The following is a 72,089-nucleotide window of genomic DNA, read 5'->3' as shown; positions in this document are numbered from 1 at the left end:
GTTAAAAGTAACAAACGATAGCCAAGATATTATGTTTAAAAAATATATATATATGCATTATTCTATTATCGTTTCAAAAATGTTGAGTTTTTAAACAAGAAGTAAATATTGAAAACATCATAAACGTCAAAACTTTAGAAACTTATAGACTTCCAGATTTTATACCACTAAATAGGTGAAGAAGGATTGGATGTGCTTTTCATTGGCTCTGTATCATAGCTTGGATAGCTATGATACAGACAAAATTAAAATTTTTAGTACTTAGATCACTTAACCCCACCACGCTTAAAATCTAGTGGTCAACAAAAAATGAATTACTTAACATGCATAAAAAATTACCAGACTTATTCAATCTAGCTAAATCTTCTACAAAATATTTTCGCCCAAAATTAACTGTTTTATATGCATATGGAGCAAAAAGAGTACGATTAGGGAACTTATTTTTATCCCAATAAATTCCAGAAGACCAAATTTTGAAATCTGACATTACAATTGCCAAAGCTTCACCAATCATTTCATCTTCAGATAATGGTTTATCAGCAACACGTTTACCAGAATATACTTCTTTTGGATCAGATATCTACAAAAACAATATTACATTGAAAAAATTAATATACTAATGCCTCAAATCTAGCTAATAACACTTATAACTTTTGAATCAATTATCATTTAATTGAAATTTTTTTAATAATTATTGTCTTCATAGATTACATTCTGAGTATATAAACATAGTTTTAAAAAATTTGAGCTAATTTGAAAAAGTTTCAAAGGTTACTCTCAATGCGTTATTTCAAATTTCTACAATTTTGTACCTAATATTTAAATACTCAATATTTTTTATATTTGATGGTTTTATTGAAATCTTAAGACGTGTCAATTTTATTGATGTGTTAACATATCAAGTTAAAATGAATACATTAAATTTTTCTAGTAATTTTAACAATGAATAATTTTTTATTTTTCATTAAATTTAATCCATGACCTTATATGGTACTCAATTAATATTATATTATAAATAAAAATGTGTTTTTAATACTTAAATTACTTTTTAAAAGATAAATACCTAAATTTGGTATTATTTAGTAAACAACAAATATACTATTTACACACATATAAATGATTTATTTATTTAAAATCAAAATGTTTTACTTTATAAACTTTAAATAAAGTTAACATTTTATTAGTTAAAAAATTTATTCAATGTTGATTATAATTTGTTAAAAATATCATTTTTGTTATAATAAAACATATTTTATATATTTAGAGAAACTGTTTTCTTTAATAGCTTTTTCAAGTTTTAAGTAAATTTTTTTATTTCCACTCAATTTGTAAAAAAAAGTTGTCTTTTTGAATATCCCCCCGTAAGCAAGGTAAAGGGTCAGATTTATAAAAAAAATATACCAAATGATAGTTAAAGAGATCATGCATCTATAAAAAAAAATTATATTGATTTGTTCATTTTTGAAAAAGTTATAGAATTATAAAGTTAAAAATACAAAAAAGAATTTTTTTACAAAAATCGTATTTTTTTTTATTAACTTTGATGTCTGTTACACTATGAAGACAAAATAAAGTCCGAAATTTTTTTTTCCATAATAAGGTATATTACACAAGCTTTATTTTAAGATATATATAAAAGTGTCAGACTTTCCGGAACACTTTCAAAAGTTAATTTTTTGTGAAAAAGTTTTCTTTTTGAATCCCCCATAATATAATTTAAAAAAAAAAAAGGTAGCACAGTGGGGTCGAGGCACAGTGTGAACGAGGCATAGATGGGACAAGTATAGATGATATCTGACAGTGATTAAAATCACTATCATAAGAAACGCTTCGATGCAAATCTGTAGATAATGTTTCATTTAGAGAAATTGGTGGATTATTCCAAAAGCAACATCAACTCTTATTTCTTTAATTATATCCTGATTAGTAGTTCTTTGATTTTAAAATATAATATATGAATAAATACTAATTATAGTTTTTAAATTTAGTATGAAATTGTGAGGCTAGCTATGATGTATGGTTCATAGTGTTGGGCGGTTGATAAGAAAGTAGAGCAGAGAATAAGTGTAGCAGAGATGAGAATGCTTAGTTGAATGAGTGGAGTGACTAGAGAAGATAGGATAAGGAACGAGCATATAAGAGGAAGTATAGGTGTTGTGTCAAACGTGGATAAGATGACAGAAAATAGACTTAGATTGTTTAGTCATGTTATGAGGAGAGAAGAAATGGAAGCTGTAAGAACAGTTATAGAAATGAATTTTGAAGGAAGAAGAGCTAGAAGAAGACCAAAAATGAGATTGAGGGATGTTATTGAATGCGACATGAGGACAGCTGATGTGAGCGTAGAAGATGTGGGAGATCGTGTCAAGTGGAAGCTTAGGATAAGGGTGGCCAACCCCAAGTAGTTGGGATTAAGGCAAAGAAAAAGAAATAGATTACCAGAAATTCCGATGACAATTGACATAATATGATTGTTGTTTGGGAATGTACAATTTAGCGTTTAGTTGGGTTTAAACAATATAGCGTCAAATCAATTACCTACTCTATCGGTTGTATATTAATCAGTGTTGAGAAGGAACTAGTTCCAAAAGGAACGGATTCCTGGAACGAGTTCTTTTAGAAGGAACGATGCTAGGAACTACTTCTTTTTAAAATAAAGGGNAACGATGCTAGGAACTGCTTCCTTTTAAAATAAAGGAACGAGGAAAATGAACAAATTCCATTTTTTAAGGAACGTGAACGGAAATTACAGTTCCTAAAAATTTTTATAAACATGTTTTAGTGTAGTTTTCTTCGTATATAGACATTAAAATATTATAGTATTTTTAGTTGACTTTTGACAATGGAAGTCCCCTATATACCCAGCCGAGATCGTAGGCTGTTTAAATGAATCAATTGACTATAGATAGAGTTATTATCACATGTAGGTATACAGTAAATATTTAATATATGTGTACATATATTAAATAATGCACCGAATATTATCGTCGTTTCTTGTTAACTAATATATGTTAAAGGTTTTGGGTTTTCTGATTTATTATTTCTAACTTATATGTAGACAATAGACATTGGTCGCGTTGACACAAGTCGTCAGCATTTACTACCTGTTTATAAATATAATTTTCGAATACTTTTAGATAAGGAATACTACAAATTTGTTTTGTATTCGACTGCTGATGAAAATCATTGATGACCGTTATCATGATCTCATTGCCACAATTTTTTAAATAACTTGGTTACATAAAAGGAACGAAGAGTGGAACGAGTTCTTATTTTGGAGGAACTGGATCTGGAACAAGTTCCTTCTTAATATAAAGAACTAGGATCTGGTACGAGTTCATATTTTAGAAAATTTCCTAGTAACTTTTGTTGTTTGAAAAGGTTCTACAATTAAAATATTCAGAACTTCATTAATTTTAATTATTTACTTTAACTAAATAAACCAATCAAAACAAAGTTGTTAAAAAGATTTACTCAAATGAGCGTATAATAAAATTGATTATAGTTGTAAAAATCCATTATTTATTCAGGAGAAACTAATAATCATTTTTTTTAGATATGATTTATATAGCAACATGTTACCAAAAAATTTGTAATATTATAGTCTAGTAGTAGCACACACAAATAGAGTAAAAAAATTATTACAAAGTAAAATGATTTAATTTTGTAGTTGAAACCTATCATATCAAACTTAATTCATAAATAAATACTTTGAAAACATTAGAAATGAATGATTTTAATTGTCTTTATTGAGAACATGGAATAACTAACTGTTTAATTGATAAATTAAAATTTTTTTCCAATTTTTGAGGGTAATATCTTCAACTAGATACGAATTGTAGTCATTTGACGTATCGTTGAAAAAAGTAGGTCAAGTTAGAGCAGAGAGAGTAAATGATAGTCACAAAAAAATATCTTCTCAGCTTTGTATCGAAACTAGAACTTAAAATATAGTAAAATAATTTTAATATGAATAAGAAATACCTTCTCGCAAGTGGCGACTACAGTGATGGGATCCTTGATCTTTATTGAAGTTATTGATACTAAATGAGATAAAAATCAAAGCAGTTGAAAATTTATTCAAACTTAAAAAGAATTAAGAAAAAATGCAAAAAATTCATTGCCATACGCGGGTTGGAATCTCGTACCCCAAGCTTGTATAACACAAATTTTACCAACTCGGCAACCGTACGTCTCTACCGACGGCTGAAAAAATTAGCTATTTAAGCTAATTCAAATTTCAAAGTTAATTTTCTCGACTTCAAAAAAAAAAAATTTAAATAAGTTTAACTTTCTATGCTATCTCAAATTTTTATTTATAAAATCTGTACTCCCTTGTCAGGTATTTTCAAATAAAATAAAATACAAAACCCAGAATTTTAACACAAAAATAACATATTTTAAGTCAATTTTACCATGAAGACAAATCCAGAGGTCAAATTTTTTTTTTTTTCAAATTTAATTATATTACATTAGCTTCAATTTAAGGTATATATAAAAGTGTCAGTCTTTCCTGAACATTTTCAAATATTAAGTTGAAAAAGTTAATTTTTTGTAAAAAAGTTACCATTTTGAAACCCTTCCTGTGGGCTGTTAAAGGGTCGAATGTTCACAAAAAATATATAAAATGATAAGTAAATATCTAAGGTATCTATAAAAAAAAAAATTATATTGATCAATACATTTTTCAAAAAGTTATGGCAGTTTTAAGTAAAAATAATTTGAAGAAATATCGAAAATTAGCGATTTTAAAATTTGTAATTTTTTGGGGGATTTCCACTGTTTACAGGAAGCGAGGGTATTTTTTCAATTTTTGATGGCAATTTCTTCGATTAGATACAATTTGGGATCTTTTGACGTATTTTTGAATGAAATCGGTTCAGTGAGAGCTGAGAAAAGTGGTAACAGACATAAAAAAAAAAAACACATCATAGTAAAACCAATACCTTCTCAGCTTCACATTGAAGCTAAAACATTATCAAATATTTTCAATGAAATATTTAAATAAATAGTTGATATTTGGAAAACATTTATATTATTATGCTAATAAAAATTTTATTTGTCTGTTTAAATTGTTGTAAACTAATTTACTCCTAAATAAATAAAAAAAAGTGCCAAACGTGCTAAAGGAAGTAAAACTTCCAAAATATAAGATTAACTTTAAAAATTAAAAAAAAAAGGATATTTAAATAGTAAATTATACTAAATTATTGTGGTTAAAGAGAAAATATTAATTTTTTTTTTTAGCTTCAATGCGAAGCTGAGAAGGTATTGGTTTTACTAAAATGTGTTTATTTTTTTGTGTCTGTTACCACTTTTTCTCAGTTCTCACCGAACCGATTTCTTTCAATGATACGTCAAAAGATCACAAATTATATCTAGTCGAAGACATTACCCTCAAAAATTGAAAAAAATTCCGTCGTTCTCCGTAAATGGGGGAAACCTCCAAAAAAATTACAAATTTAAAAATTGCTAATTTTCAAAAATGTTTCAATTTTTTTTACTAAAAACTGCCATAACTTTTTTAAAAATGAACATAACAATATAATTTTTTTTTATATAGATGCATGATATCATTATTATTCATTTGATATATTTTTTTTGTAAATTTGACTCTTTACTTGCCCACAGGGGGGGATTTAAAATGACAACTTTTTCACAAAAAATTAATTTTTTAACTTGACTTTTGAAAATGTTCTGGAACGTCTGACTCTTTTATATATATCTTAAATTAAAGCTAATGTAATATACTTTATCATGAAAACAAAAAATTTCGGACTTTATCTTATCTTCATGGTGAAAATGGCTACCGAATGCTATTTTTGTGTGAAAATTCTAGATTTTATTTTTTACATTTTTAACTTTATAACGCTATAACTTATAGAAAAGTATATTGATCAATATAATTTTTTTATGGGAAAATTATTTTTTAATAATCCCTTTTTCATTCGACATACTTTATCTTAATCAGGATATTAATAAGGAACTAGCAGTTTATGAAGCTTTTGAAATAATCCACCAATTTTTTAAAATTAAACACTATCTAAAGATTTGCATCGAAGCGTTTTTTTTTTATAGTGATTTTAATCACTGTCAGATATCATTATACTTAATCCAAATATGCCACGTCACCACTGTGCCGCGACTCCCCTGTGCTGGGTTTTTATTAGTTAAATCTTTCTTGGCTCATATATACATGTTTCATATATGTATGTTTAATATTTTCTGAGAATTGCTACAACACTCACATTTTTTTACTATAAATATTAATTCTATGGGTGCGCCACATTCAATTATATATACAAAGTGTTCCATCAGGTTTTGACATCTTTAAGCTTAGATTAAATACTTTTAATATTTGGACTATGTTAAAAGCATATTTTTCATTATTCGTCTTAAATAAAAAAAGCAAATAGAAATTATTAAAGATGTCAAAACTTGGTGAAACACCTTATATATATAGTTTTTAGCTTTCTTACTTGTAAAAAGGCACTAATAAAATTTGCAAGTCGTACAGCCATTTTAGCTTGGTTAGAATATTGTTGATCTGCTCCAAAACCATAATCACCTAAGAGTTCTAAATCTTCTTTTCGGAACCTTAATTACAAAAAAAAAAAAAAATTAATTTAAATAATGTATCACTAATATTAAAAAGAATAAATCAATTTCCTCACTCATGGCAATTACTAGGATTAACACTTCTTATAGAATTTATAACTTCATGAATATTAATATGAGGATCTTTAGTTGATCCTAAGCCTGGAGTGAAATTTTTATATTCAAAATTTTTTTCTAAATATTGCTCACGAAGATTTGCATCAAGTTGACTTGGATAAACAATTTTTTGGTGTAACCCTAGAAGTTAAAATTATGTTTTTTTATAGTCAATCAATACAATTTAAAATATTTACATAAAATATAGTTTAAACATTAATTACAGGTTGATAATATAACTTATTTAATAAAAATAATTATAGAGTAACAATTTCAATGTTTGTTTAAATAACTTAGTTTTAAATTTAATAAATAATTTAATATATTAACTTACATCCAACTTTACTACAGTCAAAAACCCCACTGTAGTACTGTTCTAAAGTTGCACGTTCTATGATTTCTCCAAGAAAAGGGCGGCGAACTGATTTATCTAATCTATAACGTGGCAAACAACGACATTGATAGCCACCACGTCTAAATCCCCAACCATCTAATGGTTCACACTATAATATATATATAAAAAATTATCTAAAAATAAACATATTTTGGACGAGACATTAAATGTCAAAACTTACTAATGTTGTGTCCTTTCTGCATCTTGCTGTATCTGCAAATCTATTGGAACCAAGATTTCCTGCACTTATTGGACATTGATTTATATCTATTCTTTCAAATTCCATTTCAACAACTGATACTGCAGTGTAACTATATAAATAATTTAAAATGTATACATTGTAATAAAAGTATAGATTTATTTATTAAGAAATTCTTAAATTTACGTTGGGTATTCAACATGTCTAAATCCTGTATGTCTGGGATAAATATCAGCAATAGGTACAACAGCTGCAACGAGCCACTTATTACTTCGTCCACAATCAAAATAAGGTCTAGTCCATTTGATAGGACCCGGTATATCATCAGCCCCTATTAATTATTTATATATTAAATTTTATGATTTGTAGTTAATAAAATAGTATTTTTTATTTGTTTACTTAATCATAAATACTGACTACATAGTTACAATTTAAAATAATAAAATCATTAAAAATCAAAATTGGTAAGAAAATAGATAAAAAAATATATATTAATAATTTTTACAAATTATATTTGTAATTATTAAAAAAATTATCTTGTTTTATAAATTTAAAATTTGATAAAAATAATATGAATAGTGTCTTAACTACTATTTTTCTCATTTTACATAAAAATAATTACCTGGAGGACCATGGAATGTATGAGTTTCATTTGTATTATTAGCATACCTTATTTCAACTTGATAGGTAGTTTTAGTATCATGACGACCAACTACATTATCTGGAAGCCATTTTGAATACCTAATATAAATCATTGAATATTAAATACAAAATAATTTCAGAGTATTTAATTTAATTTACCATTCATTTATTCCATAATGTTTAGAAGTGTAATCTTGTGTAAGACTCTCATTTGAAAATGCACCCAAATCTTTGACTGTAAATGTATTTAAGGTTGAAATCTTTTCAAGATGAATAGGATCGTTAAAGTCATCAGCTCTACAATAATTATTAAATTTAATATTTTAAAAAGAAAACATATATGCAAATTTTCAAATAATTTATAAACAATTGAAATATTACCTAAAAGTTCTTGGAGCAAAATAAGGGAAGGTCTTATTAAAAAATCCTCTATAAGATGGAGAATATGACATATTAGGAGCAAAATATATAGCACTAGCGTTAATATGGGAGTTTGCCGAAACATCAGCAACTGTTGAAAGAAAATAATACATCATTCCAGGGTCATAAGTATCATTGATTGCTGGTCGTATAAACCTGGCTTGAGAAATATAACTAAAAAAAAAGCCTCTATTTAAAGCCATATTGCTAAGGTGCAATAAAGCAGTACGATTGGGAAACACAGGATTAATTGCTACATCTTTAATATCAGGTAAATGTGATACAGTGTCTTCAGGTAAATAAACTTCACTCAAAGGCTGGATACCACAATTATCTGCATTAATCTTGTCCAAGCGTAAACGAATTTCGTCGACTGCATCTTTTGGTTGCCATTCATGCTGACCATCAGTTCTTAGGATAACCACGAACAATAATAAAAAGAATTTATACATTTTAAAATTAATTTATACGAACATTTCGACTTTAATAATAAAACCTAAAGTAATAAATACACAAGTAACTATAAAAAATAATAAAATATCTTTCAAATTAAATGCTACTTAAGAGATTCGGTATGAAAATCCCAACTGGAATTTTTTAAATTTAATTGGGTGGAGTCATAACAAAACATTATGAATCAAGTAACTGATTAATTATTCAATGTCTGGGTATTTAGAATTGTTTTGTTTGGAACCAGTAAATACTATTCAACGTTATCAACATGATGACCACTTGTAGATGGAAGATCAGGCTAGCCATATTCATGATACTTTTAATAATTACTTTGCTACGTTAGAGTAATAAATATAGTTAAAAAAAACTAAAAAACACGCTTTTAAAGCACATCGAACTAAAAAGTTAAAAATAATTATGAACAAAAAATATTAGTATTATTGTGATAAAAGCGTCGGGCACTTNTACTTTTTATTTTATTCTTTAGTCTATACTCTTTAACTATTTTATAAATACGTATATGCACTAATAAAAAAACTAACAGTGGATATACGCCGTATACCCGCGTATCACTCATGATTTTATAAGTATACGCAATAACAGAAAAACAAAGAAGTGCGTATACGCCGTATACCCGCGTATACGCTCCACGACACCTCTGTATATATATATATATAGTAAGGCGACATAAGTACATAAACGTATCATGCACTAGCTATAGCCTTGTTTTGTGGGCGGGGGGAACGTTATACCTAAAGTATAAACGGCGTCAGCGGCGGTAGGAATATATAAATATATATACGTAAGGTGCATTAGACGCGGGCGGTATTGGTCAGTCAAAATAAAAATTTGTTTATATATAATTAATGACAGGCACGCGTGTACGGATACGAAAACCAAAAATAAAATATTACAGGAAAATATTGTTATAGGCGAGTGGTGAGCAGTAAATGCGTTACGACGTCTAGTCTCAAGGCCATAGACGACGGGGTACGGGAGTGTAATAACACGTGGCTGGTGGAAATTTACAAACAAACACACAACATACAAGTGAAACTAATATAAGCGTGTTAAAAAGGTCCAAAGTACACAGAAGGTTTATACTAATTATGAATATGCAAAAACAATATGTTGGTCAAAATTAGTTAAAAAGTTATAGCACTTAAAAGTTTGCATTTTAAGCTGTTATCAGGATGCGCGCAAGTCATTTTGCTCATTTACACGACCTTTCACAAATTATTTATGCTTATAAGTTATAAATAATAATAATAAACGATTAATATTAATATGTTTAATTATAGCTATATTAAACACCATTGAACTACCTTCTTCTCTTTGTAATTTCATTAATACACTTTTTTCTCATCGCTTCCTATATTTCTCCTCCGTTTCTAGGAAACTCTATTTCTCGTTCTCCTTTTTGTAGGTTTTCACAAGAGAGTTGTTTTAGTCCCATTCTTTTCAATATATATATGTGCACTATCAGTAATATCTTACGGTTTCTCCTCCCTCTTTTATGCAGATGTTATTGTCCTCTTTTCTTCTGATAAATCACTTAATCACGCTGTGGCTATTTTCTACGACTCCCTTGTCCATATTCTACAAAAATCTCCTCTCTTACTTAACACTAGCTCGTTAAATGATTCAATTAATCATTTTTACTAGAAAACATATATCTCTCTCTATCACCATTTTCACTCTAGATCGTCATTTAATGCCCCCCCCTCTCTAATACTGTTACTTACCTAAGACTTAACTTAGACATTAAGTTAAGATGGGTTCCTTTTTTCCTTTACATCGTGCTGGTCTAATTTTTTTCATTGTATTATAGGGACATCATGGGATACCATCCCTCTTCCCTTTTATTCATTTTAAACTCTATTATTTGCGCTTAGATAGCCTTTGGTTCCTCTTCTCCCTTATTCTGATGCTTTGCATTAATTTAAATATACACTGATAGAAGCACGGCTCACCAAGTAGTCTTCTTTTTCTAACAGCTTTGCCAGATGGCATCAGTCCATCGTACTTAGCCCTTCCAAAGTTCCGTGGTTCCATCAAAAAATCTTATTCACAATATCATTTCTAGCTTTTCACAACTCAACTGGGTCATAACCTTTTACCAGCATTCATTTACAAATTAAACCTGAACTCTGCTCTCTTTTTCCATTTACATGAGGAAGAAGTCGTTATAGACTTCCTCCGCTATTTATTGAATTGCTCCTCCTTGGCGTCTAGTAGATGCCAGCTTATAAAATTTTTAAAATCCAATGAAATTTCTAATTTCGTCCCCTCTGTTGTACTAAATTCTCAGTATATTCCCGTGATTACTGGCATTATTTCTTATATATTGAGCGCTAGTTTCACAATTTAACTACCTTATCATTTATTATAATTTATAGTAAATACTTTACTTTTAACTTCGATGCGAAGCTGAGAAGGTATTAATTTTACGATGATGTGTTTTTTTTTTATTTTTTTTTTTATGTCTGGTACCACTTTTTCTCAGCTATCACCGAACCGATTTCTTTCAACGATACGTCAAAAGATCACAAATCGTATCTAGTCGAAGTCATTACCCTCAAAAATTGAAAAATTTTCCCTTGTTCCCCGTAAATGGGGGAAATCTCCAAAAAAATTACAAATTTCAAAATCGCTAATTTTCGAAATTTTTTCAATTTTCTTTACTTAAAACTGCCATAACTTTTTCAAAAATGAACAAATCAATATAATTTATTTATAGCGATATGTGAAGTACTTACCTATCTTTTTTGTATAATTTTTTATAAAACTGACCCTTTACCTGCCCACAGGGAGGGATTTAAAATGACAACTTTTTCACAAAAAATTAATTTTTTAACATGACTTTTGAAAATGTTCTGGAACGTCTGACACTTTTATATATATCTTAAATTAAAGCTAATGTAATATACTTTATCATAAAAAAAAAAATTTCGGACTTTATTTTATCTTCATGATGAAAATGGCTACCAAATGCTATTATTGTGTGAAAATTCTAGATTTTATTTTTTACATTTTTAACTTTATAACGCTATAACTCTTTGAAAAATGTATGGATCAACATAATTTTTTTATGAGAAATAATATTTTTTAATAATTCCTTTTTCATTCGACATACTTTATTTAATCAGGATATTAATAAGGAACTAGCAGATCATGTAGCTTTTGGAATAATCCACCAATTTTTTTAAATTAAATATTATCTAAAGATTTGCATCGAAGCGTTTTTTTTTTTTATAGTGATTTTAATCACTGTCAGATATCATTATACTTGATCCAACTATGCCACGTCACCACTGTGCCACGACCCCTCTGTGCTGGGTTTTTTTAAAACTTTATAACGCTATAACTCTTTGAAAAATGTATGGATCAATACAATTTTTTTATAAAATATAATATTTATATACTTCTTTCATTCGACATACTTTTTTTTTAAAATGGACCATTTCCCTTATTACAGGGGGGTTCAAAATATATAAATGCACAGAGAAAGTACAACTTTTTCAACTTAATTTTTGTAAGTGTTCCGGAAATACTGACATTTTTATATATATCTTAAATTAAAGCTTATGTAATATACTTTAATATTAAAAAAAAAATTTTGGACTTTATTTTGACTTTATGATGAAAATAGCTACCGTATTCAAAAATAAGCTATTTTTGTGTTATAGTTCTTGGTTTTGTATTTTATCTTATTATAAGGGGATTACACTGATTTTCATAAATATTATATCAATCTAATTGACATAGTATAAAAAATTAAACATATTTAAATTTTTTTGTTTCTTTGAAGTCGAGAAAAATAACTTTAAAATTTGAACTAGCTAAATTTCTATTTTTATTAAGTGACGAATGAGAATAACGGTTTCTGAGACGGTAAGACTTGGGTTTTTCATGCCTGTGGCACTGAATTTTTTCTTAATTCTTTTTGAGTTAGAATAAAATGTTTAACTCATTTGATTTTTAACTCGTTGAGATTCAATAACTTCAATAAATATCAAGGATCCCATTACTGTAGTCTCCTCTCGTGAGAAGAAATTCATTATAAATATTATTTTACTATGTGGTTTCTTTTTGTAGCTATCATTTATTTTCTCAGCTCTCACTTGACCTACTTTTTTGACAATTTTTTTTTTATTTAATTAAACACTATCTACAGATTTGCATCGAAGCGTTTTTTAGGATAGTGATTTTAATCACTGTCAGATATCATCTATACTGGACTCAACTATGCCACGACCCCACTATACTGGGGTTTTTTTTTATACTAATAATTTCAAGATGTATTTTTTATTTAATTTTATAATAATTTATCATAAAATACAAGTTATTTTAATTTTTTATATATCAATTAATTTATACATTAAACAAGTTTAGAAAAAATTTTAACTTAAAACCTTACTCTTAGTTTAGTCTAAAAACCTAATCATTTTTAAAAGTTAACTTAAATAATATCAAATAAAATCAAAAAAATTTAATCATAGTTCTCATGAAATTAATATAATTGACTAATATTTTACTAAAAATGGTAATTCTAGGAGGATTAAAAGCATAAATAATAAATTTCAAATTGTATAAAAAAATTTTTTTAGTCAACTGAAAAAAATTCTAAATACAAGGCTGCCATACTCTCTTAATTGCAGCATAATATAAATTTATGCATCTATTACATAATATCTTGCCTTAAAAAAATTAAAAACTTTATATTAATATCATTAATCACTTGAAAGAAGTCTATAAATAAACGCCAATAAATATTATGTATCCTTTATGTAAACCGTACAAAGCTATGCTTCACAAACAACTCCTCACGTTTAGAGAATTTTTTAAGTTGCCGCAGAAATTATTTTATACTAACTAAAAACTCAAATTTAAATTGCATGAACTAGTTTTTTCTTTAGTAATTATTTCAATACGTCTGTACTCTTTGAATCTTATGATTAAAAAGAGAAAAAATGTTCTCACAAATTTTTTTCACTAAGTCATATGATTTGAAAGCCAAAAATTGCAAAATTTGTGTAAAAATTATTTATTTTTTTATAATTATTCAAAAAATAGACTAGTTCTTATGAAATTTTAATGGAGTTAGTACCGGCACAATGGCACAAATTACCATAATAACAATATACTAATATATTCCGTTTAATTAAGTAAAACTTTGCCCATAAATAAATTTTTCAACTAAAAATATAAATACTTAAATATTATGTTAAACTTGCCTATTCAGAATAGACGAATTGAAATTGTCAGTGTGAGCGATTCTGAAAATTTCAACACATTAAAGTCTATGTATTTTTTAAATTATCTGTAAATTTCCACCATTCTCATTTTTATAAATTAAAATATGTTTTCTATTTATAATTATGGTGATACTTTCGCCAATCCTTTCCGTTTGACTATATCTAGATAAGTTAACAGAAGAGTAGATAATGATTTATAGAGAGGAGTTAAAACTAAGTCAACGACACTTCATTATTTTTATTTTCATAGTTGCAGGTAAAGCTTTTTCTAAATTGAATGCTGATAACCCTCAATCTTCTTTTACTTGTGTTTTTATAAGTGTAAAACTAATTAAAAAGTAGAAGTTTAGGATGGAATAATTTAAGATAAAAAAAAAAACCAACATTAAATTATCAGGGATTCATTTAATCACAATAATCAAAATTTTATAATAACACAATGAAAATCAATAAAAAATAAAATCAATATTCTATAGTTAAATCGCCGTCAATTGTTTTTATTTTTACAAACTTGAACCAAAAAAGAAATCGCCAACAAATCATTATAATAATCAATGGCACAATTGCTTGTGATTCATTATGGCCACTCGAAAATGGACACAACGAACTGAGCCCCGAAAACAATTGCATCATCAATAATGTTGGGATTGTAAGAAGTTAAACCAATAATATAATAATAATGAATAATAATATTATTAAGCAATAATAAAAGTCTAAGAGCAATTGGTATGGACACCTCACTGTGTGCACATATACATACATAAATATACTTTGATAATTGTCAGATCTATACTTTTCTTTTATTATTTCGATATTTAAGTACATCAAAATACTTGCAATATTAAAATGAATTAATAAGCAAGAATCAGAATTTTTTATGTAAATAGAGCATTGGAGCTTCTACGCTAATTTTTATTTTTATTCTACATTAAACGGGTTTTTTCTTAATCTTACTTCCTAATAATAATGATCAATATTGAATTCAAATGCAATAATAACACAGATATCATATTTTATAACCAGCTATCCATTTTTTTAGCATTTAAATATTTTAATGGAATAGGTCAACAAATGTTTAATCATTTTCACTTCCATTAACAGATGGTAGTGCTTGTAGACTGGCCATATATTTTGCAGCTCTTGTGCGAGAATTTTGTTTGCGCTCGGTGCGCTTTACTTTTTTCAACATAGTAGCCTACAAAAATATAATATTCATAATATTTATGTAGGGTAAAATAATTATTTATCGATCTTAATTACTTTTAAAGCTGATTTTAGGATAACTAATTCACCAGGTCCTTGAACCCATGGTTCGCCATCAATTTGTACGGGAACTTCATTGGTTAAATTAATTTTGACATGTCCACCCTTAATAAAAATATTTGTAAACAATTATTTTTTTCTGTCTAATTAAAAAAATAACATTTCATTACAATACCTGAGCTATTCGTTTAGCATATCTAAGACCTGTCTGTATCTGCCCTAAATGAATAACACCTGAAACAGCTACTACTTCTAACATTCCATCCCAATGATTTGGAGTTGAAAATTGTTCTTCATTGCTATTTCTTCCCCAAGGTTTGGCCCCAGATCCCCAACTATATATATAAAAAAATGAATTCAACAAAATAATTAAACTCAATTAATTTATTGTTTTATTTAATATGTTACGTATTGATAAATATTATATAAATTAGTAGTGGGGATTGTCCACTACTCGTGAGCGCGATCAATGACACACAACCATTAACAATTATATTGTTTCTCAATAAAGACTTATTTTCTGTTTAACTATTTGATGTTGTCTTTCAAATAAACAACACAACAAATTGGCGACGAGGAAAACGTTTCTTAGATCATACTATCTAAAGAAGTGATTTTATTAACTATTATATAGAAATCATAAATTTTTATAAAAAAAAAAAAAAAAGTGCAGTGAAAATTGTCATATTGAACAAAAATGAATGATACGAAACCAACGATGAGTTTCAATCAAGTTATTGGTACTCTGGGTATATTTGAACCGGGAATGGATGTTACCATTTTCGAGTCAAAATTGACAAATTTCTTTTTGGCGAATGGAATATTGCTATCGTCTGTCAGTGAAGAAATTCATAAAATTTTATATAGCTTATGTGTACCTAGCACACCAGACACTCAAACATACAGCACATTGTTAAAGCTCCTAAATCAATATTACAAGCCGGTTAAATCATACTTCGCAGCTAGACATACATTTTACCTGGCAAAACAACGTACTGATGAAACGATGGCAGAATGGAGTGCTCGTGTCAAAAATCTTGGATCGAAGTGCAAATTCTCGTCAGAATTAACCACTGTTATACGAGATATATTCGTTGTAGGAATGAGTCCCGGAAAAATACAAGACCGACTAATAGAAGAAGACGCATCTGATCTAAAATCCACGTATGCGAATCTAATGGACATTGCGACTATTAAGGAAGCTACCATAAGGGAAAAAAATACTTGGAAACAAAATGAATCGGAACTTAACTATCAAAAGCAACTTCACCCAAATAAACAAGTCAATCGTCAACCATCGGATAAACTAAAGTGTGGAGTATGCTCAAACCATTTACAAAGAAACTGTCGATACAAGGATTACAGCTGCAACATATGCAATTCAAAAGGTCATTTGGCCCCTATGTGCAAAAATGGTAAGAGTTTTAAGCAAAACTATGATAACCGTTCATTCGCTAAATTTTTAACTGAAAATTCTAATGAAACAGTAGACGATCAGGCAGTTGCATACAACTTGTCTGATACATTTTTTAATTTGATAGAAACTAATTCACAAAATAGAATCAAACCATTTACAACTAATTTATTAATAGAGAATGTAGATGTTAAGTTTGAAATAGACACAGGATCTTCACATAGTATAATTTCAAATAAAATGTATTCTGCGCTTTTCAGTAATATCACAATGTTAAACAATGACATTTCCCTCTCTGATTATGTTGGAAACAACATAAATCCAATAGGTAAAATAGAAGTAAATGCGAAATATTTAGAAAAAGAATTTAAAATGTGCATATACGTGATAGAAAAAGGCGGGCCTCCACTGATAAGCAGAAACGACTTAAACAAAATAANACGTGATAGAAAAAGGTGGTATTATTCACCCATTTATAATAATGTGGAAATAGATAATAATCTGAATAATATATTAAACTCATACGAGGATTTATTTAAAGATGAAATAGGAACTTTTAACAAATATGAAATTTCACTCAATATAAAAAAGGATTCGTTTCCAAAATTTTTTAAGCCAAGATCAATTCCTCTAGCTCTTAAAAATAAAGTAGAAACGGAAATCGATCGTTTAGTTAAAAACAAAATACTTGTTCCGCTTAATTATAGTGAATGGGCCACACCAATAGTTCCAATACTAAAATCCGACGGTACAGTTAGAATCTGTGGTGATTTTAAAATTACGATCAATCCTGTGTTAAAAGGTACAGAATATCCCCTGCCCAAAATTGAACACATATATGCAAATATAAGTGGCTCCAAATATTTTTCGAAAATAGATCTCAAAGACGCTTACCAACAAATGGTTATCAAAGAATCGGATCGCAAGTACACCACAATAAGTACACACAAAGGTCTTTTCTGTTATACTATAAGTCCATTTGGAATAAAATCGTCAGCGGGCGAATTCCAAAAAGCTATGGAAATTTCCACAGCAGGAATTAATGGTATTGGGGTATTCCAAGATGACATAATAGTAGCGGGTAGTACAATTCAGAAACACAACATAAGATTAGGTAAATTATTGAATGTTTTGCATAATTGTGGTTTGAGGGTAAAGTTAAAGAAATGTAAGTTTTTACAAAAATCAATTGAATATCTGGGTCATAGAATAGATGAAAAAGGTTTACACACTTTAACAAAACACATCGATGCAATCCAAAACGCGGCTGTTCCGGAAAACAAATCGACATTAAAATCGTTTTTAGGCTTAGTAACGTATTACATGAAATTTATTCCAAACGCAGCTGAAATATTAAAACCGTTATACACGCTCCTACGAAATGACATAAAATGACACTGGTCATCAAATTGTGACGATGCATATAAAAAAATTAAACAAATCCTTATCTCAAGGCCCTCATTAGCACATTTTGATTACCAAAATTACCACTTAAACTAATAGTTGACTCTTCTTCGTATGCACTAGGTGCAGTTTTATCACATGTGTACCCTGATAATTCTGAAAAACCAGTAGCTTTTGCTTCACGAATACTATCTGATGCCGAGTGTNTTTGCTTCACGAATACTATCTGATGCTGAGTGTAAGTTTCCACAAATAGAAAAAGAAGGACTAGCTATAATATTTGGTATTCAAAAATTCTATGATTTTCTCTATGCAAAAAAAATTACTTTAATTAGTGATCATAAACCATTGATACAAATATTCGGAGATAAAAAGAGTATTCCGATTTACGCAGCAAATCGTTTACAACGATGGGCATATGTTTTATCATCATTCGACTTTGACATTAAGTAAATTAATTCGGGAAAAAATATAGCCGATTTTCTTTCGAGAATTAAAATCGACTATCCTAATAGCATTTACGTGGACGATGAAGACAGCATTCATTTAAATTTTATTCATGAAAATTCACCGTTCCTATTAAACTGGTCCAAAATTAAAATTGAAATAAATAGAGATCAAATTACGTCTAGAGTCCTACATGCGACAAAAACAGGTGAATGGAGTGACGATTTTTAGTTTTTTTAGTTTTAGTTAATATTGAGGTGGACATAATGGCCATGCACTCAGACCTGTTGGTCCATTGTGCGCACCTCATACCGAATTGAGTGACGATTTTACACTTAACAACGATTTAAAACCGTATGTCACTCGCAAAAATGAAATAACTTTGGAACAAGGGTGTTTATTGTAGGGTTATCGTATTATAATTCCACAAAAATTTCAAAAAAATATCCTAGCGGAATTACACTCGTGTCACATAGGTATGACCAGTATGAAAGGCTTAGCACGATCATATTTTTGGTGGCCAACAATTGACAAGGACATTGAAAATATGGTTCGTGATTGTTATGAATGTACAAACGTTAGGCTAAATCCACCAAAATCAACAATTCCTCCGTGGAGATGGCCACAAAGGCCATGAACTAGAGTGCATTGTGATTATTTAGGGCCGCACAGAAATAAATTTTTTTTGATATTCGTAAACGCATCTTCAAAATGGTTAGAGGCATTTCCGGTTAACTTCATGACTGCGCAAACAGTTATTACGAAATTTTCAGAGCTGATCGCTCGTATTGGAATTCCGCGTACAATAACAACTGACGGTGCGAAATGTTTCAGTGGCATTGAATTCGAAAACTACTGTAAAAAATTAGGTATTAGACATTTAATGGGAGTACCATTCCATCCTGCGTCAAATGGTTGCGCTGAATCTGGTGTCAAAATCGTTAAACAATTCTTAAAAAAAAGCTCGTTCTCTTTAAACCAGTTAAACAAATTTTTGCTGATGCATAGAAACACACCACACACAACAACACACGAGACGCCAGCTAAGTTAATGTTAGGGCATTCTACTAGAACAATATTTGATTTGCTAATACCCAGCACTAATGAAGTAGTAGTACACAGTTAAATTTCTCAAATAAAATATGGGGGGAATAGAAAAATAAACGTAAAAGAGGGTGATTGTGTACTAGTAAAAGATTATAGAAACACAGGAGAAAACTAGCAAAAAGCTACTGTCACTGAAAACATAAGTGACAAAACACACAAAGTTACATTAGATAAAGGTCCCACGTGGACAAGACACGACGACCAAATTAGGCTATTAAACAAAACAAGCGGTTCGTTATCCCCCGTAGGTGAAAATACTAACATAGACAACAATGACCACACAGAATCAATCATACCGCTCTGCAATAAATCTCCCCGACCTGTTAGAATTAAAAAAACCTATTCAGCGTTTCTCTCCATCCGACTACAAATGACAACAAATAATTTTACACTATGTAAACATCTCTGTCTATATGAAAGAATATCTATCTGGTTATAAACAGTAAACTAAAAACTAAATCTTACTCTCTCATCAAATTTCAACATTTATTTATATGTTAATAAATATTTAAAATATAAGTGTATTATAATTTTATAAGGAAAGAGGTGTTACGTATTGATAAATATTATATAAATTAGTAGTGGGGATTGTCCACTACTCGCGAGCGCGATCAATGACACACAACCATTAACAATTATATTGTTTCTCAATAAAGACTTATTTTCTGTTTAACTATTTGATGTTGTCTTTCATATAAACAACACAACATAATATAACAATAATTAAACAAATTTTGTGATTATAAAATTTGATTTAAACTATTTTAGCAATAATTAATTACGCACCTTAAGATGTTTAATATAATTAACCCTTCAAGTTGAGGAAGTTCTACTAATTTTCCATCAACTTCGAGACGTACTCCGTGCTGAAGATTCTTACAAGGAGGATGAATAATTTTACGTAATCCAACGTTGAAGTATTCAATTTTATTACCAATTCTACAAAACAAACTTAAAATTAAAATTGTACTAATACAATATATTAGCTATAGATTAATATTTGCATAACTATCTATCAATAAACCCTACCGACTATTAAATCTTTCTGGGTTCTTTTCACGAGCTTTGTGAAATGCGAGACAGAGATCAGCGTCAATTCCAATACCGAAATAGTTATTCATTACAAAAATTTGGGTGTTATCTTCATTCATTCCTAAAAATTAAGAATTTAAGATAATAGATAATAAATTATTATTTTATATATATTTGTAGATTTTTAAACCTAATTATTCTCTTCTCCTACCCTCTCAAAAAGAAGTAGAAATAATTAATAATTAAATTTTCTAACCAACTGAATTAGGCACTGGTATTGGCCGATCATCAGTTCTGTCTTCATGATGAATTACAACAGTCCAACGATCCAGTCTGATTTTTTCTGCATCGATAACATCTTCCAATAAATGAATGGGTTCATCAGATCCATTATAGCCAGCACCCCATTTTAATACTCTAGCAAGATCATTACCAGTTCCCAATGGAACAATGGCACATGGAGGCGAGGAACATTCACTATCTTGACCTACATTGTCTAAGCATTGAAGTACCCATCCAATAGTTCCATCACCTCCGCATACTAATATTTTATAATCCCTAATATGTCTGAAGACGTACAATCTACGAAAAATTAACTCAGTGATTAATAAGTATTAGATAACTATTTAAAATAGTTACCCTGGTAAAGGCCCTCCATTTTCGAGGTCGAATACTTGATATGGGTTTAGTAATTTACGGAAACTAGATATTAAACTTAATCCTTGACAACCTCCTGATTTAACATTAACAAAAACTAATAATGGTTGAGTTTCGTCTGGTACCATTTTCGGATCAATATTTGGCAATAACATGACTAATAAATGTTTATCTTCATAAACAGAGTCTCTAAGAGCATACATGGCACTAACGGCTACGTCCGTGTCATTATATGTTATTACCATTGATCCATATTCATAATATATAGGTCCAATAGAAATAAACCGACGATCTAAAAAGAAGTATTTAAAACCTTTTGCATTGATGTATGATTAATATTTATTTGTTATACAAACCTTCACCCAAAAATGTCATTAAAATTGTTTCATATGTGCGTTGAGACAAATTTGTAGGCAAATTACCAATGAACAGGGCAATATTAGGTCCATGTGGATCCTGTTTAAGTTGCAAATAAAATCGCATTAATTCCATTTGTCTGAGAGATTCTTGGCCAATATTTTTTAGTATGTCTAAAGGCTTTTCATCATAACCCAGCACACGTTCCGTTACTGACAGGTTAAACAATAATGTTAATTAAACTATATCTAAATTAATTAGACAATCTGTACTTACCCCCGTGTTCTAATAACACTTGACTTAGACGGTAGTCGGTTGAACTATGAGAAGTGAAACCAAATCGAGCTAATGACTCGACAATCAGATCTTTTGCTGTAGTTTGCCGGTCGACATTAACTACGCAGAATGGTTTATCAGTTTGTAAGCGACCAGGGTACACTCTAACAAGTCCCCCATGGCTATCTTGTCTAAAGCAAAATTTTTAAGTTTGAAATTTATAAGTTATTATCTTAAACTTTGAAAAAAAATTTAAGATTTACGCTAAAAGAATTAAAGATTTGTGAATAATTTCCAAAAATACAAGTATGTTATGTTTATACCAATTATATGAAAATAATATTATTTAAGAAAATTTTACCAATCTACTCACTTTAAACGCAAAAATATCGCTGGTTTTTTGCCTCCTAACCTAGTAACATTAGCTATAGGATTTGGATCCTCCAATATGGGCTCGTTTAAACCGTACACATCAGTCAAATAAAAATTATCTAAATATAAGTAAAAAAAAAATACTATTAAATAATATATAAAAATTAGTTTTCGTATTATACGACTTGTATACAAATTATTATATTATAACCTAGTGACAGATTTAATAAAGCCCTTTATAATGTTTTAAATTAAAAATAATAATTGTTTAACTTTTTATTTGTGTTTGTGGAGCGCTAGACAAATATATTAGTTCCAATTACCTTCCGTCAGTCCTATCATTAAATAGAGATGGACATTATTTTTTAATCTATAGTAAATGTCGTAACTATATGTTAAGAATAATAGTTTTTAAAACGTTATTTTTTATTTAAAAAAACTTACATCAAATTAATATATTAATAATTTTGTAATAAGTAATTATTTATGTTTCATATAAAGATATCAAACAAATGACCCTCATATATTTTTATTTTTTCCTTAAATTGTTATTCTAATATTCATAGTTTAGCTATAATACCTTTAAGTCGAAGGTTATAAAAAAATAATTATGCAGCCTTATTAAATATTTGAGACATTAAAGTGAATGACTCTAAAAGTCCTACAATATTTCTCTAAAGTAAAACTTCTAACACATTATTAGTGCTCTGTGATGTAATAGAAAAGTTACATAAAAAAATTTAAATAAGGTGTTTGTTCTAATTATAAAAAAAATTTTCGCTTTATTAAATTTTTCAATATACTTTATTTTAGCTTCGATGCGAAGCTGAGAAGGTATTAATTTTACTATGATGTGTTTTTTTACTCTGTTACCACTTTTTCTCAGCTCTCATAGAACCAATTTCTTTCAACGATACGTCAAAAGATCACAAATCGTATCTAGTCGAAGTCATTACCCTCAAAAATTGAAAAATTTTCCCTTGTTCCCCGTAAATGGGGGAAATCTCCAAAAAAATTACAAATTTCAAAATCGCTAATTTTCGATATTTTTTAATTTTTTCAAAAACTGCCATAATTTTTTTAAAAATGACTAAATCAATATAATTTTTTTATAACGATATGTGAAGTACTTACCTATCCTTTTTGTATATTTTTTTATAAAACTGACCCTTTACCTGCCCACAGGGAGGATTCAAAATGACAACTTTTTCAACTTAACTTTTGAAAGTGTACCGGAAATACTGACACTTTTATATATATACTTTATTATGAAAAAAAAACTTTCGAACTTCATTTTGTCATTAGGGTGAAAATGGCTACCATACACTAATTTTGTATTAAAATTTTTGATTTTGTATTTTATTTTAAAATACAAAACTATTTAATTTTTATCTTATTTAGATTCAATAACTTTTTCAAGTAACTCAATAACTCAATCAAAATTCAATAANACTTTAATAAATATCAAGGATCCCATCACTATAGTCCCCCCTCGTTTGAAGAAATTTCTTATTCAAATTAAAGTTTTTTACTATGCGATTATTTTTATGGTTTCATTTATTTTCTCAGATCTCACTTGACCGAATTTTTTTAACGATACATCAAATGATCACAAATATTATCTAATAAAAGATATTACCCTCAAAAATTAAAAAAATTTCCACTTTATCAATGAAAAATTTACTAAGCTCACATTCTCCATATAGACAATTAAAATCATTTATTGTTAATGTTTTTAAAGTATTTTATTGTCGAAGTAGGTTTGATATGATAGATTTCAACTACAAAATTAAATAATTTTACTTTTTAATATATTAATTTTTTAACTTTATTTGTGTGTTACTAATAATCTATAATATTCCAATTTTTTTGGTAACATGTTACTATATAAATTATAAAACTAAAAAAAAATGATTTTTATTTTCGCCTGAATTTTAGTTAAAGTAAATCATTAAAATTAATTATATTCTGAATATTTCAATTGTAGAATACTTTATAAAACCATAAATTACTTAGAAATAATTACTATGTTTTTTATTTAAGTGATTACAATAAAAATTCCAAAAAATATTGAGTTTTTCTCATAAATTTACAGTAAATAGTCATACGATTTCCTGACTACATATTAATCTTAACAATACTATTTTTTTATTCTCATAAAATGTTCTATTTAATAAAGTAAATTTGAAACTTGAAGTTGAGCTCAAAGTTATGGTAACAAATTCACCTTTTTTTATTATAAACTTTCAAAAAATCAACTTTAAAATACCAAAAAAATAGGTTAAAGATGATATTTTTCACCGATTATTTTTAAAATATTAAAAATGCAAATCTGTATTAATTTCAAAACAATTTTTTGTGTTTTTAATTATTTTTTTTGTTGCTATAAATCATTTCAAAAGAAATATTAATAATTTCTATGTAATTCTTGGTGATTAAATAGTTGATACAATTGAAATATTCAGAACTATTTTCCTTATAGTTATATTCTATAATTTTTAACTAATTAGTAATAATATAAAAAAATGATTGGTATAATTGCTTATTTGAAATTAGCACGAAAAATTGAATAATAATAGTATCTTTTTTACTCTAATGAAAATTTTTTGGAGACCATTTATTCATAATTAACAACAAATTATTATCTAAAAATTTCTGTGTCAAGCCCTTTAATTTTTATACACGTTTGCCATTAAAGTAATGACTACTTTTTATAATTTCTCCGTAAAAATTATAATACTAAATTATTAAATATTAATATCATACTACGTTGAATTGCTTTAATAGATATTTATTCATAAATTATACTTAAAAATTATAGAACTACTAATTAGGAATAATGATATAAATAGGAGTTAATTTTGCTTTTAGAATAATCAAACAATTTCTTAAAATTAAAGACTATCTACAGATTTGCATCGAAGCCTTTTTTATGATAGTGATTTTAGTCACTGTCAGATATCATCTATACTGGACCCAACTATACTACGTCCCCACTGTGCTACCGTTTTAAATTTAATGCAGTAATAATTTTATAATTTACATTAAAACGTGTCCTATCAATGTAATTAACACTCGTTATGCTTCATTGATAACGTTTACATTTATAGTTACCTGAAGATTGGCATATGTTTAATGATTGAAGTATTGTAGAAATAAGTATATCTGTGGTTACTGCTTTTGGAACTTTTACCGTGAAACTGGTATGTTTGAGATACGAAGCATCCCCATCATATACTTTTACTAATTCTGTTAAATGAATTTTATAAGAATAATATTTTTATCTTAGATAAATTTTGTAAAACAGAAAATATATAATTTATGTCATATTAGATATGTCAGATATACCTTCACATTTATCCTCTTTAATTTTTTCTACTTCATACATTTCATCTTCATCTTCAACCTCTTTAGTCTTACTCTCACCACTGCTAAATTCCACGGATATACTTCGAACTATCAAAAATTAATTAAATTAAATATTTTTTTTAATTATGTTTAATAAAACTTTAAAACTATTACGAGTTGTTTTTTCTTTTCTTCGAACTTGAACGCCAATAATTGATTCCATAGGTTCTTCTGTTCGTGGAATACTAACCGCATGAGGTGGCAGGTATATTGGAGCAAGAATTCCAAAGTCACATTCAAGAGGTATTTGACTGCGGCACGTTGCATGGGCCTATAAAATAGTATTAAAATCTTAAATCTTTATTTAAAATAACATTTTAACACTAAAAATCACTTAAAAATTTAATTTAAAATTCTTATTTTTTGTTAATGATTTACCGTTATTCCACACCATTCACAACGATATCCAGCCAGACAATCGGTAGTCCAGCATGGTTTGGCACAAGCGTAACACACTGCTCCAGGTCTAAGATTACCTTCTCTCCAATGGTGTTCGTGATGAACAGAGTCCAACAACTTACCGGGATGGTAAGTAGCAGTTTCTTTACAATCAGCAACAGCTGATGGTAAACAATCAACATGAGCATAGTAATGACATACTGGAATAAAATATAAGAATTGAACAAATTATAATAAATTGTATCCTCAATGTTTTTTTGCGCCGTTTTTATTATTAGTAGTATTAGTATAATAATAGGAAACATAAAAATATAAAATAATTGTGCATGGCTAATAATTATCTAAAAGCAATAATTTCAAAGAGAGGTATGATAAAATCAGAATTTCAAATAACAAAAAAAACTCAAGAACTATACTCTCTATATAATTTTGAATGTTCTATATATCCATAGACATTTCTACAAATTAATGTAGATAATATAATTAATACCGTACACTGTCCATAGTTTACTATTGAAGGGATAGTTTAAATAAAATGTTATTATGAAATAAAATAAACTTCCTAAAAATAATTCAAGTTGCTGGAAAAAATTTTTTTTTAACTTTTTATTGTTAAGACTGTTGTATTTTTTTGTTATATTTTACATAAGTTGATAACTGATTATCTAATATAACAAACATTTACTATTTTTATGTATTTTTATTTTATAATGATAAATATAAGCCCGGATTGTAAGGTTCCGGGTCTAAAATTTTAATTAAATCGTCACTATAACGTAAGTATAATTTATGTCACACTGTAAGGGAAGGTATGTCCCCTTTAGTAAGAGTTTATAGTTAAAAAGTTAATATTAGATAAATATTTTACCTAATAAATCATCATCACATTTAGGGCCAGATTAAGAATTATATGGGCCCTGGGATGGTACTTTAAAATGTGCCCCTTTTTTAGAAAAATGTCTCTTTCACGAAAAAGTAATGAGCAAAAAAAATATGGTCATTTTTCTTTAAAATATATTGCTAGCACGATAGTATAACTCAAACAGCTTTCTTTAGTCTATGGATATCAGGGTACTCACTACTCTAATTCCATTTAATTTGGCCTTGATTACATTAAATTACACTTAGATAAATTAAAAACAAATACATTTCATTTTATTATAACTTATAGGTATTTTTGACTACAAAAAATAACGTTCCATTTAATTTTTTGACAAATTCTTAAAAAGGGCTCTTATTAATTAGAGAGATAGTTAGCTAAATCTCCTAGCGCTTCCCTTCCTTTAAAATAACAATAAATTACTCCTATAGTGCGCTTACTTTCACAAGTGACACTGCTAAAAGTTCGATGATCAAGTTTTTTCCGGCAAACATTACAACATTTTTGGCTTTTACTTCTTACTGGTTCAGACCAACAATGTGATACTGGATTCTATTATGAATTATTGTAATAAAATTATTACTACTATTGTAAAAGTAAGAAAATACCATCAAATGTGCCAACTTGGGGTAATTAAATATTTATTATCATTTATGCTTTATCAATCTATAACACTAGTTAAATATTTACTGGTATTGTTAAGAAACACAAAATATTTATCAATAAAATTAAGTGATGAAATCTATCAAATATTTAACTGTCCCAAGTTTAACCACCACCCCATGTTGGTCTACTTGACGGCACATCAAAAGTTTTTAATACTAACCTTAATTAAGCTAGCCGCTAAACTATGGCAAGGTGATATGCCAGATTTTTTTAGACAACTTTCGTGAGCTATATAGTTACATACTGAAAAATATTTTGAATAAATTTAAATTAAATAAATTGAAAATAAAAGTTTTTAGGCAAATATTAAATCGTGGTTATGTTTGGAGTAAAATTATTTAAGGAATTAATTTTTATTAAAATATTTACTATATATTTATTTTTTGATATACATATTAAAGTTGTCTATTAAATATTTGGATTTCAAAATGATGTATATACAGAGGATGTTCAGTAAGTAAGGAAACAGGTCAATTGTTACAAATAATGGGAACAATAGAAACCCGTTTTCTTACTTACTTAACAACCTATATATATTTAATATTAATTATAATAAATAATTATACAATGCGAGTTCTAAGATTATTGTCCAATTTTAATATATAGTTTTGTACCTAAAGATTTTATTAAAAATTTTTATAAGAAATATAATTAGTCTAATCACTCTATTATAACAATATATTTTACTGATGTATAATAAGTATATTTTATGTAACGACATTTTTTATCTTAGTTCCACGCATAAAATTAACAGTTGACTCGATAAGAAAAAAACTTTAATACAAGTTCCATTAATTTTTATTGAATTCTAATCATTTCTTGATTGAAGATTTACATTTCAACTTTTAATATTACTGCAGTAAAATTATTACCATGCGTGATTTTTTAACTGCAATCTACTAAATTATTATCATGTTACGTTTGAAAGAATGAAATAATAATACATCTGAGCGTTTTATAACAGTATAAAATTGTTGGGAGGCAAGTCCCGAAGGGATTATAGTACGCTAGGGAATACGGGTCGAGCAAGTTTCTGCCTTTGACGTCACGGAGATGTACTTTGCTAACAGTGTTGGAAACATAACACGTCTTAATAAAAATAGTTATTTATGTAATAGATGAAAATATGATTAATATTCTTATACTATAAAATTACATAAACAGTAAAAGTTGAACGACGTATTAAGTCCATATTTTTGCTGAAATAGGCTAATTATAATGTATTCGTTTTGCATACTCGAAACGCCGTTCAATAATATAATTATTAGATAACCAAATACGGCCTTGGTAATTTTACATGAACCATCTGCATTTTAGAAGTATTATTATTTTATAATTGATTCGCACGTCACAAGTACAGTTATTAATAATGGATTAAGTAAAATATGTTTATACCAATGTAATTTTTCAATTTTTTGTTCTAGATTTGTATTTATGTATAAAATTAAGCTTTTTAATAATTATTTAAAACATTATAAATTTTTCAAAAAAATTATTGCTCAATAAACATATTTACTATATCAAATGGCTTGATATTTATATAAAAAAAAAATTACATCATCCTCGACTTCTCGTACAAAATGTTTTGTTTGGTTTAGTCCGTGTACGAACAATTCTTACCTAATTCTTTTGTTTAGATAGCTAAATAAAAAAAAACGTATATTTATAAACTAGAATGAAGGGTAAAATACATCTATAGTTATAGTTATTTATCAAATTATTGATAATTATAAATATTGTTTTTACACTACTAAGAAATGTTCGTTTCATTTAAAAAATATAAAAAACATTATAACAAATTATTATTTTCGATCCATTTTTGCTTTTAAACTTAACCTAATCATATATCGAAGTTATACAAAATTATGTCTTTCGGAACTGAGTTGAAAAAAAAATATTTATATTATATATTTAATATTCTTAATTTGACTGTATTTATTTACAATCATTTGATGTTTGATCTTTAATAGTCCAATACATTTAAATAGGTTATGTTATAGTAATTAAATGTTCATTTTATAATAAAAATGATCTACATTACTGATTTGTTAATTAGTCCATCAACAGACTACGTAATATATGGTTGTATATTATATGATGTACTTAGAACAATATTATTATTCAGCCAGTGCAAAACACTCATAACTCGAGTTCTATGCAATACATTAGATTAAAAGGGTCGTCCGTTAGTTAATAGATTAATTAATTACACAAATACGAGTCAAAATAAAGTATAGGGGAACATTGAAAACCCTGTGAGATATCTGAATGTTCATAGACGTGCTATTTTACTTCTCTTAAACACGATCGCGATTGCGATCGCTTAATAAATTTGAATTTCTTTAAGAGTAGGGGACAGACAAACCTGTGCAAAAGTTGCCTTGAGTCACGACGCCCCATAGTAAATTGGTGCAATTGTGACAGTAGGCTGGTAGGTGGAAGGTTTTCTTGGTGAATATGTGCCCTCGGCAGTCCGCCATTGTGCGAGCAGCACTGCCGCCACCGCCGCCTTCCCCACCGCCACCCGCACCGGCGCCCGGCCGCGTCCGTCCCAGCCAGATTTCCTATATGTGCCGAAACCCGGTCGGCAAACACGTCACCTGCACCGCACCACACACCACAGTCAAAAAACTATAAATTCCGACGGTTATTTTAATTACTACCATATACAAAACGCATTCACACGATTACTACATTGTTTATGGCGTAAACGACGCGCGACACAAATATTGTCGTCACCGCCGGCGCGATACCGCACGACGTGCCTGCCGCGTGTGCTCGTCAGATGATTTCGTTAAATATCCGTGTAGTAAATCAAAAATGAAAAAAAATTTATCTCATTAAAAATAAACAAAAAAAATGTTCGACCGAATGCCCCCGGGGCCTCAACTGATCACGTTATTTCTGGTCCGTATTCCATCATTGCGGCACGGCCAACACACAACCAGTGCACCACGGGAACGCGGGACACCGTCGTTGGATTATGGCGCGCGTCACACTCGCAAACACAAACACATACTCTACCGCATTACTCTCAACACACACACACACACTCACCAAATAATGCTGTATGTACGTACACACAAGCACACTAAAACAGTCGACCACACCGACGCAGCAGACATCACGAGCTGTACGCGGGCGCAGTGCACGCACACCCCCCTAGCGGCCTCACTCTGGGCAGCCGCGACGACGCCCCCGCGCCAGTCAGCCAGGCCCTTTCGTTGTCGACGTCGATAAAGTGTAACATCGAGGGCGCCATCTGACGACCAATGCGTTTCACAAACAACCAACGGTCTTTTCTGTTGTATAAATGTACGAATACAATTTTTACTATTCATACTTACTCTAGTAACAAAAGAGAATATTCTGTATTCTGTATGAATAGTTAGCCTTATGTAAACAGTATCCATAACAAATATATTGAAAATTCTGAACTTCTAGCATAAAATATTTAAATGTTTACACTACAAACATAAAGAAAATATGGGGCATAGTTTCTTAGTATTTTTAAATTTGAGCATCAAAAGCTCACAAGTTTTAAGATTTCAATGTTCAAATTAAAAACTATTTCTGATGTTCACTATTAAAATAGTTATAAATTATAACTAATTTAATATAAAAGAAATAGCTTTATACTTTTAATCCTAACTTGACAACTAATTCATCATAATAATTTTTTTTAACATCAAGAGATTTCTTGTTTTAGAAAAGAAAGCTGTCATAAAGAATAGAATTCTTTCGCAGTAAATGAGGCTCTCTTACGATACTTTTATAAATATAAAAAAAGGACCACTTTCAATTTTTAAATTTAGCAGCTCATTTATTTCTCAATAGTTAATTATAATTTTCTAAATTATTAAAATAAAAGTAAACACAAATCCAGTATAGTTGGGATCCGATACAGTGAAGACAAATTTAAAACCATGATAGATTGAAATCTAATAATGATTAAAATCACTATCAAAATGCTCTTCGATCATCAGCGCGATCTGGAAGTTCTAAAAGAGGTTTTGACTCCACACAAAAAAAAAATTGAAAATTACATGTAAATTTATATAGAAATATTTTTAAGGAGAAAAGATATTAAATTAGATTTCTCAGACATTATGTTCAAACTTTTTAGAACAAAATCAAAAAAAAAAAAATTCGATATAGTTATAAATTAAATTTTAAACCAACTTTGTTCTTGGGCTTTTAATTAAATATATAGAAAAATATATCAATAGATATTTCCTTAAAATTTCATTAATATGTAGTTTTTTAAAATAAGTTATGTTTTTTTAATATTAAAAAAAAAAAAGTCATAACTAATGTAACTTTTTGAAATATTTTCATTAGAATAACAATTAGGGAATTTTTTCAACTTTTGAAGGTAGTATCGTCCAATTATATATAACATCAGGTTATTTTTATTTAAAGATAAGCAAAATTGAAAACTGAGTGCATAAGACGTGTTTAAAACATTAACTTTTAAAATTTACATCAGTCTATTTTATCGTTTTAAACTTATTACTATATTTTAAAAAGGTTTTTTTTTAACATACAAACTTAATGCTGGCACTAAATAGAATATTCTTAAGACAAAAAACTCTTTTTTTCTATGCTTTTCAAGAAGCACTAAAAAATCTTAAGAGGTGCAATGACATATCTTGCCATTCCAGTCTTTCCTGACTAAATTTATAAATATTAATTATAAAATTATTAAATATTAATATTACTTGATATAAATAATTGTTAAGTTATTTCGTTTTTTAATAAACGTTATAAAATTATCACATTAACAATATATTAATCTTTTCTGTTTAATTAAGTAAACTTTATTCATAAATAAATTTTTCAGCGAAAAATATAAATACTTAAATATTGTGTTACATTTAACTAATCAGAATTGATAAATTTAATTTGACAATGTGGACTATTTTGGAAATTTTAACATAAAGACTGTATTTTTGAAGCTTTTTAGGGTACCTTATTGTTTTTTTGTACGGAACTTAGCATTGGTATTGTTTATTATGTAATACATAAATGATCTCACGGAAAGGAAATACGAGGGTAAATTTTTAATTATTAATTATATCTGTTATTATATAAAAAAATTTAATGTTAAAGGAAAATTAATTTATCACTACTAAAAATTTTATTCTAGTGGTGCCTATTCTCAGTACTTAACCAAATTACATAATATTAATTATAGTATAATTCATAAGAAATATTTTTTCATGAATTTATCTAAATTGTAACTTAAATAATAGTAATAAGGACAAAATACTTTTCGAATACATCCTAATGAGACTTCTTTGAATAAAATCACGATTATAAATACTGTATATATAACCGTGGATAAGATCATCGACCATCGACTGTCATGTAACCATACCACGGAAAAGATAAGAACTTATCTATTTTGTGACCACACCGCCGCTATATCAATAGGATGTCTCATATCATTATCTTTAAAATTTGACAAACTATTATGTTTGTATTATAATAATATAACTCAGATTATCGTTTATTAGGGTTTGTGTGTTATAAATTAATGTTAGATCTTACGAGCCAAAATTTAAACCTAAGTAATACATATATTTAATAAAAGTTGATTTTTGCGTAATTATAAGCAAGAGATATAACTGTATTAGATCAATACATGCGAAATAAAACGAATTTTTATCCTTGTATAATCATTTTACTTAAGTAGACGAATATGTCCCTTGAAATAATTGAGCGTGCATTAGCTGAATTTTATTGTAACCAAAATGTGGAAGTACACAAGATGTTATTGGAATTTCAAAATACAACTGATGCTTGGAATTTACTATGGGACATGTTAGAAATATCTAAAGTATGTCTATTCCTGTTACTTCATAATTTAACATATAATATAAGTAATAATAATTTAAAAATCTTTTAGCCTCGTGAAGTTCAATTTTTTGGAGCTACCACACTTCATATAAAAATTACAAAACAATGGTTACAACTCAAGCGCACAGATTATGTTCTTCTTAGAGATAAAATAATGGATACACTTATAAAATATTATAATTCTACTGGACCTTCTAATATTACCAATAAATTATGTTATAGTGTAAGTAATACTAATAAAATATAGTTTTCAGTTAAAATCATTTAATTAAATAAAAATTTACTCAATTAATTTTTATATATTGTTATTGATAATTCATAAAATAATTATTAACAACTTTGTTAGAAAATTCAAACATTTACAAAGATACCGAGGGTGCTTAAAAAATCAAAAATTTTTGATAATACTACAAAAAATCTACTTTCTTAATATATATTAAAATATATTTTATTTACTATATTAATTTATTAAATATTATTGAAATTCAATACTTATAAATTTTATAAATATAATTTTATGTGGATTAAAGCTCATTGTTGGGTTTATTATAAAATATAATGAATATTGTCTCGTATAATATAAATTTACTATTCTATAAAAAAATATTTGATCGTTTTATAATATAATACTTGTTGTTAGACTTAAATTAATAATTATCAAAAGGTTTATGTTTTAAGTAATACTTCTATTTACTTAAGCTAAACTAAAATTAACTAAAACTAAGTATTAATTTATTTACATTATTCTATTTTAAGCTATGCGCATATGTAATACGAACTGTTCCAAATCATTGGCCTAATGCTATTCCACAGTTGATGGAGACATTTCAAAATTCATTATCTCAGTCAACAATAAATGTCAGCATCATGATTTTAGAAATATTAATGGCTCTACCTGAAGAAGTAAACATTTTGGTTTAATATTTAGTATTCAACATTTAAAATTATTATTATTTTAGTTTAGTGCTACAACATTATCTCAAATACGGCGCAATGAAGTTAGAAAAGAACTAGAAAAATCATCTTTACAAGGTTATTAAAAATTTATGTTTTTATTATTTTTTGGTAGAATCTTTTGAAAAATTTTTTTTTACAAATATCTAAATGTTTTGTACATTTATTTTTATATTTGAAAGTATTTTATATGTTATTATCTTTACTTCTTAATCCTTTAAATTTTTATAAATTATCTTATGATAAAAAAATTAAATTTGTTTATACTATACATTATACCACATAAATATGTTGAATATTTTGACTATTATTAAGATAAAAATTCAACAGTCTTGCTACATAAGTACCCCAAGTCTACCTTTTTTAAAAATTTACTTTTTGATATTATATAGCAGAAACTACTTTATGTAGAGGTTCAATAATCATTTTTTAAAATACTTAATCCAATGTTTTTTAGTTTTTTTTATGAAGCTAAAACCAAAATCACAAACAACTAATTTTTTAATAGTGGACTCAGCATATTTATTAGTATTTCCTAGATTTAAATGCCCTAAAAAACTTCTAAAATTTCTCTATAAAAATATTTAAAATAAAAAATACATTAAAATAGAAAAAATACTTTAAAATTTTTTCCATTTTTTTGTTTACATTTATTTTATCTTGATTAATATTATCAATAGATAAAACAGTATTTAAAATTTTAAAAATTCAGTATTTTAAATACAATACTTTGATAAGCGCATTTGTAATAAAATTTTTGGAAGCCTCTCCTTTTTAAAAATATTAATATATTAAAATACAGTCAATTTTCTCAATTTTATGGGGGTTGCATTTTCCTAGATACCTTTAGATTATTTTTATAAATATTTTTGTACATAACATAAAGAAAATAAATACATATAAAAAATTGTCTTCACTTTTCAATGTACACTTTTAATTTATATGATTTTAATAAATAATATTTTAAATACTATATTATCTAAAATAAACATGAAAAAATACAACATTAGTATTTAGTATTAATTTAATATAATTTTATAGTCATTGTTATGTTTTTGTCAATTTTTAATGAATGATCAACAATAATATAATAATAATTCTCAAATTAAATACAACTATTCAAAATGATGCATATTCATAACTAATATTATTATTAGTAACTAATATAACAGTTATAATATAAATGATTCAATATTATTTGAAGCTGAGTACAATAAATTTAGTAGAATATTGAAATGCTAAAAATATCAATGTTAGATTATTATTTACTAAAACTCTTTAATTACTATTACTATTAAATTTTGGTTATTATCATTAATAACTAGTACTTACAACTACTTGTGATAATAAATACCCTCACGTGATATAAAATGTATTTTTTGGTATATCAAAAATACCGCCAGCCTTTACTTAGCAGTTGTTGCAGCACCTTTCAATTATATAAAAGTAATAACACAATATAAAATCTTTGTTTAGAAGTTACACTACTTATCTTATTTTTGTCATTTTTTCAGGAGAGCAAAAAAAAAACAGTTTTCTGTGAAATTAATAGTACCTATCATGAATTTTTTTATGAGATTAGTTAGCTATTAATTGATTTTATTAAAAATCTGAGTCCACGATTGAAATATTTGCAAAATATTACTTATAATAGTCTCACTCAGTCGTTTTGACAAAAATGTGAAATAAATAGTATTGCTTCTAAATTAAAAAATACTTAGTTATTAAGATATATTTTTAAAAGAATTTTCCAAAATTGCATGAATAGAGCAATTAACTTCTATAGTATATTCATGATAAAATACTCAAATATTATTAATTTTTTAGTTTAATATGTAATAAATTTTAGTTTTAACCATTGTGGATAGTATACTTCAAAGTGATAGCGTAGATTCTATTGTTGTGTATGCATTAAAATGTGCAGCATCTTGGTTAGATGTTGGATTTGATCTTATGAAATGTCATCGCTTGACTGATACTTTTATATCTGTTATTTTCAATTCTCAAAGAAATCAAGAGTGAGTTTCTTCTAAAGTATTTATTTTTTATAAATTAGTTACTATTTATTTGTCTAGGTGTGTTATTTTAGCAATAGATGCTCTAAAATCCTTATGTACTCATCCTAGGACTTCAGTTTGTGAAGCTACAGTTTTTGAAGTTTTAAGTAAAGTAATAGTTTTATCTGAAAAATTATTCAATTTAGGAATAACTGAAGAACCTGTAAGTAAAAAAAAAAAAAATACTTAAATGAAAGTCATATAAATTACTAAATTTTTCTAGGAGTTATTTATAATTGAAATTAACTAAATTTTTTATCCTTACCAAGGTGATTGGTTTATTATGAACCAATTAATTACTCTCAAAATAAATATAATATTGGGAAAAAAAAAGTTTTAATTTTTTTTATTTATCAGCTAATAATTACTTTTTAGGATAATTTCTTAAAACATATAAGGGTGTGAACATTATTTTTTTAAATGGTATCCTCACCATCAGTAATTACTGATGGTAAAGAATGGGTGCTACTATTTTTATCACTAGTTAATTCCTGACCATAGTCTTCGTCCTGCTTAGGTATAAAAATGAAAATAACATCTAAAGTACTAATCCAAAAGTTGTTTTGGGTCAGTCATTTTCTTAATTAGATAATTTTATATTTCATTTGTTAATTAAATATATATATGTATGTATATGTTACCATTTAAAAAAATAAAGTTGATTCCCCTATATGTTATGAGGATTGATTTTAAAAAGTAATTAATAACTGACAAATCAATAAATATATGTAACTAAAAAAAATTTAAAATATTTTTTCCAATATTGAATTTATTGTGTGAGTAATTAAATGATTTATGATTAACCGATCACTCTGTATATTCTCTAATAAGGTTTTATTAATTAAAATTATTTTCTTATATTAACAAATTCGTAACTATAAAATTATTAGTATATCATTTATTTTTAAATTCAGTTCATATTTTCAAAAATATTTTATTCAAATTGCATAATGATTTTAGGATATTATTGTTGAGAAACTTTTTGATTTGTTCTTGGGTATTGGGGACCAACATTTTCGACCTATTATTCAAGGTTTATTAAATGAAAATACACGAGATCTTTGCACCAAATTTTTAAATTTATATTTAACTTGTACTAATGCACCCGGCTATTATCCTGTAAATGAAAACTATAGTGAAAAAACATTTACATTCTGGTTTTTATTACAAGTAAGCTATGACGATATATAATAAAATATAAATATTTGTATAAATATATTTTGAGTAGGATGATTTATTGTCAAATGATGCTGGCCCTGATAATACTTTATTAACAATTGTTAAACCTCTGTATGTATCATTAACTCAAGTATTAATAAAAAAAGTTTCATTCCCAAAAAATGTAGAATCTTGGACTTCAGATGAAAAAGAATTATTTCGATGCTATAGACAAGATATTTCTGATACATTTGTAAGAAAAATGATGTTTAATTATATTATAAAACAAAAAAATTGAATAACATAAATTTAATTTAATTATTTTAGACTTATTGTTATTTCATTCTACATGCCGAAATGTTAGATGTGTTGTTGTCAATTTACAAACAGGTTACTTGTGATGCTGAAACAGCTATTAATGAATGGCAAACTGTTGAGGCATGTTTGTATGCATTTACTGCAATTGCAGAGCCTCTTCATAATCATGAAGACTATCCACATATTGAACAACTTATGACATCTTTGAGCTCTATACCATACAATCAGATTGATAAAAAAGCTGCTATAGCTGCTATGGATACTATTGGTAAGTTCACTGAAGATTTTCATAATTGTAATTGTGCATTTTTTTTTTTTTTTTTATATATATATATAAAGGTGCCTATTATTATTGGATGGAAACACACCCATCATATTTAAATTTGGTAGTTCCTCTTTTAATGATGGGACTACATAATAGTTATATGTTTTCTTCTGCTTCTATTGCTCTACGGGATATTGCTAAAGAATGTAAGCAGTCAATAGCTCCATACAATGATATTATAATTAATACATCAATGGTAATTATATTTGACTATATTTATATATTTATAAAATGAAGAATTTTGACATTATTTTGAAAATTTTTTTGAGCCATTTAGTGGGTACTTTAATTTTTAGTAGTAATTTAAAAATTGAAAAACTATTTTTGTATGTGCAATTGGCTCTTTTAGATTAAAGCTCAAAAACATATATATATTAAGGTTTACTGAGATAGCACTCTGAGAAATTTGAAAAATTATATTTATTGCTATATAAAAATTTCTTAAAAGAAGATAAATATTACATTTTGCACTTATTAAAATGCAACACTATTTTACCTATGGCAATGCCATACAAAGTGTTTCTTATCACAACCTCTCACTTATGCACTTATAGAATAAAAATAGTTTTGAGATATTTTAATTATTTTAACTAAATATTCTCTAATTATTATCTATGTATTACTTTTTAAGTTCATCTTGTATGTGTTGTAATGGTAAAAAAATTGTTTTTTCAAATTGAAACACATATTTTGAATTTAATAAAATGGTTTTTTTTTTAATAGTAAATTATGTTTGAATTTTTAGTATTACTTCATCCATGTACTAGAGAATATGTAGCAAAAATTAACAAGTTTAAAACTATTTTTATTCTACAAGTGATTAAGTGAATGGTTGGTTATGATAAAAAAACCCAGCATAGTGGGGTCGTGGCATAGTTGGGTCCAGTATAGATGATATCTGACAGTGATTAAAATCACTATCCTAAAAAACGCTTCGATGCAAATCTGTAGATAGTGTTTAATTAAATAAAAAAAAAATTGTCAAAAAAGTAGGTCAAGTGAGAGCTGAGAAAATAAATGATAGCTACAAAAAGAAACCACATAGTAAAATAATATTTATAATGAATTTCTTCTCACGAGAGGAGACTACAGTAATGGGATCCTTGATATTTATTGAAGTTATTGAATCTCAACGAGTTAAAAATCAAATGAGTTAAACATTTTATTCTAACTTAAAAAGAATTAAGAAAAAATTCAGTACCACAGGCATGAAAGACCCAAGTCTTACCGTCTCAGAAACCGTTATTCTCATTCGTCACTTAATAAAAATAGAAATTTTAAAGTTATTTTTCTCGACTTCAAAGAAACAAAAAAATTTAAATATGTTTAATTTTTTATACTATGTCAATTAGATTGATATAATATTTATGAAAATCAGTGTAATCCCCTTATAATAAGATAAAATACAAAACCAAGATTTATAAAATAAAATATGGAATTTTCACATAATAATAGCATTTGGTAGCCATTTTCACCAAGAAGACAAAATAAAGTCCGAAATTTTTTTTTCAATATAAAAGTATATTTCATAAGCTTTAATTTAAGATATATATAAAAGTGTTAGTATTTCTGGAACACTTTCAAAAATTAAGTTAAAAAAGTTGTACTTTCTACATGCATTTTTTAGATTTGAACCCCCATCGTATATAGAGAAATGGTCCAATTTAAAAAACAGTATGTCGAATGAAAGATGCATATAAATACTACTTCTCATAAAAAAATTGTATTGATCCATACATTTTTCAAATATTTATAGCATAATAAAGTTAAAAATGTAAAATAAAAAATCGAGAATTTTAACATAAAAATAGCATACGGTATTCATTTTCACCGTAAAGACAAAATATAGTTCCAAATTTTTTTTTTCCACAATAAAGTATATTACATTAACTTTAATTTAAGATATATATAAAAGTGTCAGTACTTCCGGAACACTTTCAAAAGTTAAGTTGAAAAAGTTTTCATTTTGAATCCTCCCTGTGGGCAGGTAAAGGGTCAGTTTTATAAAAAATTTTACAAAAAAGATAGGTAAGTACTTCACATATCGCTATAAAAAAAATTATATTGATTTGTTCATTTTTGAAAAAGTTATGGCAGTTTTAAGTAAAAAAAATTGAAAAAATTTCGAAAATAAGCAATTTTTTTTTTTGTAATTTTTTTTGAAGTTTTCACCATTTGCGGGGAACGAGGAAAATTTTTTCAATTTTTGAGTTTAATATCTTCGAATAGATACGATTTATGATCTTTTGACATCGTTGAAAGAAATCGGTTTAGTGAGAGCTGAGAAAAAGTGGTAACAGACACAAAAATAATAAATAATAAAAAAAAAAAAACACAAATCATAGTAAAATTAATACCTTCTCAACTTCGCATCGAAGCTAAAATGTCATTGTACATTTATGTTAACTATCTAAAATTTCAAGTGTAAACATCTTAATTTTTTATTTAAAATTTAAAATAACAACTCAAATGTAATTAATTGGTATTCATTTAGATTGTACTAAAGCAAGTTACTAAACTAAAAGAAGAGTTACGTTTGATATATACGATTGGAGTTATCCTTTCATCAATTCCATTTCCAGCTTGTAAACAATCATTGGAAATGTTTCTTAACCCAAGTTTAGAAATTATGAAGTCAATTTTAGCTATTGAGGTTTGTTCTATTATTTCTCTAAATTTTTTTATTTTGCTAAAATAGAAAGTATTAATAAAATATATTTAAAAATTTAGGACATAAATGAATGTAACAAACATAGACCGGAGTTACAAAAGAGAATTAAAGTATTAGGTTCATTAGTTTCAGCAATCGAACAAAAAAGTGCTGTCTATCATATTATAGAAACTACAACTCCATTACTACAAGTGTTAGCTGCTAAGTGTTTTATTGTTTGCCCAGAAGATCTATTATACATAGTAACTATATCAATATTTTCTGAATTACTATTAGCATTATTTTGTTCTAATTAAAACATTTATATTCATTTTATATTAACAAATTTAAAATAATATCTATTTCCTTTATGTGTCAATATATATGTACTTATTTAAAATATAATAATAATGATAGGGTGTTTGTGAATTTTTTAAATCTGTGGTTTCAAGACTTCAAGAAGATTGTTCCATGGCGTTGAATATTATCATTGATATTTTACTATGTGGATTTCAGAAGTCGCCTCAATCAGCTGGAATTTTACTCTTTAAAGAAGTAAACCCTCAAAATATCTAAAACCTTGTCTTATACTAAGTCTTATTATTCTTCTTTAAAATAGGTTTTAATCATGTTTGGAAGACATGAAGCATTTGTTCATATAATAAAATCAACTTATGAAAAAATTTGTACAAGAGTTCAGTGTTTTTTTGAACAAATATCTTCTGATCAAGTTGTCATTGGAGATATTTTAGAATCTTATTTATCTCTTCAAGGGCACATTTTTAGAAAACTTCCAGTTATTGCATTTACCAGTTCAAACATTGATTTTACATTCATTTTTAGAATAGGTAACATTATAATAATAATTATAATAAACATAAACTATTTTGACAAAATGAGATTATTTTATATTAACCTTTTTGTGGAACTATTTAAATAATAATTATTTATCCTAATATTGGGTTTTTTTATAGCTTGTGAAGCTTTGTGTGTTAATGAAATATTTTTAGTAAAAACGGCAACATTTTTTCTAACAATATATATTGCCATGAGTCGAGAAGAAAAAATGTTTTTCAAAATTATTGAAGACAACGGAGAATTTTTAGTTACAAAATTAATGTGTATTATTAGTATGTTGATATAAAAATATTCTTTTTAACATTTATTCACATTTACTTTGTCTTTTAGGGGGTGATTCTGTGAAAACAAATTTAGATCCAATGTGTGAAGTTCTTTTAATACTTAACAAAAAATATAGTGAACATTTACGTAGGTGGCTCCATAATATAATTTTTGTACAAAATATTCCACTTCCAAATGTTACAGACAAAATAAAATCAAATTTTTTAAAAAATGTCCTGAAGTATGTTTAATTATCATTAATTAAAATTAATTTTTTTTAATTCAATTTAACTTTTAAACTTAGAGAAAAAAGTAATAAAAAAACTTTACAAGATGCAGTAAAAGAATTTTCATTTATTTGTCGTGGATTAATTGAAGTAGATCTACACTTAGAAAATTAAGTTTTTTTAACAATTAAAAAAAAAGGTAAAAACTTAAAAATTTTTATTATATATTGCAATGTACTATAGTTTTTTTAAAATTGATTCATCATCTGATGATGATATATTGGCAAGATCTTCAAGATCTTCATGTTCTTGTTTTTCTCCTATACCTGCATATGTTTCAAGAAGTTCACGTTTTTTGTACTCCAGTATTAAATTTTGAATATCTTGATCAGTTGGAACAGGTGGCGGTTGAATATATCTAGAACTACTGAACATAGATGAAATATCTTCATCATCACTATCAACTTCCTCAAACGCCTAAAAATTAAAGTTATTTTTTACTTTATAATTTAATTTATACGTTAATGAAAAAATACCATATCTATATCATTATTAAGTAACTTTTTTTTTCCTTCTTCTTCCAAAACTAAAAATAATAAAAATGATTAATACTACATACAGAGTATATATAAACGTGTAAATTACGTTGTTTTTCCTTCTTAGACTCCATAGCTAATAAAAGACCATCTTCTTCATCCATGTAGCCATAATAATCAGCATCAATATTTTTCATTAATTCAGCTCTAGTTCGACGGGGTGGTGGAGGAGGTTCATGTTCAAATAATTCTCTAACACCAGGTAAATCTTTTGCAGCACCAAAATACTTATAACCCCTATTACCAGGGACTTCCCTACCTTCATGATCAAGCATCCGTGGTCCCATTCGTAAAAAATCTGGACCTCCTAATTCTCGAATTTGATATTCCCAATGTTTTTTCTCTCGTAGTAATTTGTTAATTTCATCATTAAGATCGCGTAATCTAAACTCTCCTAAACCAGCTATAAAAGATGATAAAAATTTTTTATTTTGTTTTAATTTAAAAAAATAATTTTATAATATACCATTTTGAATTTGTGCTACTTTTTTAGAAATTTCTCTAATAATTTGAACTCTCCACTTTTCAGCAGCTTTAAGATCTGTACATTCAGTAGCTAAATATGGCCTACGCTCTTCTTTACCACCATGTTCTTTTTCCTGGGCTGCCCTCCAACGGGCAAGAGTGGTCCTACATGACAAAAAACGTAACTTAATAAAAATTAAATAAAAACAAAAAAATGAATAATCACATTTTGAGCATCTAGTCTATTATAATTATATTATATGAATTAAATTTTTCATTGTACAGTACTTAAATTTAAAAAAAAGTATTAAAAAAATTAATGTGATAATTTTGTACAATAACGAGCTATTTGTTTATTAGTATACATTTTAGTTTATACTGTATATTTTTTGACTCTTTGATTATATTTAATTTACATATTTCATAAAATGTGTTTAATATATTTGTTCAAATGTACTTACATTGCCTTTTCTGCATTTCTAGCCATTTTGAGGTGTAAATTAGCAAACCTTAATATTAATCAATAATTCAGGTATTCTTTGGAAATAATTAAACACAGCATAACAGTATAATACGAAACAAACCGTTTAGAAATAATTGATGGTCAAAATTGAAAAATTCTTTTTATCATTCATAGCCGTTCATCATTATTGTAACTGTTGGCTCACCTGATTCAATTGTTAATACTAGTGATTGGCACTATCGAATAGTTTAGACTATCACATATACCGATAGCTTTTAAGAAAACTCAAAAAATCATAAGATTGTTATTATCAACAACTGACTAGTTTTTGACTATCTAACTACCAGTTAAAATGATATTTTTTATTAATTTGAATAATAACTGCTGTATATTTTACTTGATAGTCGAAAAGAAGTCTATCATGCAAATTTACATTAAAAAAAAAAATCACAATAGGGTCACTGTGTCACGTGTGAAGTAGCATAGTTATCTTTTTATAATAGCCATTCGACTTCTCTTAAAATAATAAATCGTTAAATAAATTATTTTTATTTTTAATTATTTCATATATTTCTAAATTTTTTAATTATTAAGTTTTTTTTATTTGATAAATATAATATATATACATATTTTACGAGTGACCCGAACTTCCAATTCAATTAAAAATTTTAAAAGTCTGACTACATCAGATTTACAGATCACATAAATCAATTATGTTAGTAGCTCGACTCGTGCAGAGCTTTAATTGCCACCATAAAATTTTATCATATTTTTCGTTTGACATTATCTGGTTAAAATCAAAACAAATTTTTGGACATAATTATTAATTTAGTATGTAATGTATACATACATAATTTAATAATGAATACTAAAGAAATCTAATTTTAATTAAAGTGTAAAATAAAAAAAAGATGTGATGTAACTCTTCAATTAATAATGAGTAAACTAAATACTAAGTACAAACTACAGTATAAAAGAAGTTCCTAAGAATACTGTAACATACAGCATTTAAATTTATGTTTGTTTAATGAAATTATCAATGTAGTGAATTGTAAATATGATCTTCTTGGTTCAATAATATCGACCACTTAATATTACCAGTTACTAATAAAATCTACCATGACAGCTGCAATTTACAGTGTTACCAACAGGATTTTGTGAGCAATGAATGGAAATCATCATAGATAGGGTGGCGGTCGCGGGAAGTGCTTTGATTGGTCGGTGGGTCGCAGCACCAGAATTTTTCTTTGTCCGGTCGGTTAACGTATTTACGCATCGAATTCCCCCGCGCACTACGTACTACCCCACCTGTCTATGTTTCTGTCTAACCGCGCATACAAATGGTCGTCGTTCCCGGTTCCACACCTAGCGCGCCAAATTCTCTTTGATAATTTTTGTTTTTTTTTACGTGTTCGCAGTCATTTTAATTTTAATTAACCCGCTTACTAAACTAAATCACTGTCCATATGATTGAGCGTTATTCCTAGAATTAACAGTGTAATTTATTTGATGAAATTTTAGTGTTTTCGTGTTTTACGCGCCGTATGCCCAACTTCAACTCGACAGCAGAAGAATTGAAGAGAGAACTTCCGTGAGACGGCTGACTGTTGGAAGTAATAACTACTCATTTAATTTGGTACGTAATTTAAGTGTTCTTGGCTTTTTTACTTAAATCTCCGTGAAAACAATTTTTTGCGCGATTTTCTTCCCGTTGAGCTATTAAAACTTGCTGCCGGTTGCCGGGTGGCAGCCGCCGGTAGATAAAAGAATACAAGGTCAACCTGGGGTCCCGCCATAATGGATCGCATATAGCCGGCTCGTTACCATGACGACCTCGCTTTAGATCCTCGTGTAAGTCTTTTATGTTGGTATTATTTGTATATTCCCCGTCTTTCACTTTAATTTCAAGAGAATGTTATATGCCCGGTAGTATGACTTAACAAGAACTGTTGTTTTACATGATAGATTTTATTATATATCATTTGTGGTGTATAAAAATTCATACGAGTTATTATAAAATGTATAATGTTTTATGTTAATAATGTTCACTAATTAATTATATTCACATGTATAACTAGAAACTTAAATACGAAAATTATTAACTAATATATTTGTATTACTCTTTAAATTTCGAGACATTATTTTAGAACTTGATTATTTATTTCAAATGATCGAGTGCTATAAATTATACGTTTGAAATTATTTTCTTACTATGCTCACTAAACTTCTTCCCATTAAGCTACAATTTCATTCACTGAAAGCACGATACTAATTCATATTTTCCATTATTATTCATTGATGAATATGTACGAGATATAATGTCAATGAAGTAATGTTAAATATTTTTTACGTATAAGAATTAAACATGTATCAATTATAACTAACATTTTAATACAAAAAATTGGGTCATATGTTTTAACATTTTTTAATTTTTTATCTTAAGAACTCAAATTCTTTATTTGGACCAAAAACTTGTATTTAGACATTTAGATAAGAAACAATAACACATTGATAAATGTTGCTATTATACTGATAGAGAAAAGATAATTGTAGTAAATTATTTCTTCTCTATCAGTTTAAAGTTCAATTTATATGACCTACTGAGTCTGAAATAAACATTGTTAACATACGATTTTATTATTTCACACAATTTTACGCTCTTAAATCTATTTTCCATTCAGAGTTTTAACTCATTTTTCTTATATCATTTAAAAGCAACAAATCCCAATTATTTTTAGTCCAAATGTAAATTCAAAGATAAAGAAGACTCAAAAAAAAATTATGATTTTAGTTTATCTGTGGAATTTGTAATAATAAAAATGTTAACAGTAGTACATACATGTGGTGTGTTCTTAATTTTTTCATTGAGAATGACGTATTGATTTAAAAATTCTAAATAAAAGACTGTGGCGCTATCTTTCTTGTATGATTTTAACTGAAGTTTGTTTATTTCAAATTTTAGTTTTCACATTTAAAGACTTGACTAGAATTATAATAATGGTCTAAATTATGTAACAATTTTTTTTACCACCAAAAAATACTTTTATAAAATGTTTTTGAATATTTCATTTTTGGAGAAAATCCAAATTAATGCCTTTCAATATACCACTTAGATAAAAAAAATGTAATTATTATTAAAATTTAAAATTTAAATGCAACAATATTTAAACAAATAAATGTTTTACTTATTTATTATTGGAAAATGAAAACTAAAATTTCTATTACCTCAAGAGTAAAATAATTTTTATATAAAATAAAAAATATGCTGCTAAAAAACTAAGTTATAACCAACTAGTATCTCTAAAATTCTTCAAATTTATTAAAAATTTAGTAAAAAGACATCAAATTTTGTCATTTAGCTCAACTTCCATACTTTTTATTAAATATTTTATCTATTACTCATAATATATACTATAAGTGTTATTTCACTTATAGTTTAAACTGTTTATTAGTAAATTCTTAAATGTCAAAGGATGTTTACATGTTTTTGTATAAATTTATACCTCTACATTCTGTTTACCTCATTAATTTTGATTAAGGAATAGTAGTCTAGAAGAAAACATAAAATATGAAATAAATGAATTTGTAAAACTTAATAGTGTTCTATTGTGATTTTTTTGTAACTTATAAGTTATTTAGTTTAAATTTATATTATATTGAAAATTTCATTATTAATATTATTCATAATTAAAAATAATTTGTTTAGGATTCCAAGAATACACTATGGATCTTGGAACTTTAGATAGTCTGACATTCTATCAAGACTGTATTGATTTTGATATGAAAAGTGATTATGATAGAGTTTTGTCAAATAGCAGTTTCAATTACGATGACTCTTTATCTTTAAATGATGATAATATGATGTCTATAATGGATCCTTTAAATTCTGGTCTTTGGCTTAACTCTAATTCCAACCATCATTTAGACTTTATTGGTGGAGACATTGAATCTGCTATAATGGTCAACCCAAACTCAGTTATTCCATCTTCTGCTGAAGTAGTTGAAAAAAAGGTTAAAGAAGAACCTATTGTAGAACCAAGTTTACTTAAGGATCTTCCGACTACCATTTTAATAAAAAAAGAAAATTTATCAGAACAACAGGGAATACCCATCAAGTCTGAAACAATTGAAGAACCTCAAGTACTAAATAAAAAGCCTATAGAAGTAACTAAGATTGAGGAGGCAAAACCCATTCAAAAAGCCATTCGGCTTTCTGATTTATTAAGCCAAACATCTAGTAATGGATTGCAAAAAACAGAATTGATGACTGTAAGAGTGACTATGCCTTCAGCAGTACCTACTGTAAAGACAACTGTAACTTCAAGGACTGTTCCAATATCTTTTGTAAACAATAGTATTTCTGGGCATTACAAAATAGTTAGACCCAAACAACAAATAAAACCAATTCAGTCTAGAGCTAATGGCATTAAGGGTAATGAAAATTTGGGTTTATATCCAAGACCAACATATTCCTATTCTTGTTTAATAGCTATGGCTCTAAAAAATTCAAGTACAGGTTCATTGCCAGTTTCAGAAATCTATAATTTTATGTGGTAAGTGAACATTTTATATTATGATTTTTAAAATAAACATGTCACTAATTTTGTTGATACTATATTTTCAGTAAACATTTTCCATATTTTAAGACTGCTAGTAGTGGATGGAAAAATTCTGTTCGCCATAACCTTAGTTTAAACAAGTGTTTTGAAAAAATTGAAAAACCTATTGGTAGTACAGGCGCACCTAGGAAAGGTTGTTTATGGACAATGAATCCTAGTAAGATAGCAAAAATGGATGACGAAATGCAAAAATGGTCTCGTAAAGATCCATCAGCTATTAAACGTGCTATGCTCAATCCAGGTAATATATTTATTTTTTATTTTACTGAATTAAAATAATCTGATTTCAATTTAATTTATTCTATAGAACATTTGGATGCATTAGAACGAGGAGAAATGAATGAAACCTATGATCGGCGAGACAGTTACTATCTTGATGATGATGAAGAAGAAGAAATAGTTAGCCAAGAAATTACTTCTGAAGAAGAAGAAGAAGAAGAAGAAGAAAGGATAAGTGATATGGAAGAGTCTGATGGAGACTCAAGAAATGATAAAGATGACTCACCTTACCAACTAATAACTTTTGGTTTAGATGACTTGGCTAACCTCAATGATATTTGTAATGATGTAAGTACTTCCTTATATGTATATTGTTAATATTAAATTAATAATTGATGTAATGACAAAGAAAAAGAGGTAAGTTTTAAAAAGTAAAATCTAAATAAAAAAATTTAACTTTTTTTTGACACCAATTATAATAATGTTACCACTAATGGCTTTCTTCTGGTACTTATAACTACTAAATTAAATGCAATAAAAACTTAGCTCTTTTTCTGTTATTGGCATTAGGACAAACTATTCTCAGTAAAAAAAAAACATTGTTTTGGATTTTGGTACTTTCCTTTTTTTATTTTCAGTACCTAAATTGTTAAATTCTAGTGTTATATTTAAAGGTTGAAGATGAAGAAGAAATTGAAGAAAACTCTAATGATGGAAGCTTTGGTATTGAAACATCCGAGTATAAAACAAATTTTGATGATTTGATTTCTGTTCAAGATTTACCAATGACATATGTTGTTCAGCCTCAGAATAAGACTGTGATTAGTAATAAACGTCCTTGTCAACAACCTGTGTTTAAAGGCAGCTATGTATTGACCAAAAATGTTTCATCTAGCATACCAAGTCCAAAACGTAAATTTATAAGTCGACCTATATCTATATTAAGAAATATTTAATATTTATTCATATAATTTATAAATACATTGTGGGATCTTATTACACCACTAATATTTACAATTAGTGATATACTAATTATTTAACTTCAGCTCATTAATGCAATGGTTGTATTATGATAAATTAAACATTTCAATAACTCAAATTAAGTTACTCTTGAAAGAAAAATTTAAACAAATAGATTGAATTTTTATGTATGAAATAATGATATTAAATAATTAGATGCCATGATCATGTCTATAAATTATTAGTTTAATGTCCACTTAATAACATTAAAAATTAACTTTTTCTAAAATAATACCGGATAGAAAATGTTAAGATAACTTATGATTTCACACAGTCAATATTTTCTTTCTTTTTTTTATATTATTTAAGATTTTTTCATTATTGACTATTGATTACTTAATGTTTTAATAACATTAGCTGTTGAGACTTTGATTTCTAATTTCTAACATATAATTTAACATTATGTTTCAACTGAAGTTTAAATTGTTACTAAATTTTATTTAAAAAAAATAAGTTTTTGATTATTTTGTTAATTGGTGGGTCAATTAAAAATTAGTCTATAACTTTTATTTTACATATTTAGTTTAACTTAATGCTCAAAGGTGTCATTTTTAGAAACATTGAACATTAAGTTAAACTGACTGACTTAATGTAAATGTAATAAATATAACCCTCTGTGTGGCCAATTTACATATTTTCATTTGTAAAGAAAATTTTTAAATGAAACATTTCTTGTTTTTAATTTTGCATAACCAAAGTTGTTTTATTGACTAAATTAAAAATTAAGCATTTCTTAATTGCTTATTAAAATTTTTCTAAGAGAAACATTCAATTAACTTTTAAAGTAAATTTCTTGTGATCTGAATATGTTATTGTCAAAAGTTAGTAAGGTCTTCTGTTTAATATGAAAAAAATATTTACATCTGAATTGGTTTTATTTAACTGCTTACATTAAAATTATTGAATAAGTGCTTTTTAATACTAAGTCAATTTTTATTTTTTAATGGGTTTGAATATTCCCCTGAAAAACACAAGAAACATTCTGTGTAATTTTAAAAGACTGTATAAGTGGATTAATGATATAGATTAGAATCTTAAAATAATATTAAATTATAACCATTGTTAAGAATCAATTTCAAAAGAATTGGTAATAAATTCCAGTTTGTATATGTATTGTATGTCAAAAATTTTTTGTTTTTAAACAGTAATTATTTGTGTATTGTGGCAAGTTAAAAGTTAAGAATTAGTTAACCATTCACAATTTATATGTTCCATTTAGAACTTTTATACAAAAATTGTATTAAATAAATATAAAGTTATTAATATAGGATTTAGTTTTAATGTCTTAGAACGTAGTTAAATTATAAAGATTATTGTATAAGTTGAAACAGCATTGGTTTACTTTGAATTTTGTATATATACATAAGTTTTTTTGTTTATGACCTTCGGCCAGATGTGTACCATAGTACAAATTTGCATTTATATTATTTATTATTTAGTAAATATAAAAATATATATGTACATATCTTTTATATTTTAAGTTTTCAAGTATGTGTGTTGTGTGTACATTTTTATAAAAACACTTATAAAACTGTACTGTACTTTTGTTTAATATATTCATCTGTCTGATGAGTCAACTCTGTCAAATAAACAATTGTCATTCAAAAGAAATTAATATATTTATGTACTATTAAATATAAAAATTATTTTATTTTACATTCCTAAATTAACTTATGACTACGAAGCTATCATCTTTTGAAATATTTCAAATATTTAGTTCTATCAAAAGAATCATCTATTTCATTAATAATTTTGACTTTCTTTTTAGGTTTTCTTGCTTCTATTCTACGTTTCTTTTCTTCCTCACTAATGGAATTCAAATCTAGTGGCAACTAAAAAAAACAATATACATATTAATATCAAAAATAAAATGATGTTCCATGTTAATTTTCACTTTTATTATCATTCGAGGTTCATGATATCTTATTGTGAAACTCGAACCATCTGGTTTTACAATTTTAGTTAAATAATGTCGAGGATAAACATTACGATGAATTTTGGTTATAGCTGTAGAATTGCTACTAAAAGTACGGTGGACTCTAAAAAAAACAATAAGGTAAACAATTACTTATTCGAAATATAGAAAAAAGATATAGTTTTTAATGAAATTCTATATGTATATATTTTTTATTTTGCATTTTAACCATGTAAGACATCAATCAACACTATATTAACTAGAGACATTATTCATATGCATAATATACATGTATAAAATAATTTATTTTTGCTAATGTAAAAAAAGTTCTTTCTTTGAATAAGTAATTAATATTTTTTGTAAATCCATGTTAAATGATACATCATTAGCATTGAAAGTTACTTAAGCTACCCCAAGGAGATGTTTTAGGTTGTCACAAATAAAATTTACCATTTTTCTTTAACTTTTTGATGCTTCTAGATATACTATAAAAATATTTCCTTACTTAGCTATTTAAAAAATTTTTTAAAAAGGTGTTATAAATAAATATTTAATAGTTTATGCACTTCTCAAGTTTCACTAAAATTCAAATATAATTTAATTTTAATATTCATATTTAATTTTAAATCAAGATATAAGATAAGTATGTGTGATAATAAATTATGTATAATAAAAATCAATAATATCCAAACATATAGTAGTTATCCAACCTTACGGTGACCATGAATTTTGTCAGTGTATCGAAAAATGTTTATTTTTTAATGTGAGATTTAAAACTTATGATCAAAGTTATTTTTGTTTTTCAAAACCTATAGAATTATAAGAAATCTGTTGTATATGATAATTAATGTTATTATGGCTATAGACTAAATTATAAATGGAGAATGAGTACCTAAGAGGTAATAATGTAGCATTAGTACTACACATTAAATAATTATAAATCAGTAATTTATCTATGATTTTTATGTACTACACATTTATTATTATAATTAAATCAATATTTCAGGAGAAAACTATTTTTGAACTAAAGTAAAATATTTAATTTTTTTTTTCTTGATTACTATGTTATTAGGGAAGAGGATGTTGTAATTTTTAAAAAAATTAAATTACACAAGATTTTTTCATAATGTAATTATATAATTTTATAATGTAAAATTGTAAGGACCTACACCAGAGGTCTTGTTATTAATTTTAGTATAAGGAACTGCATTATAAGTGACAAACTATTATTATTATGTATATAATTCTGAAAATAATAAATTCACTAATATCTAGAAATAATGTTTGTGGCAAATTAACTTATTTTTAACACCTTTGTCAAAATTGAATTCAAATATTCAACACAAATAATTTTGATGAAAAGTGGTTAATTATATTTTTAATAATTTTATAAATTAACAGTAACTTCAATATTATTACTAGTTTTTTAAGTGAAAAAAGGAAAATATAAATTTATTCAACTAGGGTTTATACGAGTTTTCTTGATTTTTTAAAAACTCAAATTATTTTATATGATGATAGTATAGGTTTTAAAAAAACCTGATAAGTATTATTTAAAAATATGATGCAATGTATATATATATATATTAAATACATATACTATGAACATATAATTTTAATTTTATTATTAATAGCTCGAATATTTTAATATTTCTTACCGTAAGACAACACTTATAAAATTTGAAAACATATTAAAATACTGTATATAAAACTCAACTACTCATAATAAAGAGTTGAAAATAGTATTGTTTATTAGTATTTATTGAGAGTTTATTTAATCACTTCGAATTTTTCATTTTTAGTTCGGTTATATGAAAAATGATTTGATGTTAAAGTGATAAAAAAGTTTATTAAGGAGATTAAACTCTCATAGTCATATACCAGTATTACCATTCTGTAAAACTTCACTCACTAAATTCACCACCAGTCTGCGCGCCGTGTCAGCGTAAGGTTGTTTTATTAGATGCTAAACTGAAAAGGTATTAATTTTACTGTAGTTATTTTGTGTTTGTTACTACATTTTCTGATCTCCCATTGAACCGATTTCTTTCAACAATATTTAAATCGGACCATTTCTATGTATACAAGGGGGGGGGGTTCAAATCTTTAAATAATCGTATAGCAAGTAAAACTTTTTAACTTAAATTTCAAAAATGATTATATAACTTTAAAAAGATTTTTTTTATTTTAAAGTACACTGATTTTCATAAAGTCAATTATTTACATCCAATATAAAGTTAAATTTATTATAAATTTGTTGTTTTTAAGTCGATAATATACTACTTGAAATTTTGAGGTAGCATAAATTGTCTTTTTTGTCAATTTGGTCAAATACAATGTACGTTTGACGCATCGGTAACACTTACGTCTTTTACGCACAATGTACGACGTTCGAATCCCGCGCGATTTTACTTTTGTTGCATTTCTTCTTAATATTTTCGAGATGAAAAAAATTAATTCATTTGATTTTGATCTCATTTAAATTGAATAACTTCAATGAATATCAAGGACCCAATCACTTTAGTTACCCATTGTAAGAAGGAATTTCTTATTCATATTAAAATAATTTTACTATATCGTTTTCCTCAATTTTAAGTCAAAAGATCAAAAATATTATCCTCAAAAATTGAAAAATATTCCTTCGTTCTCCGTAAATGGCGTAGATGTCCAAAATAATCGGTAAATTTCGTTATTTTTTAAACTTTTTAGCTTCGTATCGAAGCTAAAATTTTACTATGATGTGTTTTTTTTTTTATTTTTATTTTTTTTTTTTGTGTCTGTGAACGCTCAATCTCAGCTCGCAACAATATGTCAAAAGATCACAAATCGTATCTAGTCGAAGACATTACCCTCAAAAATTGAAAAAATTTTCCTCGTTCCCCGTAAATGGGGGAAATCTCCAAAAAAATTACAAATTTAAAAATCGCTAATTTTCGATATTTTTTCAATTATTTTTACTTAAAACTGCCATAACTTTTTGAAAAATGATCGAATATAATTTTTTTTTTTATAGATACCTTAGATATTTACCTATCATTTTATATATTTTTGTGAACTTTTGACCCTTTAACAGCCCACCGGAAGGGTTTCAAAATGGTAACTTTTTTACAAAAAATTAACTTTTGAAAATGTTACGGCAAGACTGATACTTTTATATATATATCTTAAATTAAAGCTTATGTAATATACTTTAATGTGAAAAAAAAAAATTTGACCTCTGGATTTGTCTTCATGGTAAAAATGACTACCGTATGCAAAAATATGCTATTTTTGTGTTAAAATTCTGGGTTTTGTATTTTATTTTATTTTAAAATACCTGACAAGGGGAGTATAGATTTTCATAAATATTATATAACTTAAAATTAATATATCCTAGAAAGTTAAACTTATTTAAATTTGGTTTGCTTCTTTTAAGTCGAGAAAAATAACTTTGAAATTTGAAATAGCTTAAATAGCCAATTTTTCAACTGACGGAAGTAACGTACACTTGTCGAGTTGGTAAAATTTCAGTTTTACACGCTTGGGGTACGAAGTTCCAACCCGCGTTTGGCAATGAATTTTTTGCATTTTTTCTTAATTCTTTTTAAGTTAGTATAAATTTTTAACTCGTTTGATTTTTATCTCATTTAGATTCAATAACTTCAATAAAGATCAAGGATCCCATCACTTTAGTCGCCCCTTGCAAGAAGAAATTTCTTATTCGTATTAAAATTGTTTTACTATATTTTAAGTTTTAGCTTCGATGCAAAGATGAGAAGATATTTTTTTGTGAATATCATTTATTTTCTCTGCTCTAACTTGACCTACTTTTTTCAACGATACGTCCATTGACTACAATTCGTATCTAGTTGAAGATATTACTCTCAAAAATTGAAAAAAAAATTCTAATTTATCAATTAAACAGTTAGTTATTACATCGTCTCCATAAAGACAATTAAAATCATTAATTTCTAATGTTTTCAAAATATTTATTAACGAATGAAGTTTGATATGATAGGTTTCAACTACAAAATTAAATCATTTTACTTTTTAATTTAATAATTTTTTTACTGTATTTGTGTGTGCTACTACTAAACTATAATATTCCAAATATTTTAGTAACATGTTGCTATATAAATAATTTCTAAAAAAATTATAGTTAATTTCTCCTGAATTAACAATGGATTTTTACAATAATAATCAAAATTTATAATACGCTCAATTGAGTAAATCTTTTTAACAACTTTGTTTTGATTGGTACATTTAGTTAAAGTAAATCATTAAAATTAATTAAGTTCTCAATATTTCAATTATAGAATCTTTTCAACAAACAACAAAAGTTCCTAGGAAATTATTACTATTACTTCTATTTAAGTTATCTATTACCATAAAAATGCAAAAAAATATTGAGCTTTTCTGATAAATTTACAATAAATAGTAATTATAAAACTTTCTGACTGCATATTGATCTTAACGATACAATTTTTTTAATTGTCATAAAATTTTCTATTTAATTATGTCAATGTCAAACTTACCAATTGAGCTAAAAGTTATGGTAAAATAAATTTTTTTTTTTTATTATAAACATTTACAACAATCAACTTTAAACGATTAACAAAATAGGTTAAATATGTCATTTTCCTTATTTTTAACTTATTAATAATCAAATTAATATTAAATATTATATCAAATCAGTATTAATTTAAAACAATTTTTTTTGTTCTTAATTATTTTTTTTTATATGTAAAAACTATTTTTTAATAATATTAAAACTTAGAAGTTATAGAAAAAGTCTAATTGCACATTTTAAAACATCGCGAAAAGTTGATTTAGAATAGTATATTTTTGTTTCTGATGGAAGTTCCTTGTAGTCCAGTGTATAAAACTTATAACTTTGTTAACTGTTATAACTTTATCAAAAATGACCAAATCAGTATATTTTTTTTATTTAGATGCATGTCTTTATCTATCATTTGGTTTTTTTTATATTTGTTCATTTAAACAGCCTACGATCTCGTCTGGGTATATAGAGGACTTCCATTGTCAAAAGTCAACTAAAAATACCTTAATATTTTAATGTCTAGATACGAAGAAAACTACACTAAAACATGTTTATAAAAATTTTTAAGAACTGTAATTTCCGTTCACGTTCCTTAAAAAATGGAATTTGTTCATTTTCCTCGTTCCTTTATTTTAAAAAGAAACAGTTCCTAGCATCGTTCCTTCAAAAAGAACTCGTTCCAGGAATCCGTTCCTTTTGGAACCAGTTCCTTCTCAACACTGATATTAATATACAAGCGATAGAGTAGGTAATTGATTTGACGCTATATTGTTTAAACCCACCCAACTAAACGTTGAATTGTACATTCCCAAAACAACAATCATATTATGTCAATTGCCACCGGAATTTCTGGTAATATTTTTCTTTTTCTTTGCCTTAATCCCAAATACTTGGGGTCGGCCACCCTTATCCTAAGCTTCCACCTGACACGATTTCCTACGCTCACATCAGCTGTCCACATGTCGCCTTCAATAACATCCCTCAATCTCATTTTTGGTCTTCCTCTATCTCTTCTTCCTTCAACATTCATTTCTATAACTGTTCTTACAGCTTTCGATTCTTCTTTCCTCATACCATGACTAAACAATCTAAGTCTATTTTCTGTCATCTTATCCACGATTGACGCAACACCTATACTTCCTCTTATATGCTCTTTCCTTATCCTATCTTCTCTAGTCACTCCACTCATCCAACTAAGCATTCTCATCTCTGCTACACTTATTCTCTGCTCTACTTTCTTATCAACCGCCCAAAAATATGAACCATACATCATAACTGGCCTCACAATTTCATACTGAATTTAAAAACTATAATTAGTATTTATTCATATATTATATTTTAAAATCAGAATATAATTAAAGAAATAAGAGTTGATGTTGCTTTTGGAATAATCCACTAATTTCTCTAAATGAAACACTATCACTATACACTATACAGATTTGCATCGAAGCGTTTCTTATGATAGTGATTTTAATCACTGTCAGATATCATCTATACTTGTCCCATCTATGCCTCGTCCACACTGTGCCTCGACCCCACTGTGCTACCTTTTTTTTTTTTTTTAAACTGCCATAACCCTTTTAAAAATAAACAAATCAATATAATTTTTTTTTATCTTAATACCTTAGGTACTTCCCTTTTTTCGAGTATATAATTTTTTAAATCTGACCGTTAACCTGCCCACGGTGAAGAATTAAAAATATAAACTTTTTCACAAAAATTTATCTTTTTCAACTCGAGTTTTGATAATGTTCTGAAAATATTGCGTTTTTTAAACATATTTTAAAGTAAAGCTTATGTTACATATTATAAGATAGAAAAATATTTGTTTGACGATTTGTCTTCTATTAGTACACGGTTCCCGAAATTAGACAAAAAATCTTATTTTGGCGTAAAAATCGTCGTTTTTTAATTTGTTATTTTTACTTAAATATTTCATAACTTTTTTGTATTAATATCGAAATAAATCATTTAATAAAAATCATAATACTAATTTCTATGAAATTCTTGGTGTTTAATAGATATTCAGAACTATATTTCATATAGTTTTATCTTATAGTTACATTCTATAATATACTATATTCAGAAATATATCGGTCTAGTTTCATAAATTGTTTCTTTCGCTGAATTAAATTTAAATCTTAATTTTTACTATTTTTTTATATGTAATTATTCGTTTTTTTCTAATTAGTAACAATTTAAAAATTAGAGATGATAGCAAAAATGTTATTGCACATTTGAAATGAACGCAAAAATTAGTTTAGAAAAAGTACATCTTTGTCATTGAAGAAAATACTTTGTAAACTAGTTAAAACTAAATTATTTGCTGAAAAGTTTTGCATCAAGCACTTAAATTTTGATAAACGGTTGCTATTAAGTAACAAAATATACAACTACTTTATAATTTCTCTATAAAAATTACAATATTAATTTATTGAATTATTGAATATCAATTTCATACTAATAATAATTAAAACTATACTAAACAATAAAGTTTTAATTAAAACTAAAAATTACTAAGTATTTATTCATATGTTAAAATTAAAAATATAGTTTAAAAAAACTAAAAAACACGCTTTTAAAGAACATCGAACTAAAAAGTTAAAAATAATTTTTAAAATAAGCGTAAAACAATAATGAACGAAAAGTACTAGTATTATTGTGATAAAAGCGTCGGGCGCTCAATATACGAAAAATATAGCACAAAGCACCCACGCTTTTATCACAATAATACTAGTACTTTTCGTTCATTATTGTTTTACGCTTATTTTAAAAATTATTTTTAACTTTTTAGTTCGATGTTCTTTAAAAGCGTGTTTTTTAGTTTTTTTAAACTATATTTATTTTTCACTTTTTAGTTACATGTTATGATAGTAGTTACTATCAATATCATGGTTGTAACGGGTAAAGGGGAATCAGGGTTCGATTCCGGAGAGGGAGTCTGAGAAACGGCTACCACATCCAAGGAAAGCAGCAGGCGCGCAACGTGGAGGTAGTGACGTAAAATGACGATACGGGAATCATCCTTTGTAATCGGAATAAATACCCTATATATCTCTTAATGAGAATAAAGCGTATTAATATATAAGTTTTAATAGTAATTAGAATATATATATATATATATATAAAGCGACTTAAGTACGTAAACGTATCATGCACGAGGTATAGCTGTGTTTTGTTGGCGGGCGGGGCGCGAGGCATATATGGCGGCAGCGGCGTCGGCTGTAGGGATATATAAATGAATATTAACATATACGTATATATAAATAATAATATATATATGTATATATATATTAATATTAGCGGCGATGGTAAGAATATATAATCTTCGCATAATATCGTGGCACTTTCGTTGGCGTCGACGACGCGATGTCCGGCGTGATCCTCGGGCGTCAAAAGGTTAGCAGCGTTGATGGCGACGGTACGCGAGTGGAGATCGGTTTATTGACGTTGCCACTTTGACAACAGGAAGAATACTACGGTATGATACCGTCGGTATCATTAGCGGCGGTACGTCGTCGGCCGTGCGGCACTTGCTGGACTTTGCACCGCGGCGTTTACTCAAAATTATACAGAAAAAAATAGTGTAGACGCCGACTGGTGAGCGGGGTGGGGTGAATGCTTTACGACGGTCTAGTCTCAAGGTCATAGACGACGGCATACGCGACATAATAACACGTGCCGCGTGGAGTTACAAACTTACAAACGACATACAAACAACATACACGTGAAACTAATATAAGCCTGTTAAAAATCAAAAAACTCCTTATCAAGATATAATTGAGAAAATAAGAGCTAAAATGTCGCTTTTGGAATGATTCATCAATTTCTTAAAATTAAACACTATCTACAGATTAGCATCTTAAAAAGTTCATCAGCATCAGAACATTCGTTGATAGATGGCTTATTTAGCATTATTGACACTATTAACAATAGAAAAATTATTGATAATTATTTTATTTATTTCCTATTTTACTAATTCAAAGTAAAACTATTTGATCATTTAAGGAGAATTAAACCAATTTAAGGAGAGGTATAACCTGAAGGTATCTGATCATGTAAGTCTTAAAGCTTTCAGATTTATCTTAAGCCTTCTCAAAATATAAAACTTTATAAACATAAAAATATTATTTAGTTATATTAGTGAGTTGGAATATAAATATTCCAACTTCCTTTCTTATCAATTGTTGTTGACTCAAAAATTGTATAAATAAAAAATAAATTTATATTTTAAAGAGTAATTTTGTTTTTATTAAAGAATATCACTTGTTAATAAATTTTATTAATTATTGTACTTCTATATTTTATGTAACATCGATATAACTATTAACCCTTAAACAGTCGCGTGGGGGTCTAGCATACCCCCACATAAATAAAAACGGATGTATTATATAGCATAAAAGGTGTACATAATTATAAATGTAGAAGATAGTTTTTGTAGTAATATTGAATCAATTTTCATAAATAAATACCTTCGAAAAAAAATGTATGACTTAAAATATTCATCAAAATTGAAATGGGTCATATTTACCCCCACGCGACTTGTAACGTTATAATTTTTTTTTGGACTTATATTTTTTAAAAATATCGTTTTATCGTCAAGGCAATGTTATAATCGATATAATATTGTGGAATTGGAATTATGTGGATCTGTCACCGACTATGCAATTAAGTGTAAAAAATCAATAATCTATTGAGAATTTCCACTACTCGATGATACGGAACAAATAAGAACAATACATGTAATAAATACATCGCGTATATTAAACAGTATGGAAAGATTGTTGGGAGAAAAATCAATGTTCAACAGATTCAAAATAATTGTATATACTCGAATCATAATAATTAAATGTGTTGTAATATTAATAATAAAAACATTCAATTCAGAAAAATTATTTATAAATGTAAATACACATAAAACTTATAAATATAAGCCGTGTTTGAGCTTAAAGATATACAAGAAAAATTAATTAAAATATATCTTGTAATAGTAAAAGCTTTTGTTAACCGTCTCAAAAATAAGATTTTGCAGTTAAAATAATTTTTTTACAAACCATAATTTTTTAGCTTCGATGCGAAGGTATTGGTTTTACTATGATGTGTTTTTTTTACATAATTTGTATGTCATAGTCACAGTGCTATAGGACCTATAAAGCCGTATTATCCATTAAAATCAATAATGCGATTTTCGGATAAGAAAGGGTAAGATTAACAATTATTTGTAATGAAAAAATAGGATTAGGATACAAACTTGAAGACCTTAATTTTAAATTTTATTTATTTACATAAATAAAAATTTATAATTATCACCCTAAGTACACGAAACAAAATATATACCTGAAGTATTAAATGAATTATTACTGTATCAAATTTTAATACATGTAATAAATAATACATATACTTAATAAAAATATATCACTAAATCAGTGCTCCTATGTGGATAAGATCAATAAAAAAATGATACCCTTAAATTCAACTATCCTCTTACGAATTCCATTAAATGCCCATGAAAAGGTTCTATCACAATGACCAATTAAATGCAACAAAAAATATTTAAAAAAATCTCACCAAAGATCACTAAAACAGTTTTGCGGTCTATAATATAGCCATTTTTCTCAAAAAAAAAAAAAAAAGGAGTTTCTAGTCAATTCACACACATGAAATCTACGTATAGTTCGCTATTGGTTACAAATCTATATCAAATCTACAATGTTTTACATTCCATTTGTAGTCACTAAGAATTATTATACATCTTATTTTCAGTGGGACATTTTTTGGTGATACACACATTTCTGAATATAAAACATATTGGTATTTATTTTTTTTTGTTTTTATACACTTCAAAACAATTAATGATTATATTGCATTGTGTTCTATTACTGAAGGGCCATAACCTGGCTGGACATAATATTAGCATAATAACATCATAATAAAAATTTTAATTAACCATAAGAGAACTCCGAAGTGTCTCTCTACATGTCGACTAGTTAATATGATCTCTGCCATAGTGAATAAAAACGATTTATTCGTGCCCACTCTAATATGAGTTCTAAATACGTCTCTACAAGAGGAGCCTATCTCCTGAGGTTAAGTGCCACGGAGATCTGTAGATGAATAAGGCTTATATAAATTTTTACGAGTTAAATAACTAATATTCATAAAAATATAATTATAAACTATTATTGAACTTTTTATTTTAGCTTCGATACGAAGCTGAGAAGGTATTAATTTTACTATGATATGTTTATTTATTTAGCTTCGATGCGAAGCTGAGAAGGTATTGGTTTTATTAAGATGCATTTTTTTTTGTGTCTGTTACCACTTTTTCTCAGCTCTCNTTTTATTTTTTTTTTGTGTCTGTTACCACTTTTTCTCAGCTCTCACCGAACCGATTTCTTTCAATGATACGTCAAAAGATCACAAATCGTATCTAGTCGAAGACATTACCCTCAAAAATTGAAAAAAATTCCATCGTTCCCGTAAATTGGGGAAACCTCCAAAAAAATTATAAATTTAAAAATCGCTAATTTTCGAAATTTTTTTACTAAAAATTGCTACAACTTTCTTTAAAATAACCAAATTAATATAATTTTTTATATAGATGCATGATATCATTACATTTCATTTGGTATACTTTTTTTTAAATCTGACCCTTTAACTGCCCACAGGGGGGGTATTTAAAATGACAACTTTTTCACAAAAAATTAATTTTTTCAACTTGACTTTTGAAAATGTTCCGGATAGTCTGACACTTTTATATATATATTAAATTAAAGCTAATGTAATATACTTTATTATATGTAATATATAAAAAAAAAAAGTTAAAAAACGAGCCCCAACCTTTTTTTCTACAAAATTCACAACTTCAGTGATGAGCAAAAAAGTATCCCTGTCCCCTCCCCATTTAAAAATCTACATACACCACTGCTGCATATACAGACATCTCTTTAATTTAACTAAATAGTATATTATCAAATAAATCTATAAATTAATAAACATTATGATAAGTTTTAAATTTGTCTAAATTATAAATTTTAGTTGATAGCTAATAAATTATTTCATACATAACCATGTATTTTTGTCTAATATACATTTATTGATATACTTAAATAATGTAACATGAATTTTAGGGAACTTATTAGCAAAAAATAATTGATAAAATTAACCAAAATGAGGTATAATTTGAAGTATAACACAAAATTTAGCAAAACGATTTTTTTTTTTTTTTTTTACAAATTTTCTTGTCAAATTATTTTTAGAATTTTTTAAGTCATATATGATTTTATATTAATAAATGTTTGGCAAAATTATAAATAAGATAATTTGCCCCACAAAAGGCATTTACAAGAATAAGTAAATTACTATATTAAACAAACATAATTAATTCTACAGGAGAACCAAAAACCGGAAAAATGTGGAACATTTTATTATAAAATCTAATCGTCATCATCTTCTTCATCTTCCGACTCAGCTTCGGCTAACCAGGTTAACCATGTATTAACTTGGAATAATGCCTTTCCTTTTCCAGGATATACATCAGTCACATCTTCTCGCCATTTTAAAAATGCTTCTTCTTCTACTATTTCTAATTCATACATTAAATTGAACCATCTTAATAATAATCCTTTAGGGAAATCTAAAGAAAAGAAATAGGATTGTAAAGCATAAATAGAATTCATTTGTAAATCAATACGTTCATCAAAAAACGTTCGCATAATGGGTTTAAATTTTTCAATTAGACTTTTCTCTTTTTCGAGATCAGTCTTAGAGGCAGATCCTTCTCCACTATTTGTCTCTTGAGTTATATATTTCACCATTACAGTAGTTAAAGCAGTTATAAAGCCTGGATCAGTATAGTGAACTGGATCTAAATTTTCTTTAATCCATTTATAAAATTGTGTTGGATTGGGATCACTAGTAATTTGTTTCCATAAATCTGATTGTATACCCAACAACGGAAATAAGAATGTCAAATTTTGTTCTTGTAAAATCTCAGCCAACTGCTCTTTAGTTCGTAATGATTCTGGTAATGTGTTTAGTAAATTTATTTTACTTTCTTTAAATATTGCCAATAATTCAGATTTTCCAATTTTTTCATTCAATTCTTGTAAAAGCATTAATAATGCAGGATACCTTCTACCATTTTCTACAGTATCTGCAAGTTCTGATAGAGTAGTTGAACTTTGACAAAATTCTGCAGCATACTTAGCAAAACGTTTATATAAAGTTTTGTCATCATCAGATTCATAATCTGGACCTTTTAATAAAAATCGTTTTAGACAATCTAAAGCATTTGTATTAGAAATAATACATTGTTTTTTTGTCTCTTGAGTAAAACGAAGCAGTAAGTCTTCATCTAAATCAACTCTTTTTCGAAGTCTATCAAAAAGAAGAACATACATTACATCTGCCAGATAACGTTCAGGCACTTTTATATCACCAAATGATTTAGCTGCTTTATTAGCATCCATTGATGGATCAGTACCAAGTTTATCTAAAATATCTAAACCTTTTTTAATGGCTTCTTCTTTAGAAACGCCTTTATCTTTTTTTTGGTGTTTATGTTTCTCTTGTCCAGTTTGTTTAAATTGTATTTGCTGCACCTCTGTTACTGGCTTATTTTGATGTGTTTGTCCCATAGTCATTGATAATGGAGGAGGTTTAATTTGAATAGGTTTGCATAACATACTGTTAGCAGCTGGACGTAGTGACATATCTTCTGGCTTCGTACCTTGTTGAGCACGTAGAAGTTTTTTAATATTTGGGCCCAGATCTTTCATATTGTTGTTATTCATGTTACTATTGACATTATTTGTCTGCTGAGTGTTTATAGTATAATTTACTCTAGCTGGGGAATAATAATTGTTGCCAGAATTTAGATTCAAAAGTCCTGGATTTTTTCGTCCATTCACATTATAATAGTTATTTGAGGAATTCGTAAAACCATTTATTGAATTAAATTTATCAGGCATTGTTGAATTAAATGGTAATACCGGAGTAGAACTTATCATATCATCTCGTATTTTCAGTGAGCGTCTAAACATTTCTTTGGACTGGTTAACATTTTGCAATTGGATACTTCTTTGGTTTTGTCCATTAGTTTCCCCGCTTACAATATCAGTAACCTTAGAAAAAAAAAAATTAGCTATATAGAATATATTTTATGTACTTATTAGTAAGTACAATGTATACTCAACATGTAGAAGATCATTTTATTATTTGTTAGTAATAATTTTCTTAATAGAAAAATTTATTTATTTTTAATTAGAAAATTCAATAACTGTAATTGTCAAAATAATTTATTAAATAATAAATATAATGAGATCAAGTTCTGGTACTTAGTAATATTCATAAATAATTTAGATGTTTGTAATACCATAATTTTAAGAATTAAAATATAATATCAAAAATTAATAATGTGTACAGACGCCAAGTATTTTGACATTGTGTATGGGTGACCATAATCCAAATTAAAAAATTTTGTTAACAATAATTTTTCTTAATATTTTTTTAATTGTTTAATCTTCAAACCACTTTTTTGTAGGCTCTTTTTATTACAATTTGCAACAATGATTCATGTCTAACTTGTTTTGAGTCAGAGTATCACAAGTTAATTCTGAATGATTGACCATTAAACTCCATTTAAATTCCTCAAAATGAATTAATTTTGATAAAAAAAAAAAAAAAACAGAATTTACCTGATCCATAAGCATTGGTCCTTCAGTAGTTGTAGCTTTACGTGGCACCCAGTTGTCTTTCCTAAGTTGAATTGTGTCCATCAACATAAATTTTATTCTTAAAGGTAACTCAGGATGTTCAGCATACTGAGAAATTCTATCAAAATACTGATTCATTAGTGGCTTTGCCTTTTCAGTGTCTAATATTCTTCCACAAGTTTTCATTATCTGACACAAGCACTCGAGGTCCTCCGACGTGTCCTTGACATTGGACTTGCGTGGGAATAACTGTTGGATGCACATATGCAATATTTGTTCTGCCACAATTTCCAATTTACCAAGTTCACCGATAAATCGAATGTTTCCAAGCATTTTACGCTTGGCCACCTTTAATTTAATAAAACTTAATTAAAAATATATACTTTAATTATTACATGAAATTATATAATTACTTGTCGACGTTCTTCATCTTCTGGCGATAATGGAGAACTATTGTCATTTTCAAATTCAGCAGTAGCTTTTGAACGATTGTCAAACTCTACTTTGCACCTTTTTAATAGTAACTCACGAAAAGTGTTAGGATCTTGATCAATTAAGAAATTTGAAGTCTCATCACTAAGTCGTTTGCACAACTGTGCGTACATAGAACTGTACTTAGGTTCATCTAGAGCTTTTTCAAAAATCAAAAATATGACACCTTTTAAAACATCACTAGTGTTTAAACCAATTTGTAAAATGTCATCACTCAATTTTTGAAATTTGTCGGGAGTAAGTTTATTAAGTATTCCGCGAACCTTGCGAAACACAACGTCATTATTATCCTCTTGGGCGAGTGCATCGCGTCTAATTATCGAGGGAGGTATCCAACGCGGTTGCTGATTGGATTCGGAACGGGCGTCGTCCCTTCCTCCGAAGACACGAGAAGCACCCCCGCGTTCTGCGTAGACGTCCGTCGTGTCTTTACGTTTCGCCTACTGGGACGAATATATCTCTTCTTCCTTCTTATCCAACAACAAATAAATTAACTTTTCTAAAGACACCAATATAGGTGTGGAGTAAAGACTAATATTTAATTATAAATAAACAATTCTTCAATAATGAATATCACAGTTTAACTTTCATTGAATTCCTACAATAAAAAAGAATATTCAACATCAATTTAAATTTTATTAAGATTCTAATTTTGTTCAATTTTTATTGAATTGCCATTATTTATAGGTGTTTGATAGGAATAATAGTTTTTTTTGGATACATATAATATATATTAAATATGAACTACATTTAAATGACTACTAAATAGAACATAACAAATCAATATATTTTTTAATACATAACCTTGTTAAAGTTCTATTATTAATCAAGGAAGAAGAGTTCTATCAAAAACTATCAAAAAATACATTGATGTAAATTTTTTCCTGTAAGAGTGAGAGCTAAAATTTGTAAAATTATATGTAATAGTTAGATTTATCTATAACTATTTTAGAAATAACTACTAATTTTCTAAAAAATGTCTCAAAGTATAGAAAAATAATAAAATATAAATTAAACTAAATTCATTTTTTCATTCAATTCTTGCCTTTAGCTACCAAATTAACTTCTTTAAATATTAAATTATAAGAATAATATCAATTACTTTTTTTAATAAAAATAAAAATTGTTTCATTTTTTTCAGTTAACTAATTTATTGTTATTTAAATAATAAAACTTTAAATATATAACATTTTATTTCATTTATCAATAGTTGTGCAACCTTTATATATAAAAAAAAATTCAATTAGGCAAGACAGTAAAAATTAGTTATTTTTTAAATTATTATTAAACAAAAACTATTTAATTCAGTTATACTATGTATCTGAAGTACTAAATACATTTGTATGCATTCATTTTAGTTTCAATGTGAAACTGAAAAGGTATTTATTTAACCATAATGTTCTAGCTGCCAATGGCTTATGATAAATTACAATTTCAATTTCATGACAGAAACAACATTGAACTAATAGAATGATCAAATTAAAAAAATTCAACTTTGTCACTTTTTTAAAATAAATCTATATTAACATTCTTGATATAAAATTGCCATAGAGGTAACTAGACTACTTAAAATTTTGTAATGAAAATTACTGATAAACATTAATGATATTCAAAAACATTACAAGTATTTTTTTATATTAATACATTTAAATCAAAACATTTCATTAAGAACTATTTTTAATTTTGGCTCAATAAAGATATGTATTATATGCACATAGAGACATTTGCTCTAGTCTAAATTTTAGTAAAAATCAGGGCAGGTCAGTCACACTCATAGTATATGTGCAAAAATTTGAATATGACGTGAAGTGATAATTTTTTTTTAAAGGATAAAATAATATATCAAAGGCCTAAGAATTAGCAAAAATTAAAAAAAAATACATTTTAAATACTATTTAACATATTGGGCTAAATAATAATAAATGAAAAACTCTAAAAGACATTAAAAATATATATTTTTTTTAAATTAGTTTAGTGGTTTAATTATGAAAGATAAATTAAGACCGAAGCTAATGGTTTTGTAAAATGATGGGCCAATCAAAAGCTTTAGACTAGGACAGTCTAACATAACCTGAAATTATATCCTTCCTTGATTATATTAACTGTCTACATTTTGAAATACATTAAAATTTTATGAAACAAGGATTTTAAAAAAAATTTACCCCTAAAAATGATATAAACAATTATTTTAATATAATGAGGAACACCTTAAGTTCTTGAATTGTGCCAAATAATTGTTTTTTTGATAAATATTAATTATTAAAAAAAAGATTTCAAAAGGTTTATATTTTTATTTAAAATACATTTCTCTAAAAATGTTTAGCTTGAAGTACTTTAATATGTATTCCAAATACATTTAAAATATATTTATTACATTAACTAGAAGACTTATTGCCTTCCAGTATATTGTAATACACGATAAAAATTTAGCAATATTTTGCTACATATCATTTATGTATCAATATCTATTATTACTCCTTTTAAAATTACTTAAGCATTAAAAAATATATATAAATAATGTGTAAATTATAATTTTTAAGCTAGTGTACAACATAACAGATATAGATATATTACAGAAATTCACAATTTATATTTATTATACTTCTATATCTTAAAAATTGTTAAGGTATCAGGGCCATTTATTCTATTATAATAAAATGAATGTCTTAAAATTTTACGCTTAAAAATTTATAGTCCATTTGCAATAGCTTACCTAAATAAGCACCAGATAATGGTATGATATTTTAATTGGACCATATTTAGGTAAAAATATATGTTTTTTTAGGTATAAAGTTGTTTGAGGAAAATTTTTGCAATTCATTTAATAAATTAATATTTTAGTTATATTTGTACAATATTGATTAAACTCTGCACTATTATTCTTTTAATTAAGCCCAATGGGATGCAGGCATTACTTTGGTAGCAGCTATTCAATTTGTTATAATAGAAATTATAATATATATTATATTTATATTAATACATAGATAATTTAAATTATTCTTTAACTATTATTTATTAAACATCAAATCGAGCATAATTTTTATAAATATAAAAAGGACCATGTTAACAAAATTTACATAGAGGTAATATTAATACATAGATACTTATAGGTTAAGATCAATGAACCCTTGTGCAAATTATTAATGATCACAATTCACGGAAAAAGATTTTGTAGAATCCCAAATAAGTATAACATGGGGAAGGGGCAGGGCAACACTTTTCATAGAACCCCTCCCCTTCCAATATTATCTCTTTACATAAAAAATAGGGTTCATTTAAAACCCCACTAAATCTTGATATACATTTAATCTTTGGTAAATAATAATAGAAATCAAAGAGCAGATATTTAAAAACGATAAATGAAATAATTTAAGAGTTGATAAAATTATCATATAACAAAGCCAATCACGGTATTTCCTCGATCATTAGTCATACCATTTTTATTGAATTCTATTGTTCACTAAACGTCGGTTAATATATATCTAAAATGATTATTTACCTTTAATTCAGAAAATCCATTATACAAAGTGCAGAACACGTATGGTGTAAAATTTATAAATTACCTAGAAATATACAAAAATTTAAAACAAAATTTCAATTGAAGTGACACTATGCACAAAATTTACGAAGAGAACCAACACGGGTGCGCTGTAGTCAGTGTCTCTCGCCGTCATTGTCGGGCAATCATATTGAAAATTGATTGCCATTGGTAGGAATAGGGAGCCGCTTAAACTATCGATAGTCTCAGAAATATTAAATACCTATCAGTGCCACCAACCTAACCATCAAATTACACACTAATGAAAATTTAACACACTTGTATACAAAAAATATAAGTTAGATAAAAAATAAAAAAATGTTTATCATAATTAGGATCAGAAATTTCACTTTTTATTTAATATTAGACTTTAAACTTGTCAAAACAAAAAATCACTAAAAATTGAGTTAAAATTTTTGAAAAAGCTTTGACCTGAGAACACTTGGTTAACATTATATAATACAATATTTATTCATAAATTATGAATGAGTTATTAAATAAAACATATTTTTAACATTTTCTAAAGTATTTTTCTATATTTAATAAAGTTAATAGAAAATAAGTTGCTATTTTATAGTAGTCATTGAAAAAATAGTTAAATATTGTTGCAATAAAATTTTAAGTTTAAAGTTCTTAAATAAGTATCAAAGTTAGTGCCACAAGAATTTGTTCTATGTTTATAGCCAAATGAGGGTCAAGGTTGGATTTATTTTAATATATAATATTTATTCGTTTTACATAAATTGAAAAAAAACTTTTGTAATTTATTTCTTTTTCGAGCTCCAAAAAATTCAAAAGTGACACATAATTTCGTTAAAAATGGTACTATAAAAAACATTTTGATCAAAAAATTATTTGTATGTCATAGTCACAGTGCTATAGGACCTATAAAGCCGTATTATCCATTAAAATCAATAATGCGATTTTCGGATAAGAAAGGGTAAGATTAACAATTATTTGTAATGAAAAAATAGGATTAGGATACAAACTTGAAGACCTTAATTTTAAATTTTATTTATTTACATAAATAAAAATTTATAATTATCACCCTAAGTACACGAAACAAAATATATACCTGAAGTATTAAATGAATTATTACTGTATCAAATTTTAATACATGTAATAAATAATACATATACTTAATAAAAATATATCACTAAATCAGTGCTCCTATGTGGATAAGATCAATAAAAAAATGATACCCTTAAATTCAACTATCCTCTTACGAATTCCATTAAATGCCCATGAAAAGGTTCTATCACAATGACCAATTAAATGCAACAAAAAATATTTAAAAAAATCTCACCAAAGATCACTAAAACAGTTTTGCGGTCTATAATATAGCCATTTTTCTCAAAAAAAAAAAAAAAAGGAGTTTCTAGTCAATTCACACACATGAAATCTACGTATAGTTCGCTATTGGTTACAAATCTATATCAAATCTACAATGTTTTACATTCCATTTGTAGTCACTAAGAATTATTATACATCTTATTTTCAGTGGGACATTTTTTGGTGATACACACATTTCTGAATATAAAACATATTGGTATTTATTTTTTTTTGTTTTTATACACTTCAAAACAATTAATGATTATATTGCATTGTGTTCTATTACTGAAGGGCCATAACCTGGCTGGACATAATATTAGCATAATAACATCATAATAAAAATTTTAATTAACCATAAGAGAACTCCGAAGTGTCTCTCTACATGTCGACTAGTTAATATGATCTCTGCCATAGTGAATAAAAACGATTTATTCGTGCCCACTCTAATATGAGTTCTAAATACGTCTCTACAAGAGGAGCCTATCTCCTGAGGTTAAGTGCCACGGAGATCTGTAGATGAATAAGGCTTATATAAATTTTTACGAGTTAAATAACTAATATTCATAAAAATATAATTATAAACTATTATTGAACTTTTTATTTTAGCTTCGATGCGAAGCTAAATTCGAACTTTTTCACAAAAAATTAATTTTTTCAACTTGACTTTTGAAAATGTTCCGGATAGTCTGACACTTTTATATCTATATTAAATTAAAGCTAATGTAATATACCTTATTAT

At 26.7% G+C, this 72,089-nt stretch overlaps 7 protein-coding genes across 8 annotated transcripts in view; 2 read left to right on the top strand and 5 right to left on the bottom strand.

Annotated features, from left to right (window-relative positions):
• The window catches only part of LOC126901943 (uncharacterized), an 11,236-nt gene extending 2,170 nt beyond the window's left edge, over window positions 1–9,066 (bottom strand). Inside the window, exons 1-9 of the mRNA XM_050678902.1 lie at window positions 8,331–9,066; window positions 8,109–8,246; window positions 7,930–8,048; window positions 7,494–7,638; window positions 7,290–7,419; window positions 7,049–7,217; window positions 6,675–6,855; window positions 6,480–6,597; window positions 340–580 (exon numbers count right to left, since the gene is read on the bottom strand). Coding sequence (XP_050534859.1) covers window positions 340–580; window positions 6,480–6,597; window positions 6,675–6,855; window positions 7,049–7,217; window positions 7,290–7,419; window positions 7,494–7,638; window positions 7,930–8,048; window positions 8,109–8,246; window positions 8,331–8,821 — 1,732 coding nt within the window. The 5' untranslated portion in view covers window positions 8,822–9,066. The remainder of the gene's footprint in view (window positions 1–339; window positions 581–6,479; window positions 6,598–6,674; window positions 6,856–7,048; window positions 7,218–7,289; window positions 7,420–7,493; window positions 7,639–7,929; window positions 8,049–8,108; window positions 8,247–8,330) is intronic.
• A 5,399-nt stretch (window positions 9,067–14,465) lies between these two features.
• Window positions 14,466–30,789, bottom strand: LOC126902275 (diacylglycerol kinase theta). The gene is made up of 17 exons (XM_050679364.1): window positions 30,128–30,789; window positions 27,923–28,005; window positions 27,537–27,648; window positions 26,196–26,416; window positions 25,932–26,088; window positions 25,758–25,865; window positions 25,524–25,658; window positions 22,411–22,528; window positions 22,038–22,228; window positions 21,761–21,973; window positions 21,387–21,696; window positions 21,004–21,329; window positions 20,745–20,868; window positions 20,502–20,654; window positions 15,519–15,678; window positions 15,341–15,448; window positions 14,466–15,275 (listed from the first exon to the last, which is right to left on the bottom strand). The coding sequence occupies exons 1-17, from the start codon at window positions 30,240–30,242 to the stop codon at window positions 15,156–15,158; spliced, it is 2,754 nt and encodes a 917-aa protein (XP_050535321.1). The 5' UTR covers window positions 30,243–30,789; the 3' UTR covers window positions 14,466–15,155.
• A 2,399-nt stretch (window positions 30,790–33,188) lies between these two features.
• On the top strand, window positions 33,189–44,093 carry LOC126902274 (importin-13). 2 transcript variants are annotated; one of them, XM_050679363.1, is made up of 18 exons: window positions 33,189–33,604; window positions 33,674–33,847; window positions 34,381–34,527; window positions 34,584–34,656; window positions 36,428–36,596; window positions 36,654–36,798; window positions 37,596–37,805; window positions 37,864–38,046; window positions 38,121–38,379; window positions 38,451–38,632; window positions 40,931–41,089; window positions 41,167–41,349; window positions 41,504–41,641; window positions 41,706–41,934; window positions 42,061–42,216; window positions 42,275–42,449; window positions 42,513–42,634; window positions 43,561–44,093. In XM_050679363.1, exons 1-17 carry the CDS (start codon window positions 33,467–33,469, stop codon window positions 42,607–42,609), a joined length of 2,817 nt encoding a protein of 938 aa, XP_050535320.1. In that variant the 5' UTR covers window positions 33,189–33,466; the 3' UTR covers window positions 42,610–42,634; window positions 43,561–44,093. The 2 variants fall into 2 exon arrangements, with proteins under 2 accessions (XP_050535320.1, XP_050535319.1); XM_050679362.1 differs by lacking the exon at window positions 43,561–44,093 and having other exon boundaries at window positions 42,513–43,313.
• On the bottom strand, window positions 42,543–44,107 carry LOC126902278 (pre-mRNA-splicing factor ISY1 homolog). Its single transcript, XM_050679368.1, has 5 exons — window positions 43,958–44,107; window positions 43,498–43,661; window positions 43,081–43,434; window positions 42,972–43,021; window positions 42,543–42,912 (listed from the first exon to the last, which is right to left on the bottom strand). The coding sequence occupies exons 1-5, from the start codon at window positions 43,981–43,983 to the stop codon at window positions 42,673–42,675; spliced, it is 834 nt and encodes a 277-aa protein (XP_050535325.1). The 5' UTR covers window positions 43,984–44,107; the 3' UTR covers window positions 42,543–42,672.
• A 1,122-nt stretch (window positions 44,108–45,229) lies between these two features.
• On the top strand, window positions 45,230–50,168 carry LOC126902277 (uncharacterized). Its single transcript, XM_050679366.1, has 5 exons — window positions 45,230–45,595; window positions 47,666–48,512; window positions 48,584–48,819; window positions 48,886–49,145; window positions 49,472–50,168. Exons 2-5 carry the CDS (start codon window positions 47,683–47,685, stop codon window positions 49,751–49,753), a joined length of 1,608 nt encoding a protein of 535 aa, XP_050535323.1. The 5' UTR covers window positions 45,230–45,595; window positions 47,666–47,682; the 3' UTR covers window positions 49,754–50,168.
• A 1,249-nt stretch (window positions 50,169–51,417) lies between these two features.
• Window positions 51,418–53,576, bottom strand: LOC126902279 (39S ribosomal protein L55, mitochondrial). Its single transcript, XM_050679369.1, has 3 exons — window positions 53,391–53,576; window positions 51,712–51,856; window positions 51,418–51,649 (listed from the first exon to the last, which is right to left on the bottom strand). Exons 1-3 carry the CDS (start codon window positions 53,420–53,422, stop codon window positions 51,506–51,508), a joined length of 321 nt encoding a protein of 106 aa, XP_050535326.1. The 5' UTR covers window positions 53,423–53,576; the 3' UTR covers window positions 51,418–51,505.
• A 9,771-nt stretch (window positions 53,577–63,347) lies between these two features.
• LOC126902276 (eukaryotic translation initiation factor 4 gamma 2) lies at window positions 63,348–70,168 on the bottom strand. The gene is made up of 4 exons (XM_050679365.1): window positions 69,980–70,168; window positions 66,402–67,078; window positions 65,971–66,336; window positions 63,348–65,397 (listed from the first exon to the last, which is right to left on the bottom strand). The coding sequence occupies exons 2-4, from the start codon at window positions 66,591–66,593 to the stop codon at window positions 63,709–63,711; spliced, it is 2,247 nt and encodes a 748-aa protein (XP_050535322.1). The 5' UTR covers window positions 66,594–67,078; window positions 69,980–70,168; the 3' UTR covers window positions 63,348–63,708.
• Between the last annotated feature and the right edge of the window lie 1,921 nt (window positions 70,169–72,089).

The sequence above is a fragment of the Daktulosphaira vitifoliae genome, unplaced genomic scaffold (genome assembly GCF_025091365.1).
Source record: "Daktulosphaira vitifoliae isolate Bord-2020 unplaced genomic scaffold, ASM2509136v1 Scaffold_3, whole genome shotgun sequence".
NCBI classification, from domain to species: domain Eukaryota; kingdom Metazoa; phylum Arthropoda; class Insecta; order Hemiptera; family Phylloxeridae; genus Daktulosphaira; species Daktulosphaira vitifoliae.
The sequence above is the reverse complement of the archived record's forward strand: the minus strand, read 5'-3'. Positions and strand labels throughout refer to the sequence as shown.

Bases quoted from the DNA above. Each gene is read 5' to 3' on its own strand.
- LOC126902275 (XM_050679364.1), bottom strand. From the start codon at position 30,242: ATGGCGGACTGCCGAGGGCACATATTCACCAAGAAAACCTTCCACCTA. The intron at 27,649-27,922 runs GTTAGTATTAAA...AATTCATAATAG, and splicing joins TAGCGGCTAGCTTAATTAAG to AATCCAGTATCACATTGTTG. The intron at 26,089-26,195 runs GTAAATCATTAA...ACTATTTTATAG, and splicing joins GTGAATGGTGTGGAATAACG to GCCCATGCAACGTGCCGCAG.
- LOC126902274 (XM_050679363.1), top strand. From the start codon at position 33,467: ATGTCCCTTGAAATAATTGAGCGTGCATTAGCTGAATTTTATTGTAAC. The intron at 37,806-37,863 runs GTAAGCTATGAC...TATTTTGAGTAG, and splicing joins CATTCTGGTTTTTATTACAA to GATGATTTATTGTCAAATGA. The intron at 41,642-41,705 runs GTAAACCCTCAA...TCTTTAAAATAG, and splicing joins GAATTTTACTCTTTAAAGAA to GTTTTAATCATGTTTGGAAG.
- LOC126902278 (XM_050679368.1), bottom strand. From the start codon at position 43,983: ATGGCTAGAAATGCAGAAAAGGCAAT. The intron at 43,022-43,080 runs GTAATTTACACG...TATTATTTTTAG, and splicing joins GTCTAAGAAGGAAAAACAAC to TTTTGGAAGAAGAAGGAAAA. The intron at 42,913-42,971 runs GTATTTTTTCAT...TTTAATTTTTAG, and splicing joins TTAATAATGATATAGATATG to GCGTTTGAGGAAGTTGATAG.
- LOC126902277 (XM_050679366.1), top strand. From the start codon at position 47,683: ATGGATCTTGGAACTTTAGATAGTCTGACATTCTATCAAGACTGTATT. The intron at 48,513-48,583 runs GTAAGTGAACAT...CTATATTTTCAG, and splicing joins GAAATCTATAATTTTATGTG to TAAACATTTTCCATATTTTA. The intron at 48,820-48,885 runs GTAATATATTTA...TTTATTCTATAG, and splicing joins ACGTGCTATGCTCAATCCAG to AACATTTGGATGCATTAGAA.
- LOC126902279 (XM_050679369.1), bottom strand. From the start codon at position 53,422: ATGTTTTCAAATTTTATAAGTGTTGTCTTACG. The intron at 51,857-53,390 runs GTAAGAAATATT...TGTTTTTTTTAG, and splicing joins TTTATAAGTGTTGTCTTACG to AGTCCACCGTACTTTTAGTA. The intron at 51,650-51,711 runs GTGAAAATTAAC...TGTTTTTTTTAG, and splicing joins AACCTCGAATGATAATAAAA to TTGCCACTAGATTTGAATTC.
- LOC126902276 (XM_050679365.1), bottom strand. From the start codon at position 66,593: ATGTACGCACAGTTGTGCAAACGACTTAGTGATGAGACTTCAAATTTC. The intron at 66,337-66,401 runs GTAATTATATAA...ATTAAATTAAAG, and splicing joins AAGATGAAGAACGTCGACAA to GTGGCCAAGCGTAAAATGCT. The intron at 65,398-65,970 runs GTAAATTCTGTT...TTTTTTTCTAAG, and splicing joins GACCAATGCTTATGGATCAG to GTTACTGATATTGTAAGCGG.